The sequence below is a fragment of the Pinus tabuliformis genome, chromosome 1_2, assembly GCF_031772625.1.
Source record: "Pinus tabuliformis cultivar Carrire ecotype Pingquan chromosome 1_2, CPIR1, whole genome shotgun sequence".
Taxonomy (NCBI): Eukaryota; Viridiplantae; Streptophyta; class Pinopsida; order Pinales; family Pinaceae; genus Pinus; species Pinus tabuliformis.
The window spans coordinates 1,065,060,055-1,065,132,143 of NC_142298.1; the positions used below are offsets into that span (position 1 = coordinate 1,065,060,055).

The 72,089-nt window shown below is 31.8% G+C and overlaps 1 pseudogene; it reads left to right on the top strand.

Annotated features, from left to right (window-relative positions):
* The first annotated feature begins 3,435 nt into the window (after positions 1–3,435).
* On the top strand, positions 3,436–54,184 carry LOC149209813 (protein STRICTOSIDINE SYNTHASE-LIKE 6-like; annotated as a pseudogene).
* Positions 54,185–72,089: the final 17,905 nt, after the last annotated feature.

The following is a 72,089-nucleotide window of genomic DNA, read 5'->3' on the forward strand; positions in this document are numbered from 1 at the left end:
AGGTGACACTGCTCCATGATAGTGAGTGATGAGATCAGAGGAGAGGGTGGTCAAAGCTCTCACAATGACAAACTTACTAAGTACAACATTTAATTATGGAAAGGTCAGGTCATTTTAACCAAAATGAGCAACTAGGTACGTGCAATCACTATAGGAGCCCATCCAAAATTATGGTTATAACATAAGATAATGTAATTGGGAGCCCATCCATCAGGGTTGGTCTCGTACAAAGGAAATGATAACAAAGTGCGAGTAAGGTGGAATGGTAAGTTCGCATTAGAGATGGTGTATGGGATCAAGATGAAAGGAATTACTACTATCCATAGACCAATAGGAGGGACGAATGAAAGGAGATCGAAGAATGTGAAAATGTTGAGGGGAAGTACCACAAAGCCAAAGAAGTAGAGCAAGTCAATGCTTTTGGCTTTAAAATGGTGCCTGAGGGACTTCATTATCGATGAGTGCATGATAGAGGAAAGGTGGGCTAGTAAGAAGAGGTCGAATGAAATAACAAAGGAAGAGAAAAAAGTATGAGTGGATAAAATAGGAAGGGTGAAGGAAGGATAGGGTAGACCACGAGGAAGATCGAGGACGAGTGCCCAAAGAGAAACCACTAATAAAAGGATGTGTGCGGAAATAACGACGCGGGATGCATGTTGGAGAATATAATTCCAACCACTTGCTAGGTGTCAAAACTATCCCTCCAAGTCTTCAGTTCAGCTTTAGTTAGTCCAGTTTTGTTGAGTTTCACTCGAGTTATTTATTAATGATGTTTTCAATGTAATCTTATTAAACTAATTTGTAATAGTGAGAAGAGCAATCTTCTCCTCTATCATTTTGTTCTCTTCAAATTTTGTCATGATATCAGGGTTACATAAGACTCTTTGAGACGAACAAAGAAAAGAGACTAGGTCACATAAGACTCCACAGAGAGCAATGCTTCAATTTTCTTTGGGCTTGCAAAGAAAAAACAAGGGTCGTGAGAGGCTGAAGGGAAAAGTGCAATTGTGCACGTGAGAGGCTGAAGGGAAAAGTGCAATTGTGCACCTGTAACAAGGCTCAGTGCGTCGTATTCACAAACAGCCAAGAATAAACTGTGCAACAAAGAACAAACTTACATTTGTGGGATTGACGCACTCCTTCCATTCAAAAACGGTGCAAAATTGCGCAGAGAAATTGTTGTGAACTGCGCCAACAACGGAACAAAGGTTTTAAAAAATGAATGGAGCAATTTTCGTTTTTCTTGCTCCAAGTTTAGTCTCGAACCTGGAGGAGCACAAGCACGAAGTTCACGCACACTCGACGAGGTCGAATGAAGGTCAAATGAATTAAAACGGTCTGATCGAAGTTTTCAAATATACGAAAGTTTGAAGCATGATCGTGCTCACTTCAAACTTGATTTTGATATTTTACGTCTTTTAGAAAATGCTCTATGGCAATGTTGTTTTAAATGGTTCGAATAACATTTGGCTCATGCGATTTCAAGTATTTAAAGAAGGCATTTTTGTGATATTGTTGAAACTTTTAAAATACTATTTTTATATTAAAAAAGAATTTCAAGGATTTTGAAAAGGGCTTTCTAATTAGGGAAAGGAGCTTAGGTGAATTTTTCAAAAGGGGTTTGTCACTTTTTCGAAGTTTTGTGTTTTTTTAAACTTGAGTTTGTTATATAGAAAAAAGAGTTGTTATATAGAAAAAAGAGGCGCTGCATTTTTTTTAAAGTGATTTTTTTGAAAGCTTTTGTCAAAGCGTCATACTCATTTCGTTTATGGAAGCTAAGATACTCATTTTGTTTGCCGAAGTTAAGAAGCAAACACGTTTTTATTATAGTCAGAGGCGATGTCTACAATTTGTTTTGCTTCTTGAGTCATAGAGAGCGAGCATTCAAAAAATGGGAAATGCCAAAAGGCTAAGAATGAATGAAACAAAGACAACCAAGGAAGCATGTGACACTCTTGAGAGGAATTTTCGTGTAAGGGGGAGTATTGAAGTTGAAGATGAAGGTGGATGTATAGCAAAGTTTGTTGAATCCCACTATGCACAACTGCAAGTGGATGAAGATTTGGTGATTCTAGCAACAAAACTTGTTAATTTCAATTTGATGAATCTAGCAACAAAGATTGGTAAATCAAGTAACAAAGATTGGTGATGAAAATTTGGTGAATCCAACAACATAGCTTTTTGATGAAATTTTGTTGAATCGAGCAATAGGGACTGTTCATAACAGTGAGGCCACCATTGGAGCAGACAATACTTTGGTGAATCCAACAATTAATATTGTTGATGTAAAGTTTGATGAAGACTTGTTACCTAATGATGAATGGTTCCAGGTGATGTGCAACAAAAACATCATATTGACATTATGTTATTTGGTGAGATAATCCCACTTGAATCTAAAAACGAAGTGGAAGACAACCTGTCTGCAGTAGCACATGTTAGTATGGAAGTGCAAGACATAAAGAAAGAAATAGAGATAGAGGCAGAGGCAAAGAAAGAAGCCCAAAAAGAGAAAACAAAGAAAAAGGCATAAGCATAGCTCGAAGTGCAACCAGACAAAGCCATTTTTATAGCGCAAAAGGAATAGAACCAATGTGTTTCTGCAAATATTTTTAATTCTAACATTGATTTCTAGTGTGTAGGTGCACAAAACGATTATGAAGAAGGTTTAAATTTCCTTGAAGCATGGCTTTCAACACTATGTCTAAATGAGGTATGCAAAGAAGCTATAAAAATGAATGTTGAAGACAACTTTGATGATGAAAATATCAATGAAATTTTCAGGTATTGAAGTCGTGAAGAAATATTTTTTTATTATAAACTTATGTTTCAGCAAATTGATGATCAAGATTAGAAAAGAAAAGATGACATGTCACAATAGTCCACAAGCAAACCGATTTTTGAAGAAGACCAGGACATGCCTAGATATCTGGAACAATTGAATAAATGCATCAAAAAATGAAGAAATTGAAGTTTGTAGGAGAGAACAAAGAGAAAAAGCTAAAATATTTTAGAGGGTACAAGAAATGGAACAATAGAAGAAGAAAAATAAATTTAGTTGAAGTCAATTTTTTAAATTGTAAGCGTAGCTAACATAGAGACCAACACACATCTTAATTAATTTTTTATGTGGTCACAATTAAGGGGGAGGGTTGAGAATCTAATTCCAACCACTTGCTAGGTGTCAAAAACATCCATCAAGTGTCCCGGTTCAGTTTCACTTAGTATAGTTTAGTAGAGTTTCACTCTAGTCATTTATTAGATGTTTCCAATGTAATCTTATTTAACTTATTCACAATACTGAGAAGAAAAATCCTCTACTGCATCATTTTGTTCTCTTCAAATTATTTCAATGCAATGACTAAATATCATGAAAACTTTTTGCAGAAGGGCAAGGAGACCATGGACATATGGGACAGGAAGGTCCATAGGTTGAGAATGGCGATCCCGGATAGCAGAGTTGAAGAGAAGGTCAATTGGATCATTGATATGGGGAAACTGTTGAAAATGGTGACCCCGGTTAACAGAGTTGAAGAGGAGGTCAATTGGATCATTGATATGGGGTAACTAGGACCAGGGAGACATTGTTTCAAAATATAGTCGAGACTGCATGGCATATGAAAACCTTAATGGTTACGTTGCAAGCAAAAGAGACGATAGAAAGAGATTGAGGACAGTAGGAGACCCTGAACCAACTGAAGGAGATTAACTAGAAGTCAAGTTGAATTGAGTTTGTTCTGAAAGCGTTGTTAAATATTGAAAAGTTGCATGATGATCACATTGTAGTGATGAACACAATGTTCACAATTTATCTCAAATATATTCATATTGTGGATAGTATGTTTGGGAACACTAGAGGGGAACCAGCACGCCTGAGAAAATATAACACTAGTGAGGTGAGCGACCAGCCATTGGCTTCTCAATGGCTCATGCAGAGGCCCATGCAGAGGTTCAGGAGGAATGTCCTATAGCGGCATCGGCTCAGGGAAAATGAGGTATGGGAATAGGGAATACCATCTTTTAGTCTTTTATGGTCAATAATAGGTTTATAGTTATAATAGTTACAAGTTTGAACATGCAGAATAGATGGTATTTTGGGTTGTTTATGTCTGTCATTCACAGGGTACAAGCAATTCAGATAGACAGGTTTGGTAATAATAATAAGAAATTCATTTTTGTGGCCCACTCAAGTGTTGTAAAAAACACAATTCCATTAGTATGGATGAGGACTTATCATGTTGAATATATTCCAGAAATAACGAAACATAAATAGAAAAGTATGTAAATGGATAAACATAAGTTCGTTAATTTCAAACTTAAGAATTTAGTTGAATCTATTCCAGAAATAGCGAAACAGAGATAGAAAAGTATGTAAATGGATAAAAATAAGTTCGTTAATTTCGAACTTCAGAATTTCTATCATCTCGAAAAAGAAAAACAATGTTTGTGAAGTATGTAAATGGATAAGTTTCTTTGTTAATTTCAAGATTAGGGTTTGTTAAATATATTTCCATATGATATAGTTATAAACAACATGGATTTCATCTCGAGTTTAAAAAAATAACACTAAAAGTTGAAAGCTAAAAGGTAAGCATGCTGATAGATGAGATAAATCTGATAGTTTCGAAGCTTAAAATGTGGAAATGACGCTGTATGATCTGCGATGAAAAGATAAATTCTATAAACCATTTATTTTCATTGATAAATTTGCATCCTAGAACTTTACTACTTCTGTACAGATTTAATGTGATAGTTCAAAGCTTAAAATATGGAAAATACTATATATGATTTGAAATGAAAAAATAAATTTTGTAAATAATTATGCCGATATGCGTCCTATTATTGGAATGGGTCACTTTAATCATTTTACAAATTAAAAATTAAACTTTTTAAATTTAAAGATGCTAATGTAATCTTATTGTTACCACAATAACAATATCAATGGATATAATTCACACCACTAGATTCCATGTATATCTAAATCATATGATTAAACCTTGTTTAAGTTAAATTTTTACATAACTTGATTAAAAATTTACCATGCCATTTGTTAATTAACACCTATGAGTATTAACTAGAATGAGAAGACTACAAAACGTTACACACACCTACCATAACAAGAATAGGAGGATTACAAAATCTTACACATACACGTGTAATAGTAGTGGAAAGGTGTATTTTCAAATAAGATGATTATACATTTCAAAACATTATAATGTGTCTCCAATTCCAAATAACAGGTGATGATTATCCATTTCAAAACATTAGTAATGTGTGTCCAATTCCAAATAACAAGTGTCCTTAAATTTTATTAACGTCTCCATCAATTTTATATATGATATAGGACCTTATATATTTCATATATTTTAATATAATAATAAAAGTTCCTAATGGGTTCATCTTTCTTAGGCACTCACTAGCCCTCACATGGCAAAGTTCATAGACAATAAGTTTTTCAACATTATTAATTATAATAATTAATTGATTAGAAAAATATGTAGTGTGTTTCAATGTGTTTGGTGATATTAAACTATGATTATTAAATAGCTGTTAGAATTCTAAGGAATGTATTATTATTATGACTATAATAATATTTTAATAGAGTTATAATTATATTTATGAAAATAATTATTAGTTATACTTATGGTTATAACATTAAAATTATTAATAAATTTAGACAGAGAGGATATTGATTATTAATAGCTATTTATAAAATATTTATAAACAATGGTATTAATTTGCTATTAATAATCATAGTTTAATTTTAGGCAACACATTGAAAACACACGAAATATCTTAATTTGGTATTAATAATCACAACTTAATCTTAAACAACACATAAATATTAATAATCAATATCTTCTCCATCTAAGTTTACTAAATAATTTTTTCAACATTATTAATTATAATCATTATCTTCTCAATCTCAACAATTTGAAAGATATAACTATAATCATTATCTTCCAATCTCAACAATTTGAAAGATATAACTATTTCCTTGGTTGTTTGCTAAATATTTTAACAAATTATTAGCAAATTTTAATTATTATACAGGACAATTCTCATTTCACAGTATTAAATTATGAATATTAAATGTGTAAGAAAATAACTTATTTAAAAAAATATTATATGAATGTTAAAAGAATTTGAATTAAATAATTATTGTCTATTGCACTTGCTATATATGGGATGCAATTCTCGCAAATATCGTAATGCAAAATAATTCTTGTTCTCGCTTTAATAGATGGATTTGTAAACGTTTCAGGATCCTTAGATATTAAGATGGATTTTTAAACGTTTCAGGATCCTTAGATATTGTGGGTTTAGATATTGAGATGGATTTGTAAACGTTTCAGGATCCTTAGATATTGTGGGTTTAGGTGAAAATGATAATAATCTTTATATAATTTTTTATTTTCATTATTAATATAAGAAATTCTAATTAGTTTTTTTTATATAAATTTGATTTTTTTTAAATTTCTATATTATTAAATTTAATTATTTTTACCTTTAATTTTCATTTAATTAAAATTTTCTTTCCTCTTCATCTCCATGAGAAAAATCTCGACTACAAATTGATAACTGAAGATTATGTCAAAAGATTTATAAGAGAGCGTAATATTATGTTGAAACATTATTAAAGACATTCGAAAATTAAATTTTTCTTTCCTCTTCATCTCCACGAGAAAAACCTCGGGGACAAATTGATAACTGAAGATTATGTCAAAAGATTTATAAGAGAACATAATATTATGTTGAAACATTATTAAAGACATTCATTTAAGGACTGAAAATAAATATAAAGCGTTGGTTTGTTTTCAATGTCATTCAACAAATCGAATCGAATCCTAATTAATATTTTCGATCCACGGCTTTTGTTCGTTCTAAGATTCGCATTTGAAACCTCAAAAGTATATTCTAACCAGAGCGGCAAGCAGCCGTAGTCCCTGCCGGTCAAAAATTATAACTCTAAAATGATTTGAACAGTAAATATCAGCGTGCAGTAACCCTCGCTCATCAACCTCTTCCTTAAAGCAATAATGCGGGCCCGGCTTCCAGAGGACACAAGCAGTACCTTGTGGCGGCGCTCTAGTGTAGTGGGCTTCATACCCTGGAACTAGTTGGTCGTAGCTCAGCATGCCCGACTTTTGGTAACCTTTTATGAATATAAAGATGCTTCGTAGAGGAGGTAGGTTTAAAATCCAAACTCATAGAGGAGGGAGGGCTTATCAACCCACGAACTCTAGCTACTACCTGATCTATGCTAGCATGTGTTTAGGAGCTAAAGGTTTGGAGTAACACTGGTACATGACGCTATTTAAGCAGCCGGCACCATGAGGTCAATTCAGCGAATTATTTGAGTTTGTATAGATGCATATTAATATAAATTTTGGTTAAAAAAAAATGAAAGTTACATTAATTTCTACCATTACATATCGTAATAGTATAATAAGTATCATGGCACGTGCCTACTCTACAAATATTTCTCTGCTAGTTTGTCTGAGCAAGAACAAGCGTCAGTTGTGAACATGAGCCTTGAGCATGACACTAACATGGAATCCATCTAACGGAAGTTGGTATTTGGTGCTCCAGCAACCATTCATTCTGTGTCGAGCACAGGGGAATCGTTTGTTGAAGGAATGGAGCCGTTTAATGAGGACCACTGCCATTTTTATTCTCAAATTCCGGTAGTTGTCATATCTGCTGAGTCCAATTTAACTTTTTTCATTTGCATAATAACTTGCATATATATTTTACATATGAGAATATTATCTGTAGATTCTACATATGAGAATATTATCTGTAAATTTGTTAACTGCACAATTGCATTTACAGATTGTATATATAAGATTATTAAGTGCAAAAGTTGTTCGCTGAAAAAAAATTAGACTGGTTAACATCCCAAATTCCCTACAATTATCCATATTTCTAAAAGGTATTTTCTAAAGCCACACTGTTTTGCAAGTGGTTACCTCAATCAACTTTAACTTTTTACATTCGTTACGATTTTCCGCAGCATCGTTGGCTTCAACTATATCTACAAGCCGTTGTTGGCTTATTCTTGTTCTTGCCTTATTGTACAAGAAATAACTTGCACATTGTTATTGCCTTATTTTACAAGAAATAACTTCTTTTGAAGTACTCTTCAAGTGCCTGCAAAGCGCGACAGTTCTTTGTGTTGTGGGCATGGGTAGCCTCCATTGAAACCTTTGCAGCCTTCTCCATCTGCAATGTTGTTGCTAGCTTCATTTCCTCGATGAAGTTTCAAGTTCCTTTCAAACTGTTGTTTTAAGTTCTTTTCAAACTTCTCCTCCGGCACTTAAAAGAGTGACAGTTCATTTCAAACGGCTCCTCCGGCACTTACAGAGTGACTGTTTTGTGTGCTATGGTTATCCACTCGACATAAATCAGATTTCTATGCTATGGTTATTCACTCGACATAAATCAGAGAATAACGACATAAATCAGAGAATAAGGTGGTTGACTCACATAATAAGGTGGTTGGCTCACAATATGTGGAGAACTTGTGGCATGTGGGAAAATAGCTGGGAAAATAGCAGCGACTGCATGCAGGGCAGTTAGAACATGTGACAACATGTGGCATCAGGAAAATAGTGGTTCTAGCAAGCCTGAAACTTTGGATATGCTAAAAAATGGAGGAGCATATGCTAAAAAATGGAGGAACAACCACCCAGAATAGGAATAGAAAAAACTTTGGATATGCTCTGCACTCACTCTCCGAATAGGAGCAGCTAGCCAAAAACTTTGAGCGCCCAAAAACTTTGGATATTTCGTCAATTTAGAACTTTGTTTTTTGCATTAAAAAATAAACTTGGATAAAATAATGATGTCCCATTGTAATGTGCCTCGAGACAAGTGAAGTGAGACCAGTGAAGTTTCCGAGGTGTAAGTGAAAAGTTTGGTTAAAGTTTCGTTGAGCGAAATTGTGATGCCAAAACCTTTCCGAGGTGTAAGTGAAAAGTTTGGTTAAAGTTTCGTTGAGCGAAATTGTGATGCCAAAACCTTGGTAAATTTTGGTGAAAAAGATGGTCAACTAAAACTAATATGAATTTAACGCTTAGCTATCGCTATAATCCTTGCTTTGCCGTGGGAAGAGACTAATAAAGTCTGAAAATAAGAGAAGTGTGCTTCTATTTATTCCAAACTTTCTAAACTTGACTTGAAAAGTCCCAGTAAAGAGTATATGAATCAAGCTCTTGCCTGGTTTTTGATATTCCACAGCACTTTTTTTAAATATCACAAAAATCAATAATTTAATTGTGTAAAGTTTAAAAAGTTAAGGATTAGTTCAAATAATTATATAAAATGATTTTTGTAATCTAAAATATATAAAAAATTTGGGAGATTGTCAGTGCTTATTGAATGAAAGGAAATATATAAATTTATAAAAATACAAAATATATAAAAAAAAATTGGTAGATTGTCAGTGCTTATTGAATGAAAGGAAATATATAAATTTATAAAAACAGATCCGATGTAATACATATTTGTTGAAATTAAATTTATGAAATCTCTAAGTTGTGTGTGGTTAGGTGGTTTTTTTATTGTACCTTTTTTCAATACTAGTATTTAATACTAATATTTATTTAATAATAATATTTATTATATTCGTTGTGGTTAATTTGTCAGATTTTGCATGCTAAAACAAGAAGAATATATGAAAATGGGAGGACACTGAGGTTTTTCATGCTAAAACTTGGAAGAATATATGGAAACATGGAAGAATAAGAGCAAGATTTCACATTTCAAATTTTCATTAAATATTTATTGGACGTGTTATTCATCACCATATCTTTAAATATTATGTTTTATGTTTTATTACTTAGCTACACCATCTACGATTGTAACGTAGAGGAATAAGAGCAAGGTTTCTTGGCTGGGAATTTCAAATTGTCAAAAAATATTTATTGTACCTGTTATTCATGACCACTCCATCTATTATAAGAAAAATAGTGTTGTGTGGATGCGCACATTTATTAGTGGGTGGGTTACAATTTTCTGAAAGGATTACTAGAATGATTTGAAGGGGTTTCTCAAGGGTTTCTCTAAAAGTTTGTTTTCCCTTGTGTGTCTAGGCTGACGGAATATGCCATTGTTGCATGTATTGTATAAGAGATTTAATTAAACTATAGAGAGTAGGGATGCCATATTTAATACACTCCTAGGAAGATATGTACTTGCTCTAAAGTTATGGTTAGTTTTAGACTTAGTTTTACTTTTGAATGTGAGATTGTAGTTTTTATATCTATACGATCACTTTGGTGTGGAAAAAACATATATTAATGCATCATTATGAAGCTAAAACTTTAAAGAAAAGTATAATTACCATCAATTTATAAAATTTATGTCTCATACCTCATGATATGTTATCATATCAACGTAAATAAGTTTACCAACAAAGGGTTAAGTAAGCCGTAGGATCTAAGACATTCAATCTTAAGGTAGTTTGTGAGAAATCAACATTAACGTCATAGTTGATTTTTATCTTGGTTTTCGTTGGAAGAAAAATGATAGAAGACAAACACAAGTGCACTTGTAAAATACAACTTTTATAGTAAAATATAACTTACAAATAGTATATATTATGAGATTAATAAAAAAAAGGTAAGAAAATGCATTTTCTTAAAGCGCTGAGCATTAAATCTATAGCTGATATTTATCTTGGTTTTCGCTGGAAGAAAAATGATAGAAGACAAACACAATAAAACCAGAACATAGTTTCTATCAAATTAACTTACATCAAACATTTACATAAAAATTATATTTTCCTAAAATCAGGTGCATCAAAATTAATTTCAAAAATCCCATAAATCATTTACTATTAAAAAACATTCAGAAGTGCAACAAAAATTTCAATATACCACTACAAAACTTAGAGTCTTTCTGTCTAGCCATGTTGCAAAATTCTTACGATATTTCCAATTTAAAATCAGCCAACAATTTGACACTTTACCGTTGACAAAATTTTCTATACATTTTGTAAAACAACTAAACAATCTTTCAAAATAAACCTAGTAACATCGAAATATAAATGAAAACACTAGTGTTGAACCATAAGATGACTTTGCATCACGTATTCTTCCACAAAATAATTATTCCTCTTACATCTTCTCTTGGAATTTGAAATTTCAATCTAATTGTTTATATAATAAGGATTACTTCAAACAAAATTTTCTATACATTTTGTAAAACAACTAAACAATCTTTCAAAATAAACCTAATAACATCGAAATATAAATGAAAACACTAGTGTTGAACCATAAGATGACTTTGCATCACGTATTCTTCCACAAAATAATTATTCCTCTTACATCTTCTCTTGGAATTTGAAATTTCAATCTAATTGTTTATATAATAAGGATGACTTCAAATTTAATAAAATCTAATTCTTTATATAATAAAGATTAGCAATTAAAATGTGGACCTAATTCTTTATATAATAAAGATTAGCAATTAAGCTATGGACTTATTGAAACCCCTCTCATCACTTTCGAGAGTTATCTAATAAATTTTAAAATCGATCAAAAGGGTTACTTGTGTGAACTTTAAATACACATAATTTATTCAAGTTTGGAAGCTATCTCATAAGTTAAAATATTCTTGAAGTCGGTTATTTGACAGAATCTTCAAATAGACAGAATTTTGAAGTGTATTATTATTGTTTCCCTTTATGATTAATACTATTTAGATGGAAAATAATTATTTTTTTTACAATTTTTTTTTTCGGTTAAAACTGTAATGGTAGTAACAAAAAGTAAATTTTTTTTTTATAAGTTTTCTTGAATATATGTATTGATTATCTTTATTGGTATACCCATTAAAAAACAAATATTCATAATAATTGCAGAATTACACTTGTATTTTGAAGATTTCATTCCTATCTGTCATCAATAATCTAGATCAATATTTATCAAGTAATCTAGAGCTCCATATTTGTCAAGCTTCGAAAGCAATCAAATTTATTAAGATATGTGGTAAAAAACATGTGTATTTGATCCCCTCCACACTTGAATATATGGAGCAATGATCAATCTTTGCCTTTTATATAGATGTCTTTATTTTTGAATATGGTTTATAATATAACATAGTATCATAATATATTATAAAATAAACCAATAAACCAATTTATATAGAGTTAAATGAAATTTATAAGAAAAAATAATAACATTAAATAAATAAATATAAAATATTATAATAAGTAACTGCAATTTAATTCTATTAATTAGGTAGCATTTTAAATTCTATATTGGAATATGGTCTAATAATATATTGTAATATAAAAAGAGCTATATTTTTATTTCCTATAGTTAAATTGGGTATATATACACATAAATAGATATACATTTTATAATAATTATAGTTAAATCAAATAAAGTAAAATTATGAATGAAAGTTATGTTTGGGAAAAAATTATAATAGTAAATTAAATAAATAAAGATATTGTAGTAATTAATTATAATTTGATTGTATGTAAGTATGCAATATTTTTAATAAATTTGAATACATGGAGTAATGATGAATCTTTTCCCTTTATATAGATATACCTTTATTTGTGAATATGGTTTTCAATATATCATAATATTATATTATATTATAAACCAAATTATATAAGGTAATTTATGAAAAGATAAATGAAATTAATAAGAAAAAATAATAATATTAAATAAATAAATATAAAATATTATAATAAGTAATTGCAATTTAATTCTATTAATTAGGTTGTATTTTAAATTCTATATTGGAATATGGTCTAATAATATATTAGAATATAAAAAGAGCTATGTTTTTATTTATTATAGTTAAATTGGATATATATACACATAAATACATATACATTTTATAATAATTATAGTTAAATCAAATAAGATTAAATTACGAATAAAAAATATGTTTACGAAAAAATTATAAAAGTAAATTAAGTAAATCAACATATTGTAGTAATTAATTATAATTTCATTATACGTAAGTATGCAATATTTTTAATTAAGTAAATATGTGTATATTTTGTAATATTATATAAAATATTATAAATCATAATATATAGATGAGAATTAGTTTTTATCTAAGAAATATAAATGATATTTATACTTGAAATATAAAATTATGTTAATTAATATGGATATTGAAATATTTTATTTGGTTTTCAAAGTAGTTTTATGTTATTAATATATTTTGGTTTTAAATATTACATGTTAATTAAACTAAACATAGAACGAATTAAACATTTGTGTAACATCACTAATATTATTTTATATGTTATACTTCAACTCCATCTTGAGTTGTGAATGAATTACATATTTCCTCATACTAAAAATAATTTTTTATTTCTTTTAACTTTCAACGAAATTATCTCTTTACACCAAGTTCATTTACAATTAAGCTCAAAAGTGAAGAATTGATATTTTACTAAGATTGAATTACAAATATTAGTAAAGAACCCTTTAATGGAATAATAATGTGCGCTCTCTCTCATTCAATAAATTACAATATGATGATGTTCATAATTGCTAACACCCACTAAATGTATATTATAGATTTATTTTATGTAATCCAAAAGTTAGAACAAAAAAGGCATAGAAAAGCATTTAGAATTTAGTTCATTTAGATTTAAATACAAATATTAAGAATGAATGTCAAAATTGTGTTGGTAATAAAACATCTAAAATTTCTTATTAATTTAATTTTGTGTTTTCAATATAAAATTTATTTTATGTAATAGATTTATAGAATACATTTGGTTCATTTTGATTTCATATAAAATATTTATATATTCAAATTTTGTTCATTTAGATTTAAATAAATAAATTGAGAATCCATGTAAAATTTGTATTAATAATAAAAATATGTTAATTTCTTATTAATTCAATTTATTGTATTCAATATAAAATCTCTAGAATATACTAATCATGAATATATTATTATCTATTTTATATTAATATTAAACGTCAATATCTTTTTAATGTTAATTATTATTATTATTATTATTATTATTATTTACTTCTTCTTATTATTATTAAATATAGATACTAAAGTTAAACATAGAAATTTATGTAAAAATATATTTTGCATCTATACATTTGATGTGAATATTTGTTTATGTAAATATTTTTATTAAACATTGCACTTAATAATTTTAGGTTTATTTAGGTTCATTGATGTTGAGATTAAAATATTTGGCAATTTTATATCATTTGGTTCATGTAGCATTGTGTTAATTTATAACATTAGGTTTTGAATTTTAGGTCTTTTAACATTAAAAAAAATTGGTTTACTTTAATATTTATATTGAAAATGAAAAATTTATATTGATATTATAAATATATTAGTAGAAATAGTATAATATCGATATTAAAGATAGAATTTAATATAAATATAATTATAGGTTTACGAACATTAATAATCTTGGATTATAGAGTTTAGGTTCAAAAGATTGTGGAATTTTGTTAAGTGTTGTAATAATGTTATGATCACTTATTTGATTTTATACAATGTGTATATGTGAACTTTTTCTATATGTGTAGATGGTAAATTATGTATGTATGTTACTTTTAATTTTATTCAACATTAAATTGTTTTTTTGATATGAATTGTATTTTCTTTTTTTTTTGTTAGGTGATTTGATCATTTGATCATGGATCCAGCTATTTGGAGTTGTCTTCCATTCAAAATTCTTGATTTTTTCTTCCTCTGTCCCTTTATCAGTTGTGATAAAGATTAGCATTGTTTGTAAGAAATTGAAGAATGTTTTGCAAAATCCTTCTTTATTATTACGTTGCAAGCATGTCTCTATGAACGAATTTGGATTTATGGTTCCTTTCCTCAATAGTGAAGACAATTATTTTGCTGCTGAATACCTTATTCAAAATGGGCACATATCTCATTTTCATTTATGATTCATAGATTCAAGATAAAAAGTAGAGTCTACTATTGGACCAATGGTGGTTTTATCCTTACCAACAGAATTCTCCCATACACACAACTATTTTGTAATGAATCCATTTACAAGGGCCTTTAAAAAGCTAGGGCGAATAAGAATTGGAGACTTGGGATCCTTTTCATTATTGGAAAATGTAAGCAACATAAAATATACCTGGGTTTTTCTACAAACATATGTATGACACAATGAAGTCTCAAATTTTATGTTTTCATTAGTCTTGACAAGGTATGGAAAAAGGGTTGATATTCCATTTGGTGGCATTTCATCCCCTAAGGATGGAGTGTTTTATAAAAGTAAATTGGTTTGGAACTATTTGGATAAGGAGTATGAATATTATCCTCTATATGCGTATACAATATACTGGTTTGATATAATAAAAAATGAATGGGATTTTCCATTTTTTCCAATCACTGACATTTAGTGTATGTCATTAGAAATATACATGGATCAGTTGATATTCCTTTTCAATTATGGCTCCATTGTATGGTCAATTGAAGAATTAGATCATTTCCAATTTGGTCAACCCTGTGTTGAATAAAGAATTGACTACTTTGAGGATGATTGGGGTTTCAGATTGAATTTTTTGGAAGACATTTCTACATATATAAATAGAAAATGTCCTAGTTATCATCCATTTTGAATAGTCCATGGTGTGGTTCTTATAATGTGCAACTACAGTGAAGTTCCATTCCTATTATATGACATGATGACTAGCATCTAGTTTCCAACAGATATTGATAATTCAATTAATGAATAGATGTTTGGGTTTTGGTACCCAACGCTGGAGGATTGCAATGATTTGATTGAATCTGGAATTTTTTTTGCAATTGCTCTCCGTATGGATTTTGTTTATGAGATTCCACCATTGGATATGGATATGGATTCTTAGGATATTAGTATTCTTAGGAGTTCCTATAAATATTTTCATTTTATATACTATCTATGGTTGTGGAAAATATTTCCATTTTTGGCTCTATGCATACATTGGGTATTTAAGGTAATATTGTAAAATTATGCTTGTACCCATCTTTATGATGTAAAATATTTCATAATGTTTCCCTTAAAGTTTTCTTAATTAAATTTAAATGTGTCACGATGCTATACATTTTTCTTTGTTTGTATAACTATAATTGCTATGACTTATGTTATACATGTTATTTGTATTTGTTTTTGTCATTGATTCTCAAACAATGTTATATATTTATGTACATTTTAATATTTGCATTTATATTTTGATATTATATAGTTAAATTTCTTTAGATATACTTCCAAATCATACAATTCTTACAGTATTTTGTCCCAATAGTATGGGTTTTGTTTTGATTCTAATATGATACATGAAAATTTAGACTTTTTTGTTTAAGCCATTTGGAAAAATTCATTTATGTTTTTAGCCATTTCGAAAAATTCATTTTTGTTTTTAGCTATTTGGAAAAAGCCTTATACATTTTGATAAGTTTGTATGGTTGGAAAAAGTAATATATACACTTTTTATGTTTTTTTACGATTTCCAAAAAAAAACTTGTGCCTTTTTCATTCTTTTGTGTTTGTTTATATTATATATTTTCTATGTTCCGTGTTTATGGATCCATAATGAATATGTTATTATTCATTGTAGACATGTCATCTAAAGGAAAAAGCAAGCGTACAAGAAAACAAAATTTGTCACTAGCATCACGTGACAGATCTAATGAACGTCGTTGTTTATGGTATCAACAAAATAAGGATGTCATAGTTGAGCAAAGGATAGCTACATATGACAGAAGGAAGAGTGAAGGCACTCTTGAAAATGATTTTATAATTCCTTGTAAGTATCATACTATGGATGATATAATGGAAAGAACATTTCCTGTTGATAGTTCATTATCAGAATATGCTCCTCATCAGCATAATTTTGTTGTTCAATGCTCTCATGAAAATGTTCATAACATTGGGGAAACATCTTGCAATGAGGAAGAATGTCATATTGATAACGTGGGTGAAATGGTCCACCCTAACCCTTCTGTGTGTTCGATTTCATGTTTCGACCAAGCCCAGAGTTTGCAAAACATCCATGGTGGAGGTAATGATGACATTATGTGTGATGATTTGGATGATAGTTTGATTGGCCAATTGTTTAATAATTTGGGGCCAATTGCTCGAAACATTGGATCTTCCCATTGGGTATTTTCACGGCTACATCTCAAGTAAGCTATTAATGAGAACGAAATGTTGGAAATACTAAATTCACTTAAGAAATGGTGACCTTACCTAATCGGAAGACACTTCAAGGTAAAAATGGATCATGATAGTCTTAAATACATTTTAGAACAAAGATTATCTTTAGAAGAATAGAAAAAATGGGTCAAAAATATGTTGGGTTATGACATTGAAATCATCTACAAAAAAGGGAAGAAAAATGTTGTTGCAGATGCTCCCTCAAGAAAGGATGAGGATGTGGAAGCATTTTTTTGTGCTATTTCTATTATCAAACCAAATTGTATAAATGAAGCAATGGAGGAAAGGAGAATGGATGAAGAAGTGAGGCCACTCATTCAAAAGTTGCAGAAGATCCCAATTCAAACAATATTGCCAGAAATTGATGAGGAAGGAAAAATCATATTGGAACCTAGAATAGTCACGAAAACAAGAACCTGAAAACTACGAAATTGATCAATTTTAGAGTATCTCATTAAGTGGAAGAACTTACTAGCTGAAGATTCCACATGGGAGGACAAGAATTTTATATAGAAGCATCAAGAACTACTGAAGTGTTTAGGAAAACACTTTTTGAAGGAGAGGGGCATGTTATGTCTCTATACTACTAGTGTAACCCCTTATTGTTATTAGTACAACCCCATTATTATATTTTTGTGCCCATGTAGTCCCCATATTGTTATTCTTGTGCCCCATAGAAGCCCACTAATGTTATTATTGTGCCCTTACATTATTATTGTTATGTCAGCTCTGATTATATTATAACCCCTTAAACTCCTATATATATAAAGGAGGTCTTGTCATTTGTATCATCCAAGAATTGTTCATTTATGTAATGTAAAGGAGGTTTCCCCCTCGAGGAGGCTTATTTCTAGGGCGTTGATCTATCTTTTCTATCTTTTTATGAGCTAGTTTCATAACATTGAATTTTATGGCATATTTTATTTTCTTCGAAAAGGACACAACCCATTTCAATAGAGGCATACAATTAACATCGTAGATGTTCCATCTACTGATGTTTGAAGTGAAGAGGAACCATCTCATAACATTCATCCACATTGACAAACAAATGTAAATGTTGAGTGCATTTGATATTTTTCTCATTTTTTCATTTTCACTTGGTTGGACATTTTATTTTATAACCTTTTATGGAGAAGACATGATTTCATCTCATTAGGTTGGAGAAATAGAATCCAAAACATCAAATTGTAAAACTAATGTAATTGTTTAATGTATTTGATTTGTTTTCAATTTTTTAATCTTTATTTGTTCGACATTTAGTTTTATAATGTATTTTATTTTTTTGAAATAGGAAACAACTCATTTGAATAAAGTCATCGAAACTAACTCCCAAAATGTTCCATCCACTGATGTTAGAAGCGATGAGCAACCATATCGTAACTCTCATCCACATCAATAAACAAATGTAAATTTTGAATGCATTTGATCCTTTTTTCATTTTTTTCATTTATAGTTAGTTGGAAATCAAATTTTGAAATATTTTATGACAAAGAGACCTTGACATCCTCTCAGGTTCGTGAAATTCAGACCATAAATTTGGAACGAACCTGTCATATATCTATTCCATATGCTTCAAATTTGGGAAGGGAATATCATGTTCTTGAACATGAAGTACATTTTACAAGAAATTTAACTCTTCCAAATGGTTCTCAACATGGTCTAGCTGATAGAGATCATATTCATTTTGATGAAAACATTATGGTAGTGCATAAAATATTTCGAGCGAAGATAGATAGCTTTTTAGTTTTCCAAATGTGCCACATTTTCCAAGAATCATATCCCGTAATCCAAGTTTTGAGACATTCTAAAGGAGCTTTTTGTAGACGATGTAAGAGTGAAAGAGGAGCCCATCCTTTTTGTCGATATAATAACGTGGATCTTGGTGAGAAACCTCATATTTTAAGAGTTCTTACTGAAGTTGAAGAAATGCTAATAGCATGTGTGAATCCTATTTTCAAGTGACACATGGTTGAGGTGGGAAATATAAGTATAGTGTTCATACAATTAGCTTTCCTGAAGATATTTCTACAATTGTACAAAGTCTCCCCCAACATGTTGAAGATATTGACTTTATAATTGTGCAGAGACATGTCGCTCAGTCTAAATACTATGAACGTTATGTCAAAATATCTTGAGTGATGGTTGCATTTATTTTCAAAATCCAACATGATCAATATTATCGAGATGTTGTAATTGACTACGATTCAGTAAATTCTCTTCCCGTAATATCAACATATATCTCCTCCAGGATTAGATTTTTTGATTGTGATATTGAAGAATTTGAGATCAATGCAACTAATAATGAAGGGTTTCCTGCTGAGAATTTTCCCTCTCATCCTTCTTCTTTTGTTGCTCGCCTACCAAATGAACGAAGATACGTGGAAGAAATTAGAGAATTTATTGATAATATTTATTCTTCACATGTTCAAGACATGGATTGGCCTAGTATTGGAACCTCTCCCGTGAATGAATATAATACAGAGGGATTATTAGATATGGAATTCCCAACATTATTCTCCACTGGTGATGTTGATTGGTTGCAACCACATATTTTTAGTGTTGAACTTCATCAGTATGCATTGAATCTTCTTAGGTACTATGATCGGAGATTTGGAATCCATCCTCGATTTCGATATTACCTTTTGAACATGATAATGTGGCATCGGAGCCAAGAAACTACTACATTTTTGTAAATAAACATTTACATGATAACTCACCTACAACAATTGAATATTTGCATCACCAACTGTCTGATTTACGAGATAATAAGTTGGTTGAGAGGTGTTATCACTCCTGCAGATCTCCAAGGCTAAGAAAGAGTCTAGCTGAGGTAACCACAGACCAATATTTTAACTTGGTAGCTAGCCCTACCAAGCTAGATAGGGCTCCATCCAAAGGATCACAACCAAGAGGGCTCTATAGATTAGTGTTTTAGGCTAGATGTAAAGTGCAGAGAGTTGCTTGATTTGATTTGGTTGGGAAGTCACAAGGATGAGTGAATTAGGTTAGAGAATGAACTAGGCTAGGGTAAAGTGAATCAGAATTGTATACATTTGATGGGGCAAGGTAGGGAAGGTACTTTAAACTTTGTAGTACAGTGATGAGATGGTTTAGACTAGTGAGATGCTAAAACGAGCATGAGGGTCATGAATTCTTTTTAAATTGAAGAAATGAAACAAGCTATGATTATTTTCCCAAAACAAAGCATACAAAGATGAATTCTGCTTATCACACCTTGAAAATCAAACATAATAATAATGAAATGGATCAAGAAAGGAAAAAAACATTCACACATATGAAATTGAAGAAGAAACAAGATCAAAATACCACGCCACAGGAATCCCACCAAAATAGCTGCAACTTCATCCAATATATTCCATGCCAAAGTATGAAAGCTATTACAACATCCAAGTGAGTCCAACCCTTTCTTACTTCAAATGATGAAGTATTTATACAAATTCTAAACTAAAATATCTTGATAAAAATCTCAAGGTATTTTTACAAATAGCCAAAACTGTTTTTCACAAATACAAATGAAATCTAGGAAATTAGAAACTAATGTATCTACTCTGCACTATCATTAAGGATTTCTGTTGACAAGGAAGGTAAATTCAAATTTGATTGCAACTCTTAGTTGATGAGATGGCTAACTGTCTTTGAACATTTTCCTCCCCAAATCCTGCAAAATAAGGTCCAGACATCCCTTTGTATATCTCAATCCAAGATATATCTATAAAATGTGATCGAGGTTATTATATATAAATATATTCTTGAGATAAACCTCTCTGCGTTTCTCGAAATTCAGCTCTAGCGGTTCCCAATAGTCGCTGCAAAAAGGTGGTTGAAATAGGACTTTACATAGTCCAACAAATAGGTTGTAAATATGTACATATATCTCTCATTTTATAATAGCTGTGTAAAATTTGAAGTAGGTTATTATACTTTGGAATATTAGGAACAGTAACTTCCTCTAGTTTCTCAAGCTTCATCTCTAATTGGCCACAATATGTTCTGCAAAAGTATGACTAAACAGGAAAAATTGGGAAAATATGCCTGCAAAGCTTCATTTGTATATCACAAACCATAATAGATGTTATAAAACTGAGAGAGATTTTTGTACATGAGGATGTTGGAAAAAAAAGCTCTTTCAATTTCTAAAAATTCATCCTCATTGGTTTGGAAACCATGTTTGAAAGCAATGTGGCGTATAGGAAAAAGCATAGTTTCAACTGATCATGAGACAGATGAATGACGTGGATGCGGGAGGTGACATGGAATTTGGGGAATGGAGGGTAACATAACTAGGAGTGCATGGGAAAAGGTCAATGGAGGTAGATGGATTGTAGGTGAGTGAGGTTTTTTTACTAGGGCTGCCATCAGTGAGTAAATTTTACATGATGACCTAGGTGGAATGGTAAAAATTTCAACACGGAACACTAATATGATGTAAAAGAGAAATTTTGATCATTGATGGAAGTATGCAAAGACTGACTCTAACATCAGCCTTATTGGGGATTGCAGCTCCTTGGAGGTGTCAGGAATACCATAGACCAAGTTCCTAACCATGTTGGCCAATACGGTAAAAAACTAAGAACCAAACTGAACACTGAAAACGCACAGACTGCAAATTGTAAGCTAGATGCTAAAGGATGCTCGTCAAGCAAGTTTATTGCACACTTATCCTACACTAATCTACTGCAAAATCACTGAATCAAGTGATACTAAAGTGCCAAATCAACCAATCAAGCAGTTGTTGTAATGATGAGGTTGTTTGATGGTGCTTGAACCAGAACATAATTGGAAATTCTACCAGCAATATATACACATAATACCTCTGGCTTTGTAAAAGGAAATCTGGTTTGTCATTTAACTTAAGAAAATATTCCATATATGCTACTATAGGATCATAAAAACCATATACTATCTGTTGCTCCAACTCATTAACATATTCTCTCAGCTGGAGATTGCCACATCACTGCTGTAAATCAAAACATTTGTCAATCCAACCATCCAAGGGCAACCTTACATTTTATTCTTTGGGAGGAGGGAGAGTTTCCAAGAAATGTTTAGGATCTTGGAAATCATATGACTCAATTTTAACATCCAATAGTTCAATTTCGTTTTCTAATCTTTCAACAACTAAACCAAGAAAACAATTGTTACCTTCAGGTGTGATTCGACTGGATTTCAAACAACGAAATACTGATGTTGAGAAATTCTGATAAATATGAAATTCTGCTAACTCATTCCTTAAAGTTAGTAATATTTCACTAGATAAAGGATTTTCCACATACGCTATCATCAATATTACCATTAATGCTCTGAAATCTAGAGACTTTGGCAGTGAAATCACTCTAAACTTTGAAGCTCGGGATCTTGAACAATGGTGTCACCAGGTGGATGATTCAACCTTCTTGTGTTCGACTGCTATCCATCATCAACAACTGGATCTAAGTCGTTGTCGTTATTTCCCGAGGAAGATAGAGCTTTCATCCCCGACAACGGCGCCAGAATGTTATCACTCCTCCAGATCGCCAAGCCTGAGAAAGAGTCCAACTGAGGTAACCACAGACCAATCTTTTGACTTGGTAGCTAGCCCTACCAAGCCGTAGAGGGATCTCTCCAAAGGATCATAACCAATAGGGCTGGATAGATTATGGTCTTATGCTAGATATGATGTGCAGAGGTTGTTTAATTTGATCTGTTGGGGTTGTTGGAAGAGGATTAGATCAAAGAGACTAGGTCAGGGCAAATAAGGTATGATTGCAGACATCTAATGGAGCAAGGTAGGTAGGCACTCAAACACTTTAAGGTTATGAAGTGAGATGGATAAGACTAGTGAGGTACTAGAAAGAGCAAGACAAGCATGTATTCTTTCTAAACTAAAGAAACTGGACAAACTATGTAGATTTACACAAAAGAGAGAATATAAAATGTATTATGCTCATCAAATTGAAAATCAACATATCATAGATGTGAAGTGAAATATGGGAGTACAAAACATTCAAACATATGCAACATAAGAAGAAACTAAGTCAAAATTCCATACCACAGGTATTCCACCAAAATAGCTGCAACTCATTTATTAAATTCTGCCAAATACTGATTACACTAGTGTCTCTGAACAATAGAAAAACACCCAAATGATTCCAACCATTTCTTACTTCAAATGATGAAGTATTTATACAAATTCTAAACTAAAATATCTTGATAAAAATCTCAAGAAATTTTTACAAATATCCTAAACTGTTTTTCACAAATACAAATGAAATGTAGGACATTAAAAACTAATGTATCTACTTGGCACTATCGTTATGGATTTTTTTTGACAAGGAAGAGAAAATTGAATTTGGTTGCAACTCTTAGTTGATGAGGTGGCTAATTGTATTTGAACATTTTCTTCCTGAAATCCTACAAAATAGGGTCCAGTCATGCCTTTGTATATCTCAATCCAATATATATCTGTAAAACTTGAGAGAGATGATCGTATATAAATATATTCTTGAGATAAACCTCTCTCCATTTCCCTAAATTCAGCTCGATCTATCCCCAATAGTCACTACAAAATGGTGACTAAAACATGACTTTACACAATGTGAAAAATAGGCTATAAATATGTACGTGTATCTATCATTTTATAATATATGTGTAACATTGGAAGTAGGTTATTGTACTTTAGAATATTAGGAACAAAAACCTCCTCTAGTTTCTCAAGATTCATCTTTGATTGGCCACAATATGTTTTGCAAAAGTATGACTAAACAGGAAAATTTGGGAAACTATGTCTGAAAAGCTTCATATTTATATCCACTTTCTCATTCTCACCAATTATATTTATAAATATGAAGCTTTTCAGACATAGTTTCCCAAATTTTCCTGTTTAGTCATACTTTTGCAAAACATATTCTGGCCAATCAAAGATGAATCTTGAGAAACTAGAGGAGGTTTTTGTTCCTAATATTCTAAATTACAATAACCTACTTCCAATGTTACACATATATTATAAAATGATAGATACATGTACATATTTATAGCCTATTTTTCGCATTGTGTAAAGTCATGTTTCAGTCACCATTTTGCAGTGACTATTGGGGATAGATCGAGCTGAATTTCGGAAAATGGAGAGAGGTTTATCTCAAGAATATATTTATATACGATCATCTCTCTCAAGTTTTACAGATATATATCAGATTGAGATATACAAAGGCATGACTGGACCCTATTTTGTAGGATTTCAGGAGGAAAATGTTCAAAGACAGTTAGCCACCTCATCAACTAAGAGTTGCAATCAAATTCAATTTTCTCTTTCTTGTAAAAAAAAATCCATAACGATAGTGCCAAGTAGATACATTAGTTTTTAATGTCCTACATTTCATTTGTATTTGTGAAAAACAGTTTAGGATATTTGTAAAAATTTCTTGAGATTTTTATCAAGATATTTTAGTTTAGAATTTGTATAAATACTTCATCATTTGAAGTAAGAAATGGTTGGAATCATTTGGGTGTTTTTCTATTGATCAGAGACACTAGTGTAATCAGTATTTGGCAGAATTTAATAAATGAGTTGCAGCTATTTTGGTGGAATACCTGTGGTATGGAATTTTGACTTAGTTTCTTCTTATGTTGCATATGTTTAAATTCTTTGTACTCCCATATTTCACTTCACATCTATGATATGTTGATTTTCAAGTTGATGAGCATAATACATTTTATATTCTCTCTTTTGTGTAAATCTATATAGTTTGTCCAGTTTCTTTAGTTTAGAAAGAATACATGCTTGTCTTGCTCTTTCTAGTACCTCACTAGTCTTATCCATCTCATATCATAAACTTAAAGTGTTTGAGTTCCTACCTACCTTGCTCCATTAGATGTCTGCAATCATACCTTATTTGCCCTGACCTAGTCTCTTTGATCTAATCCTCTTCCAACAACCCCAACAGATCAAATTAAACAACCTCTGCACATCATATCTAGCCTAAGACCATAATCTATCCAGCCCTATTGGTTATGATCCTTTGGAGAGAGCCCTCTACGGCTTGGTAGGGCTAGCTACCAAGTCAAAAGATTGGTCTGTGGTTACCTCAGTTGAATGTGAATGTGGATATAAATTCTATTTATATTCATATTTATGTGGATATATTTATATTCATATTTAACTAGAATTTCAGATTCTATTGGCTTTGAGCATCATGCTTTATGTGCATATAGAAGGTTTCTTGTAGAAATGATTGTTGACTGTGACATTGGAGCACAACAAACGTGCCTTATGTTGCTTAAGCTACCTCTATATGTTTGTAGTCGAAAATTTGTTTCCTTAAATGTTGGGAGAAAGATTTTTAGGAAAATATCTAGAGATCGCTTGCAGTTTTCATCTGAGAATACTTTTTTTCAAAACTATCAGAAGATAATTTTTTTCCTTGAACATCTATCTCTGATAGAAACAACAAGATCTTCGACATTTGATAGCAAGCGTAAACAAGATCCATGGAAGCCTAGAGATGTTTGTGCGATTGTTCGGGTTTGGCCACAATTTTATTCTATTCCTGGTGAGGATTTAGATGAATTTGAAACATTTTTTTGGACATAATTGCTCTTGTACAAGCAATTTTATGAAATTCCTGCAGAAATTGGTCTTTCAGCTTAAATTATTATTGAAAATTGGAGGAATTTCCAATATCGAGCATGGCACATTGATCAAAATCCGTCAATTTTCAACAATATTGAAGATTAAGAAGATGGTGATTTTTCTAACCAATAAATGAATCTTGAAGATGATTTTCAAGAATGGAATATTTTCGCTCGCTTGTTCCCACCAAATGATGTGAATGTTTCTGATCTTCACACTCTTGGTCAAAGGGACTTTGATATATTGTTTGACTGGGAAAGTACAACTATTTGTGATGATGTTGCAGAAGAAACTATTAATTTTATAAGGAATGCAAAATAAATGGGTGATATTGTTGACCTTTCAAACAAAACATTTGCATCTCCAGATTCATTGCCGGGAAAACAACGACTTTCTTTAGAGATTGTTTTAAGGCACTTTGCTGAATATGAGATCCATGAAACTCTTCTTATGGTTGTGCAGGGAACTGCGAGCACTGGGAAGTCTTTCCTTATGCATTTTATTTTTGAAGCTCTTTCTAATTTTTTAAGTAACAGAAGAAGCCCTTTACGTCTTCTTGCCTCGACAGTAATAAAAACTTTTAATATACATGGAAAAATCATACAATCAACTCTAAAAATTCCAATTAAAGATATGCAGCCACTACAGGGGCAATAACTTGGAGTATTCCAAGAAGAAATGAGACATATTAGATATATATTTATTGATGAAATTATCTTTCTAGGATCAAGGTTGTTTATGGAAATAGATGCTTGATTACGAGAAGCATTTCTAGAGAAAAAGAATTGTCCTTTTGTTGGTAGATCCATCATCCTTGTGGGTGACCTTGGCCAGCTGCCTCCTATGAGAGATAAGCCTTTGTGTGCAGGTAATACAATAGGGAAAGTCTTGTGGAACAAATTCAACATTTTTGTCACTCTTGACACAATCTTTCGCCAACAAGGGAATAATGAGAAACAATCTTGTTTTCATAGAGTCCTCAATATCATAAGAAATGTAGAACCTGTTCTTGAAGATTGGGAGTTTCTTATGCCACGGGCTGATATGAGGCTGCATCCTAGAGAAAGAGATTTCTTTAATGTAGTAGTTCACATGTTTCCAACAAATAATTTGGTCTCCTTCCATAATACGTATATGTTAAAATCATTAAATTGTCCAATTGCATGATGTGATGCTGAGCATTCAAGGTGTTGATGATGATCAATTGGAACATGAAGTTTGGTTGTGTCATGGTCAAAGTGTTATGTTGACATGTAATTTGTGGGTTGAAGTTGGCTTGGTGAATGGTGCACTTGGTTGTGTTAAGGATATAATTTATATACCTAAATCTAAGCCACCTCAACTTCCAATGTTCACAAATGTTGTTTTTGATAAGTATGTTGGTATTCCATTTGATGGAAGCGGTCCAAAAATTGCTCCTACCACACCAATGATAAGAGGAAATCGAAAGCAAATTCCTTTGAATATGGCATGGGTTCTTACAATCCACAAGTCACAAAGATTGAATTTAGAACGATTATCAGTTGATATTGGGAATAAAGAGAAGCAAGGCCTTACCTTCACAGCCATATCAAGAGTGAAATCAATAGATGGTTTACGCATGGCATCATTCTTCTCTTTTCAATGTTATGGAAAGATGAAAGATAGTGCATATGTTACAATTAGGAAGAAAGATGAGGAGTAAGGGCACAATAATAACAATAGTGGGCTTCTATGGGGCACAATAGTAACAATATGGGGACTACATGGGTACAACCAATATAATAAGGGGGTTGTACTAATAACAATAAGGGGTTACACTAATAGTATTGGGGCCTAACATGCCCCTCTCCTTCAAAAAGTGTTGTCCTCAATGCTTGAGTAGTTCTTGATGCTTTTGTATAAAATTATTGTCCTCCCATGTGGAATATTCAGCGGGTAAGTTCTTCCACTTGATTAGATACTCTAAAATTGATCGATTTTGTAGCTGTCATGTTCTTGTTTCTATGACTGCTCCAGGTTCCAATATGATTTTTCCTTCCTCTTCAAGTTCTGGCAATATTGTTTGAATTGGGATATTCTGCAACGTTTGAATGAGTGGCCACACTTCTTCACCCTTCTTCCATTCATCCCATGCTTCGTTTATCCAATCTGGTTGGATAATAGAAATAGCACAAAACAATGTTTCCACATCCTCATCCTTTTGTGAGAGTACATCTGCAACAAAATTTTTCTTCGCTTTTCTATAGATGATGTCAAAGTCATAATCCAACATATTTGTGACCCATTCTTTTTGTTCTTCTAAAGATAATATTTTTTCTAAAAAGTATTTAAGACTATCATGATCCATTTTTACTTGAAGTGTCTTCCCATTGGGTAAGGTTGCCATTTCTTAAGTGCGTGTAGTATTGCCAACATTTCCTTCTCATAAATAGCTTACTTGAGATGTAGCCGTAAAAATACCCAATCACCTACATCAAAATTTTTTTTCACTCCAATGTTGATCTACCTGCTGTTTCATTCGATTCTACACCAAAGTGGCATTATCCTTTAAAATTTGGAGAACTAGTTGTTGATACTCGATGTGATTTTTCACTGCTCAAACCATTTTCTTCTTGATACGTCCTTCTATCTTTAAAGTTTGAGGAGTGGTAATTTATTCCAATGCTTTACAAGATATGGTCAGATTCATTTCTTGATGCTCGATGTGAGCTTTCACTTCTTGAACATTTTTCTTCTGGATATGTCCTTCTATCTTGATAGTTTGAGGAGTGGTAATTCCGGCAAATGCATTTCAAGATATGGTTGGATTCATTTCTTCTTTCTCGATGCGATCTTTCACTTCTTGAACCTTTTTCTTCTCGATATGTCCTTCTATCTAGAGAGTTTGAGGAGTGGTAATTCTTGCCAATGCTTTACAAGATATGGTCAGATTCATTTCTTCTTTCTCTAGGGTTGGTTCCTGGTGTATATCCTCTTCTTTTGATGTTTCTTAATCTTTTTCTTCCTCCTCTTCATAATCTATGTAAAATAATTTCTTGTCATCACACTTATGACCTTTAGTGCATTTGCTATCACAATTGTAACAAAGACCTTTTTCTCTTTTTTCTTCCAATTGTTGTGGTGTTACCCTTGTAGGTTGTGGAAGTCTAGGAGAAACAACACTTCCATGTTTATAGTTGTGAGGGGTAGAATTTCTTGTTTCTATAATTTTGCTTTCCACTTTTCTTGCCAACGTAAATGCCTTCTCCAATGGATCAGGTTCCCAAAGACGAACCTCATGTTGAATGTTATCCTTTAAAGTCCCTATGGATACATCAATCCTCTACTTCTCTGAAATATCATTTTCCCTTATATTCAGTTTTTGAAAATCCTCAATGTGCTCTACCATTGAACACTTTTGTTTGAGATTTATCAATTGGCTAAAGAAGGTGTTTCTCTTTGTATCCTTGAAATGTTCTATCATTTCCTCTGTGAAAATTGACCACGTGACAAGTGGTTTATGAGAACAAAGACCTTTATACCATAAAAATTGATTCGGTTCTAAATAATTAGATGCAATACATACCATTTGTAACAGTGGTACACCATGTAGATAAAAATATTTCTCCATCTGTAGTATCCAATTTACTGAATCGTTGCCATCAAACTTCCTCATCTCGCTTTTTCTTTATTTTAGGAGCTCGATCTTGAAACGACTATAACTCTCTAATTTCGAATCTTCCAATTCTAAAGTTACGATCTACAGTAGTACTCTGCATCCTCTTTCCAATGCCACCAGTCTGATCGCAATTGGATTCTCCAAGAAAGAGTTATGCACAATCTCCCAAGATGACATGATTATACCCCTTTTCAGAATAGAAAACTTGTATGACGTGCTAAGTGTCACTGTTTTGATCCTTCGATCTGAAAAATACACACAAAAAACTACAGTCTATCCTCTTTCTGTAAATTCTTACGAAATTTCAATCTAATGCTCAGAGAGAAAGTTATGATGATTTTGCCAAGGTCACATGTTTAAGATGTAATTCAGGAGTTTGCAAAAACCCTAACTTCCTTAGATCATATATCCAAAAATATAGCCAGACAAGATTTGAAATTCAGACTTGAGGTTCAAACCGATTTATTCTCAAATGGGGTTTTGTTTTAGCTTCCAAAACTTTTTAGTGAAAACGTTATAGCAAAAATTCCACGATGACCTATTTTAGATGAAATTCTGGAGCTTTCAAATACTATAACTTCCTCAGATCATATTGCCGAAAATATAGTGAAACGAGCTCTGAAATTCGGACCCAAGGTTCAGTGAGATTTCCTCTCAAATGGGTTTTCTTTTTAGCTTCTCAAACGTCGCAAGAAAACACGTTATAGTGAAAATGCCACGATAACCTGTTTGGAGCAGAAAAAACCCTAGAATCAAAAGCTCTAATACCAAATCTTATGAAACCAGCTCACAAAAAGATAGAAAAGAAAGATTGGTGCCTTAGAAATAAGCCTCTTCGAGGGGCAACCTCCTTTACATTACACAAATGAACAACTCTTGGATGATAAAATGACAAGACCTCCTTTCTATATATAGGAGTCTAAAGGGTCATAATATAATCAGAGCCAGCATAACAATAATAATGTAAGGGCACAATAATAACAATAGTGGGCTTCTATGGGGCACAATAGTAGCAACATGGGGACTACATGGGTACAAAAATATAATAAGGGGCTTGTACTAATAACAATAAGGGGTTACACTAGTATTATAGGGGCTTGACATATGACATACAACTAATAACATTGTGACCTTGTTTATAGTATGTTTTTTGAATTTCTTTTATTGTCCTCTTGATTTAATTTTAATATAGTAATCATTTTCATATATTTATGAGATTAATAGATTCATCATATTCATATTAATATTTGAGAAAGTTGTTTACATCGTTTTTCATGTTGTTCAATTTACTTAATTTGTTTTAAGATGTTATTGTTATTTTCTTTCCAATAGAGCACTCAGAAATACACAACGAGTTATATGAACCAATCATTCAAAATCAATTTTATAAATGGTTCATGTTGATATTAATATTGCTGATTCATATTACATCATGAAATTAAAAAATGGAAGTTTTGAATATTGGCCATCACCATGGCCAATATTCATTTTTTGAATATTGGACATGGTTTTATTCTATTTCAATGGTTTTTTCCATCGCTTTGTGAAATGAGGCTTATATTTGTAGATTTTTTTTATATCATTTGGTTCATGTAGCACTAGATTGTTTTATTTCATGTAACAATATAAGATTAAGTTTTTAAACATAAATAAAAATGAGGTGTTATGTTATATATATATATATATATATAGATATATATATATATATATATATATATATATATATATATATATATATATATATATATATATATATATATATATATATATATATATATCTGTGTGTGTGTGTCTATGCTTATTTATTTGTGTGTGTCTTTATTAATTTTGCTTTTGTTTTTTTGTCTTTCAAATGAAAATATGGACAATAATGATGTCATCAATTATTCTAGAACAATGCACAATATTGATGGAGCGATAAGTTTCTTTCGTGTCTTTGGAACAAGTTTGATAGAAAACATAGCTTCCATCCTGCTTTTATGGATGAGCATCTTCGTGTGCTAGATGAAATGAAAGCACATGTAAAATACTTGTTACATGTGCACGAGAGAGAGTCTAGGAGGAGAACAAGAAGGAATTGGTTGGAAAGTGTTAAGTATCGTGATCATTATCCTATTGATTTGAATTGGTGTTGCTTTTGTCATCGATTCAATTTTGTTTTGGAAGAGGTTATTCCATAGATGACTTTTGATGGAATGTTTCAAGTTCAATTTTGTAGTAGAATTATTTATGTAAAAAAAAACAAAAAATATATGTTAATACTCAATGTTCTTTCTATGGTTTCAATGTTGGTGAAATTGAATTTATTTTCTCGTTGTTTTTGTTATGTAGAAAATTGTATATCTCTAGTCTTAAAATGTCTTATTATGTTGTTCTACTTTAAATCCAATGTGTGCAATTTAGATGTGTTTTTTGCATTTATGTTCCTTTGCTCCAATGGCATTGTTACTATTTTATTTTTTTCTCTTGCATTTGTAATTGTTTTGGTCTTTTGTGTGGGTCCCTTCACTTTGTTCATGTCTCTCATAAATGAAAATATTGTTGACGTTTATAATATTATTGTTGGGTTTTCATGTTCTTACTGTTTATATCAATATTCTTGAGATTTATAGTATTAATACATTCTTGTATTGGTATTAATGTATTTATGGCTTAAAATTTATGTATTGTTTATAATGTAATGATATAAATGTGTTATTATTAATGTGATGATGATTTATCATGTTTTAATGATTTATAGTATATTATTATCAATGTATTCATATTAATTTTCTGTGTTGATGTCTTAATGGTTTACAATGTGGTTCTTATATTTGTTGTGGTTTATGTTTATTATTTTTTTTTTGTGTTATAGCATTATTTATGTTTATAATATTGATGCCATGGATTTAGGGCTTAGGGGTTCTAAAATACTTAAAATGACATATATTCTCTCATTTTTAAAACCAATCGTCGTGAGCATTGTCGAATGTTGCATTATAACGAAGATTGTCTTGAGATGAAAACAATCAACCATGGTGAATCATGGTCAACCATGGTCCAATGTCACATTGAAACAAAGATTGTCTCAATATGAAAATCAACAATGGTTAAGGATGGTCACTGATATTTATTTTTCGATTTATAATATTTATCGTGGGGTTTAAACAACTTGTATTTATAATATCAATTCTTTGGGGTTAAAATCTCAATCCATTCTATTTTTAATATTGATCCCATGCATTTTTCGATCCCTTAGGCTTATAATATTTTTCTCTTGGGTTTATATCATTAAACCCCTGGGTTTATTTGTTATTTGAGTTTATAATACTAATAATTCATTTGGTTTGTCATTTTATCCCTTCGGTTTATTAATCCCTTGACTTTAAATTGTTAATTTATAGGATTTATTAATATTTTAGGTTTTTAATATTAGTTTTTTGGGTTTATTTTTTCCTTGGGTTTATTAATCAATTTTTTTATAATATTAATGCCTTGGTGTTATAAACTTAAAAATGCATTGGGTTTATTCATCCCCTTTATTTATAATATTAATAATCCCTTCGACTTATAATAATAATAATAATCCCATCGGTTTATTAAACTCCAATATTAAGGGTTTAATCTGTTAGGTTTATAATGTTGATCAATTTATTTTATTTATTCTTTGGGTTTATAACACTAACAATCTCTGATGTTTATTGATCGCTTGGGTTTATAATATTAATAATCATGCGATTTTATCAATCCTTTATTTTTAGAATATTAATTCTTAGGCTTTATGAATCCCTCGTGTTTGTAATATCGATTCCTTGTTCTTCTTAATCCCTTAGGTTTTTAATATTTATCCCTTGTGTTCAATAATTCATTGGGTTTATAATATTAAACGGTTGCATTTAGTAGTTCCTTGGGTTTATAATTTTAGTAATCCCTTTGGTTTATTAATCCCTCGAGTTTAAAACATTAATTCTTAGGGTTTATTAATATCTTCAGTTTTTATATTGTCTTGTTGGGTTTATATATTCCTCGGGTTTATTAATCGCTTGGATTTGTTAATCCTTTGTGTTTATAATATTATTTTTTTGGGTTTCATATTTCCCTTGGGTTTACTATTTCCTTGGGTTTAACCAACTATTTATGATTGTGTCAATAACACAATAGATTAATCTAATATGGAAATCAACCATGGTTAGCCATCTTTATTTTAGGGTTTACAATAACCATGTTAGGGTTATATGCGTTGGGTTTATAATTTTTATCTCATAGGTTTATTATTCCCTTGGGTTTATAATATCAATCTTTTTGGTTTACTAATCTAAGGGTTCATATTCCTAGGGTTTAATATTATTCAACAATGGTCAACAATATACAATCTTGTTGGACCATGATCAACCATGGTCCAACATTGCATTGTGAGAAGGGTTGTCTCAATATGGAAATAAACCATGCTCAACAATGTTTATTTTAGTATTTTTAATATTTATCTAAGGGTTTTTATACCTTAGGTTTATAATATTACTCCCTTGGGTTTAATATCATTCCCTTAGGTTCAAAATCCCTTGGGGTTTTAGTATTAATCCGTTGGGTTTATTATTCCTTTGGTTTTATAATATTAATCCGTTGGGTTTATTATTCCTTAGGTTTATAATATCAATCATGGCCAACCATTGTCAATAATAGCCAACCATGATCAACCATGGTTGAATGTCGCATTGTGACAAGGATTTTCTCACCATGAAAATAAACCATGTTTGTTTTGTCTCAATATGAAAATCAACGATGGTTAAGGATGGTTATTGATATTTAATTTTCAATTATAATATTTATCGTGGGGTTTAAACAACTTGGATTTATAATATTAATCCATTGGTTTTAAAATATCAATCCTTTCTATTTTTAATATTGATCCCTTGCATTTTTTGATCCCTTAGGTTTATAGTATTTTCTGTTGTGTTTATAATATTAAACAATTGGGTTTATTTGTTCTTTGACTATATAATATTAATAATTCCTTTGGTTTATCATTTTATCCCTTCGTTTTATTAATCCCTTGACTTTAAAATATCAATTTCTAGGGTTTATTAATCGTTTAGGTTTTTAATATTAGTTTGTTGGGTTTATTTGTTCCTTGGGTTTATTGATTGCTTGGGTTTATTAATAATTTGTTTTTTATAATATTAATGCCTTGGGTTTATAAAATTAAAAATTCATTGGTTTTATTCATCCCTTTTATTTATAATATTAATAATCCCTTGGATTTATAATAATAATAATCCCTTCAATTTATTAGAACCCAATATTAACGGTTTAATCCGTTAGGTTTATAATGTTTATCATTTTAGTTTTTTCATTCTTTGGGTTTATAACACTAATAATCTCTAAGGTTTATTGATCTCTTGGGTTTATAATATTAATAATCATATGAGTTTATCAATCTTTTTCTTTTAGAATATTAATGCCTAGGCTTTATTAATCTCATGTGTTTGTAATATCAATCCCTTATGCTTATCAATACCTTAGGTTTTGAATATTTATCCCTTGGGTTCAATAATTCATTGGGTTTATAATATTAAACTGTTGAATTTATTAGTTCGTTGGATTTATAATATTAATAATCCCTTTGTTTTATTAATCCTTTCAGTTTAAAATATTAATTCTTAGGGTTTATTACTCTCTTCAGTTTTTATATTGGTTTGTTGGGTTTATTGATTCCTCGAGCTTATTAATAGATTGGATTTATTAATCCTTTGTGTTTATAATATTATTTTGTTGGTTTTAATATTTCCTTGGGTTTATAATATTAAAAATTCCTTGGGTTTGTCATTTAATCCCTTGGGTTTATTAATCCCCAATATTAAGGTTTAATATTAATCCCTTAGGTTTACAATGTTACCCCTTCACTTTATTAACATGTTGGGTTTATAATATTAACAATCCCTAGGGTTTATTGATCCCTTGGGTTTATAATATTCATAGTCATGTGGGTTTATCAATCCTTTGGGCTTAAAATATTAATTCCTAAGATTTATTAATCCCTTTTTTTTAATATTTATCCCTTGCAATTTTTGATTCCTTGGGTTTCTAATATTTTTCCCTTGGGTTTATTCATTCTGTGGGTTTATAATGTCAAATGATTGGGTTTTTTAGTTCTTCATGTTTATAATATTAATAATTTCTTTGGTTTATCATTTAATCCCTAGGTTTTACTAATCCCCTGAGCTTAAAATATTAATTCCTAAGGTTTATTAATCGTTTGGGTTTTTAATATTAGTTCATTGGGTTTATAGATTCCTTGAATTTATTAATCATTTTGTTTTATAATATTAATGCCTTGGGATTGCAATCACTTGGTTTTATAAAACACCAATATTAAGGGTTAAATATTTGTTCAACTATTTATGATTATGTGAATATCACAATACATTAATCTAATATGGAAATCAACCTTGGTCAACCATGTTTTTTTTAACGTTTATAATACTCATGTTAGGTTTTATATGAATTGGGTTTATAATTTTTATCCCTTAGGTTTATTATTCCCTTGAGTTTATAATATCAATCCTTTTGGTTTATTGATCTAAGGGTTCATATTCCTAGGGTTTAATATTATTGAACAATGGTCAACAATAAACTACTATGTTTGACCATGATCAACCATGGTTCAACATTGCATTGTCACAAGGATTGTCTTAATATGAAAATTACCCATGCTCAACCATGTTTATTTTAGTATTTTTAATATTTATCTAATGGTTTTTATACCCTGGGTTTATAATATTAATCCCTTGGGTTTACTATTATTCCATTGGGTTCAAAATCCCTTGGGGTTTTAGTATTAATCTCTTGGGTTTATTATTCCTTTGATTTTATAATATCAATCCCTTGGGTTTATTATTCTCTTAGGTTTATAATATCAATCATGGCAAACCATTGCCAATTATAGCCAACCATGATCAACCATGCTTTAATGTTGCATTGTGACAAGGATTGTCTCACCATGAAAATAAACCATGTTTATTTTAGTATTTGTAATATTTATATTAGGGTTTACCAATGTTGTGTTTATAATATTAGTCCCTTGGTTTTAATATTATTCCCTTCGGTTCATATTCCCTTGGGGTTTTAATATTAATTCCAGTGGTTTATGTTTCCCTTGGGTTCCTAATATCAATCCCTTAGGTTTTTTATTAACATGGGTTTATGATATCAATCATGGTCAACCATGGTCAATCATGCTTGGATCTCACATTATGACAAAAATTGTCTCCATATAAATGTCAAGGAAAATCATAAACAATCATGGTCAGCCATGGTTGATGATGGTCAAACATGTTTTATATAATCAAACATGGTCAGCCATGGTCTATCATGGTCAAACATGTTTGAATGTTGCGTTTCAAGAAAAAATGGCTCAATATGAAAATCAACCACGATCAAGCATGTTCCAATGTCGCATTGTGACAAAGATTGTCTGGATATGAAAATTAACTGTTGTCAACCATGGTCCAACATGGCATTGTGATAAGGATTGTCTCAATATGAAAATCAACCATGATCAACCATAGTCCAACATCACATTGTGGAAAATATTGTCTAGATATAGAAAGTAACCATGGTTAACCATGGTCCAAATTGGCATTGTGATAAGGATTGTCTCAATATGAAAAACAATCGTTGTCAATCATGTTTATTTTAGTGTTTATAATATTTATATTAGGGTTTATATACGTTGGGTTTATCATATTAGTCCCTTGGATTTATAATATCAATTGATTGGGTTTATAAATATTAATCATGGTAAACCATGATCAATAATAGCCAACCATGTTCAACCATGGTCAAGCCATATGGATATGGAAATCAACCACGCTCAGCCATGGTCCAACATTGTGTTATGACAAAGATTGTTTTGATATGAAAATCAATCATCGTCAACCATGGTTAACAATGGTCCAATGTTGCATTGTGACAAGGATTGTCTCTATATGGAAATCAACCCTTGGGGTTTTAGTATTAATCCTGTGGGTTTATTGTTCCTTTGGGTTTATAATATCAATCGCTTGGGATTATTATTATTCCCCGCTAAACCATGGTTTAGTATGATGTAAACCATGGTCAACCATGGTCCAACATTGAATTATGATAAGGATTATCTCAATATGAAAATCAATGATGGTCAATCATGTTTATTTTAGTGTTTATAATATTTACCTTAGCGGTTATATATGTTGGGTTTATAATATTAGTCTCTTGGGTTTAATATTATTCCCTTGGGTTCATAATCCCTTGGGTTTTAATATTAATCCCTTCAGTTTATAATATCGATGAATTGAGTTTATAATATTAATCATTTTCAACCATGGTCAACCATAACCAACCATGTTCAACCATGCCCAAACAAGGTTGGATATGGAAATCAACCATGGTCAACCATGGTATAATGTTGTGTTCTAACAAATATTTTCTCAATATGAAAATTGATCATGGTCAACCATGGTTAACCATGGTCCAATGTCGGATTGTGACTAGGATTGTCTCTCTATGGAAATCAACCATGGTCAACCATGTTTATTTTAGGGTTTATAATATTGATGTTAGGGTTTATATCCCTTGGGTTTATAATTGGTATCCCTTAGGTTTATTATTCCCTTGGGTTTAAAATATAAATCCCTTGGCTTTATTGATTATGGTCAAGCATGTTTTATAGAATCAAACATGGTCAACCATGGTCAATCATGGGTTTTTAGTATTAATCCCAATGGTTTCTTATTCCTTTGGATCAAACATGCTGAATTATAGTCAACCAGGTTCAAGCATGCTCAAATGTTTCTGTGTGACAAAGATTGTCTCCATATGAAATTCAACCATGGTCAACAACGTTTCACCACGAACCAACGTCACATTGTGACAAAGAATTAATTATTATTATTAATTAATTACATTATTAATTATTATTATATAAAAATGAATTAATAATAATTATTATTATTTAATTTATTAATATTTATATTATTATTCTTTACCAATATTTAATTAAATAAATATTATTATTATTGTTATTATTAATAATATTATTTTTATTATATATTTACCAATAGTTTTGGTCATACATAGAAATGAAGCCTTATGGGTATATCAATCCACATTTACTAAAATAATTATTGTTATTAAGATTATTATTGTTAATACTATAATATTATTATTACAATAATATAATAATAATTATATTATATTATTATTATTATTATAACAAAACAATATAATATACTACAATAGTTATTATACAATTATTATAATAATATAATAATAAAATATATTATAATATTGTTATCAGTTATTTATTATTATTAATTAATATTACTAATAATATTATTATTATTATATTAAATAATAATAATAAATATATAAATATTTAAGAATATGGTCGTTATTATTTATATAGTTATTAATAATCATAAATAGTTGGTTTTTAAAGAAATACACATAATAATTATTAATCTGGTTGATATAACCTATCGACGTTCGAAAATGTGGTTGTGTATTATTCATATATGTCTATTGGCATATATCAACCACATTGGTAAATTTTGTTGTGCTAGTATATTTGCATTGATAAATTTGCATCTTAGAACTTTGCTACTCCTCTACAGATTTAAGTACACGATAAAAGTTAAATGGTTGAATCGTAAGCCAACAAACCAAACTACAAAGTGATCCATACAGAAGATGAAAAACAAAAATATATAATTACTTTTTAACTTAAAGGAAAACAATATGGAGAAGAGTGCGCTCTTGTAACACAGAAGCCCTAACCAAGAAAATAATAAAGGAAAAGTGAAGTGTCAAACCTTACATATCACTCATGCAATTAAAATGAGGATGCTAAAATCCAACATAGTAAAAGAAGTCTAGGCGCTTCAGCTTACACAATATCACAGATTCCACAATGCGAAGTCAACCTTTAACTTAGGGAAGAAAAGTGAGTACAAAGTAAAGATGTACATTAAATTCCCATGTTTATGATAGAAAATTGAGAGAGATCATAGAGCAATTGATTGTACAGAACAAATCAAGCTTTATATTCATATTGATCATTATATGTCTCCAACTCATTACATAGGAATCAACACCTTCTAGACTGACACCTAGGGACTCACAACGACACCTACACATGACATGGGAGCATTACTTCCAACACCCTCCTTTAATGCTTACATGGAAAACATTAAAAAAACATATGATAATAAAAATACGATATTTGTTTAACTAGTCTTCATCATCACTTACATCCACTCTGGAATCTTGCAAACACTGCTCTTTCTTCATCACGACATCTTCAAGTTGTAACTTGGCCTCCATTTAAAACATAACCGCTTCATACCATCTTTGATATACTTTACAAAATTGACGTTTCTCGACATCCCAAAGCACAACGAGTTAGTCTCGATACTGAACCATCCTATGGACATAGATCCATCTTTTGAACACATGGTTTTCCACTGTATTCCCCAATTATCGAGGACGGATTTTTGGGTACTAAATGTCTGCAGAAGTCAATTTGACAAGATGATCTCTTAAAACCATAATCAAATTAACTTGTAAGATGATGTCCCTAGATCCACATGACATCACCAGCGTATAACAGATTATACATAATCAACTTAGTGATATGTTCTTGTGTCACCATAGCCATCAAGAACCACCAATTTGAAAAATGTTAACTTGTCCTATAATTGGTTCTTTATTTGATTTTTCACATTACATTGCTACAATAACATAATATAAAACTGCAAACATCACATACGTGACACACTAATAAACACACAACAACAATTGACCTCTGTACCTATGAAATCATTACAATAGAGACCCTTTCAAATTGATTTTGTGGACTCTTTTGGAATAAATTTAACACTAATTGGCTTGCCCACAGATGTTGGCAACAAGCTATTATTGCAGACAAACAGTCCTCTCACTTCCCAACTACTGGCCTTTCGATCCATCCTATTTTTCATATCTAAAAGTCAGGACTCCTCAAAATTATTACTGCATTAAAGGAATGGATTTATCTTTGGTAGCCACTGGACAACAATTACGCACTCGCAGTGGAATTCTCACCTCTATTGTTCCAGCGGTCGGATTTTTGTTTCTAGACAACACTAATCAGTTGACATGTAGCTGCATTCCAAATCTACTACGTTGCTAGACTGACACATAGGGACTCACAATGAAACCTACACATGAAATGGAAGCATTACTTCTAATAATTTATTCCACCAAACAATGAGCTTCACGTTCTTATAGAATGATTGTGATTATATTCATTATTTAAAGGGACGTTCTCTTTAACCCTACAACACATGATCACTCACATTGTTGTTTGTTAACATTTAAAAGAGAAAAGTATGAATATTCAAAAAGAGACAACATGGAGGACAATTGCACAAACTTTGGACATACAAGACACACACAAGGTTTGGTTAACGTTAGTTATATATACATGATTGTTATGTGAACTGAGATATGTTTAATCTGTTTGTTTTCTCTTTATGAGTAGTACACTGCTAATATTTTTGAGGTTTCAAAGAATAAGAAACACTAATCTATGGAGCCTTTTCATTTCCAAAGTTCCTTACGGATCTTTCCCATCGTTGACTAAAATTTTAAAAGAAAAATAATAGGTAAGAGATAAAAAAATTCAATTTAAGTTGAATTGTAATGGACGAAAACCATAAATCCCTATAAACCTTACGAGAAAATAGAACGAGTAACATATATTAATATTGATGTGCATTGCAGATGAGTTCGGGATTAGAGCAAATAAACCTTACCAGCAAATAGGAGAGTAACATATATTAATATTGATGTGCATTGAAGATGAGTTCAGGGTTAGAATACCTTTCCACGGCTTAAAGTAAACTTCCACCCTACGAGTAGGGTTGAGTGAATCCATAAAAATTTCACCATAGGATTATGATGAGTCATTGTCTTAAGATTAATTGTATTTTATTTGTTCGTGCATAATTTATTGTCTTATTAACTAAAAAAATTGAAGGTTAGAAAGATTTAAGGCAAACCCATATTCAGTGACTAAATCACTCTTTCCTTTTATACTAGGTTGTAAAATGTCATTTCAAACTAATAACTTCTATTAGCTTTTGATTATAAAGATAAGGAGCACTAAGTGTTATATATGAAAACTACACAGTGAAAAATAATATGTCCAAATATCCACAATAGTAAGATTTGCTTTCAAGAAGAAGAATATAGTTCAATAGAATTTTGATATATATATATATATATATATATATATATATAGTTCATGAATTTGTGTAGTTTTTGTTAAGTAAATGTTCATGGTTAACATGCTTAATCATGAACATTTAACAACAACTGCAAAAATTCATGAACAAAATTGTGAGGGCTAACATTGCACATAAATAGAATTTGAAAAAATATATATGAAAATATGGGTATATTTTTATTCCTATTCAATCATAAGCTTTTGCCTAAGAGTTAAAGTCATGATTTTGAGTCGTTTTCCATCGTGACGTCTTTTAATCTATCGTTGGAAGATATTAGTAAAGGTGTGAGGTACACGAAAGAGAAATATTTACATCCTACATATATTGAATGCAATGATGCTTATCATTTTCTACACAACATGACCCTACAAATGCAACGACCAGTGCAACATCAGTACCATTAGAATAAATTAGCAATTGCACTAAGAGGTGCAAAGGAACGGTGATAGGAGGAGGTAATGTGGAAGACAAAAATCAAGCCAAATATCGGGAAAATAAAATACAATAAAAATTTGAGTTTTTAGATATCTTCTAAAAAATGTAAGAGAAGGTTAAAAGTAAGAATAAAGTTACATTAACATAAATATCTCATAACCATGGCAATCCTTGCAAGCACAAGGTACATAGCAGAGGAGTTCAATTTCTTTGAATGGTTTAACTTGTATCCATCTTTATGATTAAAGTTATATAGATTTGATTTTGAGTCCTTAATGGATGATCTGGGTGGAATGGAAGGAAGCATGTGGCAAGGGTTTTATCTTGGCAAAAGAATATGTGGTGGTTGGATTTATAAGAATATTCAACAAAGGCTAATTTTGAAAATGATACATATTGGTTGTGTTCTTTTTTCAGCCTAACTTCAACGGATCTACCAATTTGGCCAATATAAAAATATCCACAAGAGCATGGAATTTTGTAAATTCCAGGGCACGCAGATTAATCAAAATGATCATTGGGAAATTTGAATAATGGAGACTTTGGAGATTTATGTTGTGAGGATTTCAAGAGTTTTGAGATCTCGGAGCATCCACAGTATTCATTTTTGAGTTTCGATGTTTCGAGTCAATACCATGACTCATCATTAGGAAAAAACTCTCAAAATTTGAATGGATTTTTTTAGCATGTCTCCTCCTAGTTTTGACGTTTTGAGTCAATAACATGACTCATCATCAAGAAAAAACTCTCAAAATTTGAATGGATTTTTTAGGATGTCTCCTCTGAGTCATCACGAAAAAACTCTTTAAATTTGAATGGATTTTTTAGCATGTCTCTTCCGAGTTTCGACGTTTCGAGTTAATAACATGACTCATAATCAGGAAAAAACTGTTGAAATTTGAATGGATTTTTTATCATGTCTCCTCTCGATAGCACAGGGCACAACCACCCCCATGAGGTTTGATCCTAGATTTGCTTGCTGACAAGGCCTATCCTCAACTGGCTATGCTAGTGGGACTTGATGATCTATGTTCCTTCCCTTAAATTAGGATGTTAAAATCTAAATTACAATTAAAATAAAAATTATATTTTAGGCTGTCTATAATATCTTATTTAATATATTTAAAAAAGTCCTAAACAATAAGATATAAAATGTTTGAATAAACTTAAAATATTAAATCAAAATTTAAAATATATATCTATATATGGATGGTAAATATCATGTTTCATATGTTATAAAATGTTTGAATACAATTTAAATATTAAATTATTATTTTTTTATATATGGATTGAATAAAAGCTTTAAAATGTTTGTAATTATTAAATCTACATTTTTTATTTTTATTTTAAATATATTTATCAATATCAAAGAAAAAAAGCTAGAGAGCACTCACAACATATTTGAATGAACAAGAACACAAGTTTTTGTTTTCTCCAACCATATAAAATAAAACATCAATTTTAATCAGTATTTAATATTTAATAATTTATATTTTCTCTGGAATTCGATTTTAAAATTAATAATAGATCCTCATTTAATATTTAATAGTTTCAATTTCTATAGATATTCAATCCTTCACCTTCTTTAATATAATTTATAAATAATAAATGATAAAACTTATTTAATAATTAATACTTTTACACCATTCTCATTTTGTGGTACAAGAAAAATATATTTACACTACATATTTATAAAATTATAAGAAATGCCTACTAAATTTCAAGATAAAATGCTATAGATTAAAAAAAAAAAAGATAAATATTAAAAAAAAAAAAAAAAACTTAATATGCACATCCATATTTTCACCTTTAACAGTAGAAAGTTCCATTATCTATAAATAAATTAAATAAAAAAGAAAATAAAAGAATTTTAAGAAAGCTATAAATATTAGCTATGGAACTAAATTGTGATATGCATTCTCAAAAAAATAAAGACAAAGAAATGAAATAGAATACCATTACAACTTTAGTTTTCAATATATTAAAATTTCACCATAACCAACAATATAAAAAATAATATAGAATTACATTTAAAAGAAACTAATTTTTAAATATTAAAAGAACAATGATCCTAACATTGAAATCATAAAAACACATGGTGGTATGTCAACGTGGAAGAAAAATTTAGTTTATTATTTTATCAAAGAAATTGGTTCTGACATGTAAGCCTAGAGTACCAAATTTATATAAATTACAATAAATAATAATCAATTAAAATATGAACTAAAAGTAAAATCCAATTTATTTAGATTATTTGGATTTTTAAATTAAAATGTAATCAAACAAATCTATTGCATCAAATTAAGTATTACGAGATAATCCATTTTAATTAATATTCTCATTCCCCTTGCAGTCACTTTCGCACTATATTTCTCATTCGGTAAGGGGGAATGGTTCAAGATATGATGAATGAATTTTGGAAAGGTATTAAATAAATTGTTATAAATGTGGAGATTGTTAAAATATGACAAAAATAAGTTAAAGAAATGTAAACAAACCTTAATTTACTTTAGCAAACATTTGTGGTTAATCTAATGATGTCTATTTCAATAGATAAGTTTCCCTCTCTGCTTCTCTCTCCCTCTTCCCTCCTACACCCCTCCCCTGCTCTCCTTGTCTACCGTGCCCCTCATCCGCTCTCCCTCTCCTTGTCCCTCTCTCTCCCCCTTCACTTTCCTCACCCTCATCCCAATATCTCTCTTTCTCCCACTATATTCCTTTCCGTGTGTTAGTAAATCCTTTCCCCTTTTCTCTCTCTCTCCCTTTCCCCTTTGTCTCTCTTTACCTCTCTTTCTCCCTATATATTTCTCTCTATATTTCCACTCACTCTCCTGCCCTTTCTCTCCACCTTCTTCCCTCTCCTTTCCAATCTTTCTCTCTCAATCCCTCCCTCACATCCAACCCCGCCCCTACTCTATATTTTTTTTTTCTAGTTAAGACTAACCTAAGTACCCACGAGGGATTTGAACCGGTGACCTACCACAAGGAGTGCCTTAACAGCGCACCCATTCACCGTCAATCCAAAGCCCCGTGGGCCCACCCCTACTCTATATTGATTGATAACCATTATTAATATTATCATTACTATTTATAAATATTACTTAAAATATTAATATCTTAATTAGCAATATTAATAATGATTATCAATCAATATAGAGTAAGGGTGGGGTTGGGTGTTAGAGAAATATGAAAGGGAAAAGAAAAAATAATATTGATTTATAAATAGGTTTAATTGAAAAAACAAATAAATAAATATATATATATATATATATATATATATATATATATATATATATAGATATATAGATATAATAAAAATTAAATGATATTTTTAAATTACTTAAATAAATCACTAAATATAAAATTCCCTATTTCTAATAGAAAATATATTATATAAAGATTATTTGGGAATTTTTTGGGAAAAAAATATTTTTAGTTTTATTTTTTAGAATTTTAAATATATAGTTTAATTATTTTAAGTTTTTGTTTTTTTTAAATATGTTGTTTAAGAGCTTTTGTTTTCTTATTAATTGAATTTTTATTTTTTAATTTAAATTTTAAAACTATATATGTCAATTCCACATTGTTACTGAGAAATTACATGTTTCTCTCATATTTAGTTGTAGGTTGACAAAATTTTTACAATTTAATTTAATTAATAATTCTATATAAAAATGAAAGTGTGGTTGCATGCACAGATCATATTAAATAGTTTTCTGACCCATGCACACATATGTGGATCAAAGCCCACCCATGTCATCCTTATAAAAGTGGAAGGATATTAGCTCTAATGGTTTAGTGAACAATTCTGTAACAACCCCGAAATAAAAACATGTAATTCATTAGATTAATCATGCAATTTATAATCAACACGCAATTTATCAACTAATTAACATTAAATTAAAAAAAATGAGTAGAGACAACTTACCTGTGGTGATGATGTTTCTCACTTATGATGTGAGGGTTGAACACTAGTTGAATTCTTCTAACTGCAACAAAGTCTTGGGGATGACTCTCCACCCAATCGTAGGCTCAATTGCACAAAATCTTGCTACAACTAGCCACCCCCGAGCCCTTAATCAACGTACTACTGCCAAGGACTGATGGAATGCCTCTCATCTTCCTCACCATCTATTAAATAGAGCAAACATTGGAAGGGGAACCACATGCACACACTCCATGTGTCCACATGCAACTTTACTGCTTTCTTGTTTTATTTCTTTTGATTTTACTTTTTGAAAGCTTTACTGATTTTTACTGCTTTTATAGCTTTACTGACTTTTACTATTTTTCTGTTTATTTTTATTTATATTTATTTAAAGATTTAGTATTATTATTTATTATTTTATTATTATTTATTATTTATTTACTATTACTATTATTATTTATTGTTTATTATTTATTTTCTTGTATTTTAATATTGTATTGTATTATTTATTATTTATTATTATTATTATTATTATTATTATTATTATTATTATTATTTATTATTTATTATTAAGGGACATTACATACTCCCCCGCTTTAAGGAACTTCGTTCCGAAGTTAAGTTGAATGATTTAACATTTTATTTTGTTATTTATTACTTCATGTTCGCCGACACCCTTTGCTAAACTAGTATAACCAGCAGGCATCGAAAGTTTCACAACACCTGGGAAATCCCAAGGAATCTGTGTCCTTTTTCCCACTTTCGGAACCAGGCATAAGCCTCCCCGGTCTGTATCCTAGTCCAGGGATGGCCCCAAGGCTCGCGCCCGACTCAGACCTCATCTGCCCCAAGGCAGGCGTCGGGTATAGTGTTCAATGTCTCCGGGCATCTTGCAGGGTTGGCCCACTCCCTCCACAACTCACTAAAGCACACAACCCCAGGCATCGAATTCCTTACACCCCCACCAGACTTTGGCATCGCAATACAATACTAGGCACCTAGCCTTCAATATCAGGCACTTGGCCTCCTCAAGATGGTCCCATAGCCCTCAAGAGCTATCCATCAAGAGCTATACAAGACAAAGGAACCACTGGCATATGTAGTGTTGATTGAGTTTGTCCCCAGCCCATATGGTGTTACTTATTCTCCCTCGTGTGTATGGGCTTGCACGAGATCATCAAATAAACCGGCCGTCTCGGTCCATTTGTGGAGTCATGTCAATCATCACACCTCAACATGCAACACATGCATTAGCCATACAATCATAGTATCATAGAAAATTGTCCACATGCCAAGTCTTTCATGTCATCATGAGAACATCCATCATTGTTAATCACAACATTATGAATAATAATGAACTTCATGCTCATGCATGTCATTAATTTGTATGCAACTATCACATGCTTCACCTCATGAAATACCATCATAAGTTATAACATCAACATATTTGCATCAAAGACATATCATGACTTCACATAATAAATGAACCACATGTCAATAAATCTCATATTATAGCATCATAATTGCTATGCCACGTTATGCATATCATATCCATCATGAGTATTCAACATTAAATACCTATCATCACGCAGTAAAAGAATATGTCAATATACGTCGACAAAACATCATAATTACTATGCATATCATCATCATCATAAGGATACATCATCACTATAAGAACCACATGTGCATCATTATCCTCCTACCATTATATCATGAAACCTCATGTAACATTATACTCAACATCATAACAGTTAATTAAACAAACATAAATCATAGTGAACAATTTAGATGTATCACAAAGTTTAAACAATAAAACATGATTTAGATGCTCCATAAGAGTATCTATCTTAGCTAAGTAACCAATCCTAATTAGTTCACCACACATTTTAATCAGGTTGAATTTTACATCACTTCCAATGTTATACTTACTCATGTGCCAAAAACTAAAATAAATCTAGAATATACCGTGATTTTAGAATATGCAATTAGTTACATCAATTTATTCAACACACAATTTATTTTCCATTCATCCCAATTTATTTATTACAATACCTAAACCATAAATTATCAATAACCACTAATTTTATAGTATTATATTATATTATTTATACCATGGAAAACATGAGTTGGAAGGTAATAATGATTTCTGAATAAAACTACGAAAGTTTTATTTTGGGCCTACAACATGTTGGAATTCCATCTTCTGGGGTTGGGGATTTGGATATCTAGGGATCTTTCTTGATGTTGAAATTCAATTCTTTTGGCCTCTTGAAATAGCTCTTGTGAATGTGTGTAGCTTCCATCTCTCTTTGTTCAGAGATAGCTACCACCATTCTAACCACTTTGTGTTCTACAATATTCAACTATTTCATTTAATAATAAAAGTTGGTTTTTCACCATATTGTTATAATCTCTGCTATATTTCTTTGTGTATATTCCATTTACTTTCCTACATTTTATTTCATTCCGTTTAGAACTCAGATCATAAGCACACCTAAAAGGGAATCCTAGATAATCAATGATTTTCCAATGAACCAAACTTCCCTTCTATAGGATCATCATCTCTTTTATCAGCCCTCCAATATATCTATTCCCACTATATCTACTTATACAATGGATTAAAACTTCTTCCCCTCTTGAAACCCTTCAATCTCATTATTCCAAATCACGTCCTCCTTGTGTTTAGAGGCTTGCCTCTCTAGTTCTAAATGTTAACTAGATGATCTTCCTCCTGGAGACTTATGCCAAATAGAAGGTTATCTACATCAGGCCTCTCTAATGTCAAATGAATTTATTAATTAGAGTGCAAAAAGGGATAAGTTTGAAAACAAAATGTATCTTTTAGCATGCCATTATTAACCTTATTGGATATTTACCACCCCTAACATATCAAGCCCCATAGCTTATAGCTCATTCATGATATAAATACAACACTATTAAAAGATCCACATGCATATAGGATATACTTGGCCCAAAACATGTCATCCTTTGAACCTAGCCATAACATTTAGCATTAAGAGTAAGCTAAAAATGAAACCTTAAAAGAGGATTTAAACACCCTTAAATGAGTCATTCATATAGGGAACCTATTCTTCATTCATCTTCTTAAATAAGTCATTCATATAAGAAACCTACTCTTCATACATCTTCTCAAACAACTAAAAAATATCGTAAATATAAAAGTAATTTCGACAACCCCATAAGTGATTCATGTAATTCACATAAGCATCTTCATAAACAATAATCAAATGTCCCAACTATATTTACTTCTAATGTAGGACACTCTTAACTCATTCTTTACAAACCAGTCAAACATCTATCAACAACCTACGCAAAATTTCATGCTTTTAATTTTAATCTTAGATATATCTTGATAATCTCACGTGCCCATCAATATTTCAAAAGCCATAATATTGGGTTAATAAGCCAACATCATGGTAAACATGCGTTAGAGATTTAAACTTCCTTATTCGTACTTTTTATTTTAATTTCTACATAACTTCGTAATGCCACGCGCCCATCAACACCCAGCAGCCATAAATTGGGTTAATAAGGCAGCATCATATTGGACCTGAGGTAGAGATTTCAACTCAGAGTGAGTTCTTGCATTATTATGATGGCCGTTGAAGTTATGTTTTATTTGGCTTGGGGATAATTAGTCGGGGCTCTTACCGTACTTTTGAAGCTCAGGAATACTCACCATATTAAGGGTTAGCTCCTTGGTTCCGTTATAAGCACTGGGGCCACACTCTTTACGCAAAAGATGTTTGCTATTTATAGAACAAAGAGATGATCTCATAAGGCAATTCCCAAAACATGCAGTTTTCTTTATTATTTGCCTGGACAGGTGCCTCTACGCTAGTGAAGGCTCAATTCAGAAAATTGTAGAAGCGTCCGAGAGAAAGAATAGTTAGAAACAACAATCGCTAACAGCCGCGGTATAGAAGCGTCCAGGAGAAACAATATTCAGAAAAGGATTTTACTAGCAATTTTGGCATAGCAAAAGCCTGTCATTTTGTCTTCTCCCTAGAAGAGGTAGTCTATATTTCTGCGTAGAAGAGGTATCCTATATTTTTGGAGTAGCTATTTTTCCTTTATATTTTCTTTTGTTAATGTGAGAGTTAGGGCTGCATAAGGTAAGGATTATTCAGTTACAAATTTTCTTTAATTTTAAGTTGCGTAGGTCTGATCAGATGCCAAAAATATTATTATGAACTGCTAATAGCACATACGATCTGAAATATGAGTGTAGCGCAGTTAGTTATACTGTCCTCCCACACACATTGAATTGATCATGTAGCCAAAGACACAATCGAACATATAAGAATTTGATATTATCCACGCATAATGAAGTGAATCGGGTCCAAAGAGGCATCAATTCAAACAGAAAATAATTGACAAAGCCATTCAAATGCAACAAAATATGCACACACGGGTCAAATGAGTAAAATGAACGGCAGAGAAACACCATAAATTTAAACCGATACCCATCGGTGGATTTTATGCGAAGGCAAATTCAAGGAACGATACTAGATTTCTAACTTTAAAAATAAACCTAAATTTATCAGATGGATTATTGCAGTATATCGAAAACCAAAACGTCAACTGATTCAAAAAAGTTGGACAAATGCTAGTTTACCCTGAATCTAGGTCAATTTCCAGTAAGTCGAAAGTATTGACAAGCTGAAGAGATCTCTACAAATTGCTCTGCACATTCCCTGAATATTAAAAATGCTGCATTGTCAACATTTAAGTCGATTCCCAGAAATTAAGGTTATTGACCCAAACTTGTGGGACAAGGGTGACTCATATCGTCCTGTTTTTCCAAGGTAAAAACAGCTCTAAATCCAGAAAGAATTATAGAAATTATATTGAAAATTAGAGTTCCGCTTTGTCTAAATCCAGTTAGAATTATAGAAATCATATCAAAAATTAGAGTTCCATTTTATCCTTTAGTTAATTTTACAATGATCCAGTTTTTCTTTAAAACCTTTCCTCTCAAAAACCAACCCAAAAACCAGCTAGATTCACAAAAAAAGAATGAAACGAGTTGAATATTATTTAGATATTATGAAGATTCTCAACCAAACAATTTCCTAGATATTAAAAAGCAAACAATTATTCCCTCGGTTGAATGTGCCAGAATTCAATGAAAGCCGACAGTCTTCGCTTTCCTTGCAACAGGTTATAGCATTCAAACTCTCTTCTGGGTATATATATTGTGACTGTAATATTCCCTTTTAAGTGGATAGAATCATTACGATGTGACTATGATTTTTTTTTTCGTTAAATCATTTAGATCGAAGTTTTCTACATTAAAATGTCTATAGGCTCTAAGAGTTGAACCTAGACTCTGATACCATATGTAGCAGCCTCGAAATAAAAACATGTAATTAATTAGATTAATCATGCAATTTATAATCAACATGCAATTTATCAACTAATTAACATTAAATTAAAAAAATTAATTAGAGACAACTTACCTGCGGCGATGATGTTTGTCACTTATGATTTCAGAGTTGAACGTTAGTTGAATTTTGCTAACTGCAACAAAGTCTTGGGGATGACCCTCCACCCAACCGTAGGGTCAATTGCACAAAATCTTGCTACAATTGGCCACCCCTGAGCCCTCAATCAACGTACTACTGCCAGGGAATCCTTTGTCTTAGAACACCATTCTCCCAAGAGAATGGATGATGGAATGGCTCTCATCTTCCTCACCATCTATTAAATATAACAAACATTGGAAGGGGAACCACATGCACACACTCCATGTGTCCACATGAAAATTTATTGCTTTCTTGTTTTATTTATTTTGTTTTTACTTTTTGATAGCTTTACTGACTTTTATAGCTTTACTTATTTTTACTATTTTTCTATTTATTTTTATTTATAGTTATTTAGAGCTTTAGTATTGTTATTTATTATTTATTTACTATTACTATTTTTTATTTATTGTTTATTATTTATTTTCTTGTATTTTAATATTATATTGCATTATTTATTATTTATTTATTATTTATCATTAAGGGACATTACAAATTCATCATATTAAATAGTTTTGTGACCCATGCACACATATGTGGATCAAAGCCCATCCATGTCATCCTTATAAAAGTCAAAGGATCTTAGCTCTAATGGTTTAGTGAACAATTCATTTCTCAGAGACATTGTAAACGGGTGTGTTTTTCAATTTATGGCTATTCTTTTTTATCTTTTGGAATTTTTTTTTTTAAACTTTCCCTAAGTTATTACCAAAAGTAATTTTTGCAACACATTTAATTGAACTTTATATAAAAAAAAAATTGATTTGCCTTGTAACTTAAAGATTTGTTTAAAGGCTAAACAATTTGATGGAAAAAATAGTATCCACCGTTAATTTGCTCATCTCCATTTCTACAAAATTTTGATTTTCCTTGTAACTTAAATAATTGTTAAAAGGCTAAACAATTTGCTGGAAGAAATAGTATCCACCGTTAATTTTCTCATCTTCATTTCATTAATAATGGAATCCAACATCAACAAAGTTTTGACTTTCCTTGTAACTTAAGAACGGTTTAAAGGTTGGATAATTTGCTAAGAAAAACAATATCCATTGTTAATGTGCTCATCTCCATTTGATTAGCAATGGAATGCAATATCAACAAACTTTTGGTTTGCCCTGTAGCTTAAGAAATTTTTAAAGGCTAGACAATTAGCTGAAAACAATAGTATCAATTGTGAATTTGTTGTGGAGATGATGTTGTTGAAGCATAATTCCATGTTTATTGATAATCCGTCATCTCAACGTGGATGTGGATATCCACATTTAGTCATCATGCTAAAATTTGAATACTAGAATGCACAAGTAGCGGAGGTGATAAAGCTTTGAGACAAAGGAAGTTTCCCATCACCATTTCCTTTTCTCAACTTTGTACCAATTTTCATTATGTTTCCTTTTCTCAACATTGTACCAATTTTCATTATGTTTCTGAGGGTTTGCTAAATGTGATAGAAGGCCATGTGGCGATTGTGATAAACGAAGAAAATGGATTGAAGTTCAAGTAATGTTTTTGAGCATCATGATTATTAAAAATTTTCAAAATTTTATTTTAAAATCCTAGATATTCTGTTATATATATATATATATATATATATATATATATATATATATATATATATATATATATCTATCTATATATATATATATATATATATATATATGAATCACTTTAGGTACAAATCAATAAACATAGACCAACATAAGGAATGCTTCAAGTAATCATAACTACATTCCATGGTTATATCACTAAAGATTTGCAGATGGAGTGAATGCAAGCAGAGAAGGGGAAATTTATTTCACTGATGCAACATATAAACATGGATTTCATGACCACTTATTAGATATCTTTGAGTTCTGACTACATGGCCGATTTCTGAAATATGAGGTTGCCACCAAGACAATGAGCGTTCTACTCAAAGATATTTGTTTCCTCAAGGGAGTGGCCCTCTCTGCCAAACAAGACTTCTTCATCTTTTGTGAAACTTCATTGTATGCCTTCCATTCAATCTCTCATTCAGTAATGTTTTCTATAAGGAATGATGTAGATCATGTGGTAAAATTGAGCAGTGCTTTGCTTTTTTATTACAGGTATCGTTGCGAGAAGTACTGGTTAGAGGGGCCAAATAAGGGCACCTTCGAATATTTCATTAAAAATCTCGCTAGACTTCCAGATAACATCCATTATGACGGGAATGACACCTTCTAGATCAGAGTTCCATTTTGTCATTGTTATTGACAGTAACATAACTAATGCTTACATTACATAAGGTATACAACTCGTAACTCTCTATTCCTTGATATATGATATTAAAATGGGCGAGTCTTTCATAGAACCGAACCTTATCCTGGACAATTACAACAAAGTTCCCATATGTGGGGCACATGTTGGCTCTGATGGTGAGATTGGTCCCAGGTGTAGTCATCGACGCTATAATTAATAAACCAGGTGTTTCGGATGTGAATGAGATGGGAAATATGATTGCGCTGTACTCCGATCTAAATTCGAAAAATCAAATAAATATAGGATTGAAGAGGAATATAGGATTGAAGTAGTGGAAGTAATGAACCTTTGGGAGAAAGGGAGTTTACACAAATAACTCACACAAATATGACCATAAAACATGCGATTACAATTAAAACTATGTCTGGGTGTGACTTTCTAGTCAAGATGAGTGTCCCACCTAAGTGAGCCAAATTGAAAACCTAGTGAGCATATATCCTTGAAAATTAATTTGTTACTGTATTCAAGCTTCTGTGATCCATAATGTATTAACATTCAAACTCTAAAACTAGTGAATAAGGTTTAAGTGAAGTTGTATCCATAGAGGGACGGACAATGTAGTCAAATATGCGTCCAAGCTTGAAGTGATCCTTTCTCTTGGAAACGATAGAAGACGTGTGAACTTGCGAATACCGGATCATTTATATTCATGTCTAGTCATCATGGCCTAAACAAATCTAGGCTTCAACGACATTTTGAGTGGACCCTCCACATGCGACATTCATAACACACATCTCACAGAATTGTGGGGTGGTACATCTAGAACATATCTCGATCCTTTCTCACACAATTGTGGGTTGGTACAACTAGAACATATCTAGATCCTTTCGAATCACTCAGTTAATAGTAGAAGGGATATTTGGGTCCAATGGTTGGATATAATATTCAATAGAATAGCCAAAAAAGATCTAGAGATATCTAGGCCTTGGGAGAAGTTGCAATACCTAGAACTTCCATAAATTTGTATCACATGAGAAAGTGCATTTCTAGTAATTAGATTATAATGTGGGAATGTGGCTGGTGGGATAGATATAGTTAAGAACCCTTAGAAATTTTCACTTGGTTCTGTACCATAGTCATATGGGAATATCAGGTTAAGCATCGAGGGGCCAACGAGATATAAAACTTGGATTTTCAGATGGAAAATCAAAGTAGGATTTAAATTATCAAACGAGTTAATTTGTGAGGTGGAATGCTACCATCATGAGAATATAAGAATGAAGTCAAGAATGAGTCCTTTAAATAGGACAAAGGGAGGATAGAGAAGAGAATCAAGAGTATCCTGAAGGGTTCTGTCATGTGGTATTATAGTGACAATATGCTCCTTAGAGATTAAGATGTGATTATAGGAAGTTGGAAGCCAATGAAAGAATTTAAAGAGACCGAGGCATATTAATACATGATAAAAGGAATTTGGAAGCCAATGAAATAATTTAAAGAAACTATAATAAAACTATTGGGTATAGGCAACTAGGAAAATGTTTGTTTTATAGGAAAGTGATTTCTTGGAAAGGTTGGAGAAATAACACAGAAGTTAGTGGTAAAAATCATTTAAGATGATCTTATGCATGGACCAGAAACTGAATACATTGAGAGAAGAAGCTGAAAGACTAGCGGGTTCAAATAACTACTCTATTATCTTGACTAAATAAATAATAGTTGGATACTTTTGTAAGAGCTTGATTGGAGAAAGAACTAGAACTGTGACAAAGTGCATTCCTCATAAGGAAGTAGATTTAGAGGAGTGCAACCCAATTATTTTGGGGCATTGAATGAAGATCTTGGATCTCATGGTTTAGGAGAATATTTTGGTGTTGAGGATACTTTACAAGAAAATTTGGTCTTATGGTTTTATTTTAACCTATTGAAGAAGCTGACAATTGCAAGTAGCAAGAAGAGAATAGAATTGTGGCACAAAACGTTGTAGAAGAGAGGTTACAAAAAGAGATAGGAGTATTTGATTTGAGGTTGTAGGGGAGGAGGGGACAAAGGAAGTCCCCAAAGAGAATTCAAGATAACAAGAGAAGTTCTTGGGAGAGAGGTGAGTAGTAGCGACAAAATCCCAGAAGAGCAAGGAGTCCTTAGGAGGATCTAAACGATTGAACCATAGGAATACCAAAAGGTTAAACTGTAGAGGAGGCTTGGTGAGGTATTATGGTGTTAGGTTAATGGAGAAGATATATTGGTATGGCTTGAGTACAACTCATATTTGGCAAGAGGAAGCTTGAAAACAAAAGGATAAGATGAGTAATGATGGCCATTACAAAGGTTCAAATGCAAGCCATAGTCGAGGAAAGGAAGATGTAAAAGTAAATGAGGTAAAGAGGAAGGCTAGTGTTTAGGAAATTGACCGAGAAATGGTTGAGTTAAAGGAGAGAGTCATCATAATAATGAAACTCTTATAGAAAAGGGAGACTTAAGAGTAGAGAGTTGGATGGATCTTAAAAATAAGATCTAGTGGCCTATGAGGCAATTTTATGCTAGGATTTTGAGGAAGAAGTTGAAGAACATTATGAGTTCTTTTTCTAGAGGTGAACATCTCCAATTTATAGAGTGTTACGAGGGAGAGGAAGTTCAAAGTTATAATATTGAACAAGGACCACTTTTCGGTGATGACGATGATGGAGATGACGAGAGGAGGCTGATGAAAAGTTTTATGGACTTTCTAAAAATTCCATAACAATAGATAATTACAAGAGCATTAACAAGGGCTCAATAGCCTCATTTTTAAAACTAATAAACTATGTTCATGTGCAGGTCAAGAATATTGTGAAGGTAGATAGTCATCATTAACTGCCAAGATAAAATAGGAAAATACAAAACTGTCCTTAGGGGACAGACACAACAACAAAGTTCCAAAGGAATCATCTCTGCAAGTGAATGAGGTGGATGTAATAAAAAGTTGAGATGCAATCCTTAAGGAGATAACAAAAAAATTGAGTTATTGTAACAATGAAAATCATAATCTAAAGCAAATGGAGAAGAATTGTTAACAAGGGATGAATCTTGCATGGCATTCAAAAATCTAGTGAAAGATAATTTTTCTGACTTGGATGAAGAGTTAAATTTCTTGGAAGAAAGGATAATAGATTTAAGGGTGAAAATTATGCATGAAAAATTGGAGTTTGAAGAAGGTGCAGTTCTGATGTGTGACCAAAAAGTTGAAATAGAAGCATCCATACTAGCAATGCATAAGGGTTTTGTGACTCTTCAGTAAGAGAAATACAATAAGAAGAGATTGAATGAGGGTATGATGGACCATAAGGAGAGTTCAGATCGACTTCGAAATTTAAGAGAAGGGATCTCAAATGAGGCTCGATGGCCTTGTAATTCTAAATCTAATAATTTGTGTATGGGAGAAGATACCAAAAATGACGAAGGGGGGCTGTTATAGGCCAATTTTTTGTACTGAGTCAAAAGGCCCCAAACCTATATCTCTAACCATACATTACACTTTAAGAAAAAAATTTCACAAAATTTATAACAATCCTAGATTACATTGGTTCAAAACCCTAATTTAAGACTGCATCACACTTAGCTTCATTAGAACCTATGATGATGCATGTTGTACGCATGTATCCTATGTTCGTCACATAGGTTTCCTTTACTAAAAGTGTGATAGAGGACAAATAAAATAGAATTTCAAAGATTCCTCCTCTAGAAGCTTTAGGATTAGATTCATCCAATTTTTGTTGAACATGATATTAAATTCCTACTAATGAGGCTTTATCCCTTATCTCATGGAACTTACCTCCTTTCTAAGCGGATCTAGCCCTAGTATGGTGGATCTAAAATGACCTCATTTTCCCTAGAAAAGAAATATGTGCAATAGAGTTCGGGTTGCACTTTGGAGACTTTAATTCTCCCCTTATGATGTCTATTTGAGTTTGGAGGTGCATAATCCATCCTTATGCATTGGTGAGATTGAAGACTTTATCATTTTGGCAAAGAAATGATGAGAAGGTTGGGGGATATTTGCAACATCAAGGCCCCAACAAGGGTTTCAATCTTTCCTTGTTATTTTTAATACGAATTGCATTGTTTTTCCAATATATCATGTCATTGATTATACATGTGTAGAATAAGGTTCCTTGATATCTTATTTAGATTTATTTGAATATATCATGTTGTATATCTCGATATCTTTTCTTATCTTAGCTAATTTGCAGGTTCTTCTTTTAGGAGTTAAACTTGGAAATTGAGTGAGCAAGTAAAGAGGAAAGATAGAATATTTTATTTGGTTGTTTCTTATATTTAAAATATCTATAGGGAAAGATAATGTAGTTTATTTGGTTGTTTCTAGGTTAGGCCACTGAACCTAGGGACATTGCTTCTGTCCGTAGAAGGGATTTTTCCAGAAAAACATGGTGACTCCATCGGGTACGACGAGTATATAGGATCTTGGTTCTTCGACGTACACTTGGGTATATAGGAAGGCGCTCCACATACGATGAGTATATAGGAAAACTCCCATCATATATTTATGCATTAGACATCACTAACATAAATTACCTTTCCATGTACCCTTGGAAATATATGAAGTCTCCCATAGGTTGCAAACCTTCCATAGGTAACTCGGTTGGTCGCCTTGTTGTTCTCAATACAACGAACACAAAATCCAAGGAAATTGCCTACACATACTTAATGGTATATTTCAATTCGCAATAACTTGGTAATCCCTTCATACCTAGTGATCATTTTAATTGTTATTGTTTCTTTGATTGAATTCCTAAATTTTACTCCCTAGTATACCTTAGGCTTATCTTGATGGCAACAGTTCCAGAGTTTGCCAGTAAAGGAAAACCCTTTGACAAGAATCCTATTCCTTTTCCTTCTTTCAGAAATATTGGTCGTCCTTACATGGATATGTCGTCACTTAGTGGATTCATAATAGGTTTACCGGTTTGGTTATGTTCAACCTCCTTGGTTCCAAATGTCCCAACTGCTTCACAAATAAGTTCTCTTCAACAACACCAATTGCAAGTTGACCCTTTGCCTTCTTTTCCCATCGTATCTTCATCACTTTCTTCTTCTCTAGGTGAAAAGCTTGATGTTTTAAATGAGGAAGCTAAGTAGAAGAAGAAAATGAAGAAGAAGAAGAAGAAAAATAAGTAAGGGGCAACCAACCAACCATTTCCATTAATGTGGATAATGTTGAAAAACCTTCCAATATACCTCATAAAATTAAATTCCATTCCAAGATTTGTAAGGGTGACCACCTTCTTAGGGATTTGACTGGTATTCTCCAAGTATTAGAAGTGTGGTCCAGAGGCTCACATCATCAATTATTGTCAACCTCTGGAAATGATGTTGCTGACAAATCATTCACTAGTGCTAATAAGGTTCTCGAAAAAAGGGTAAAGTTGGGTTTCCCTCTAGGTTATGTGAAGGGAGTCATCAAACACACATTTTCCCTCATATGGATGAAGCCTCCAAATTGGTGGAAAACTTTACTCTTTATCACCAACAACTTCCAGCTGGTTACTGTAAGTTTTCCCCTAATCCTCCATTAGTTTATGAAGTGATTTATCTTATTCCATTTTGAGTTAATCTCAATCAACCTCGGCATGAATCCCATGAGTACCTTTCCAACCAACAACTGGTTGAAAATGTGGTTGAATCAATTCCATATTTATTCGATCACACTCTCCCCTTAGAGAGTGAAGTTAAGATTTCTAAGGTTCTTCTTTTTACTTCAGATTCCACTTAACAAGGGGGGATTTCTCCTGTTATCATGGAACCCCCTCCAAGTAATGAATAATTTCCTTTAATTGGAATCAATTGAGAGAGCCTCATATCCCTTCTTACATGCACTTCCAAATGGAGGTGAAGGCTTTGGATAGGAACATATATCACATTGTTATAGATGAAGGCACTTATATTATCATTCTATCTTCAACTGCTTGAAAATATTTAGGTTTCCCTCATCTTGTGTCCCCTACTTAGAATCTACTGGCTTTTAACAAAATAAACAATGAAACTTGAGCGAGCCTTCCTTGGGTACCTATTACATTAGAAGGAGAACCTATCTATAATGATGTTATTATAGTCCACAACCCCTTGTATTTCAATTTTCTCCTCAGGTGAGATTATGTTTATGCTATGAAAGTTATCGTGTCCACACTCTTTTTAGTAATGTCTTCCTCGCAAGATAGTAAAATTGTGACTATTGACCAATTTTCATTCGTTGGTCCTAGTTTGATCCCAAATCATCCAAATTCCCTAAACATTCCTAACATGCAAGTGGCATTTCCAATTTCCATAGGTTAATTATGTGGCAACCTGTTCCATCCTTGCACCTACCGAAGAAGAATAACCTCTCACTATTTTCTCAACCCCTTTTAACCTAGATCTAGTAAGTGATATGGTAAATTATTTAGTGAGGGTATTGGATCCTAATCTTCCTACCCCTATTGGATCCAATGACATACATTCCTTATAAAGTACTATTCTTGTATCTAACAAAAACCTCTTTGAAGCCATGATCAATCCCTTCATATGTATTCCCTCAAGATCCTTGGCCTCTTGGGAACCAGGATCAAGGTAAATAGTGACATGAGCATAGTTATTTTACTGTGTCAAGTTCATTAAAAAATGAAACAAGTTACCACAAGAAACATTTATTATGTGTTTCAAGCTCTCAAAATAATGAAGCAAACTTTTGAGCATGGTTCCTTTCTTGTGCCAGGCTGGTTAAAAAATGAAACAAAACCCCCCAAGTTGATTTGAATATTTAACTAGATCTTGATTTTTATTTCAGTTGTTTATACTTGATCTCAGAGATCAACCTTCATTTCATCCACCCATCTCACATGATCCTCTTCCTTCCTTCCTCGTGAACATATTTATCTCAGTAACCAATAGACCATGGGTCTATGACAAGAGTTGGTGGACGAAATGAAGTGGGGAGGGCATGCCTATGTAATTATGTTGGTCGCAATGTACCACTCTCAAGCATAGTTTCTCTCTATTTCAATCTTGTGTACAAGAATGAAATGTATTCCTATCTTAGTCCATGTTCCTTCTTATTCTCATAAATACATTAGTATAAGTTACTAAGCATACTTTTATCACTTTTTGGGGTTCATTAAAACTTGCCAAAAAGGAGCCCCCTTGGAGTCCTATTTAATCTCTTTTCAAACTCCCATAATATTTAAAGATCATTGACTACACTTATTTATTATGCAGTTGTTAAAATAAATGAAAGGATTTCTTCCCATTATATGTTTAGATCTTTTACAAACTGGGTTGACTATTTACAAAAAAGGAATATTTAGTCAAGCATGACTAAAAGAGTTCTCCTTGGTATTGTTTTACGCCTTTTCATGTCCAAAGGACTGAATTTATGAAAAGGGACCTCTTAGAGTTTTTCTTTTTCCTCTTCTTCAGACTCTCTAAATATGAAAAATAAGTCGAGTTACCCCTTCGTTGGAATCATAAAAACATAAACAACATAGGACTCATCAAGGATGATGAGACTGAAACACTCCTCAGTGTTCATTAAAGATACTTGAAAGGACTTATATGAAGGATGATTTTACAGATCAAGCATATGCTATCCTCCTTAAGCTTATAAGAAAATAAAGAGGTAATTACAAGAAATGTTGGTGAAATTTGGGAAACGTAGCACAAAACCTAATTTTTTGTAGTAAGCCACTCTTGAACATGACACTCTTTCACTTGCATGAATATTTTTGGTTGGGAAATCTACTTTCCTCCTTGTTTATTACACCTTAATAAAAGTACTCATAATGGATCCTTGATTCAATGTTTCTACTTCCATATAAGTGTTGTTAATATGTTCAAGAGAACTCCACCCTCAATTGACATATGTTGTAATACCTATAGCCTTATTTCTTGTTAGTCATCCCTGAACTAACTCTGCATCATCACATTCTATCACAAACCTTGGTATCCATTTCATTTCGTTGATGGAGGATACATCAAGGCCCTATTGCGATGGGTTTCTTCTTTTCGACTTCAACACTTTATCTAGGAATTTTATCTCGATACTCCCCTCAATGTCATGGAACTTTCATGCATCAATAACAACCTTCCTCTCTTTTGGGGCCAGGTTCTCATCATTGGCCTTTGACCGAAATATTTTGTGTGGTGTTTGAATTCAACACATTTTCTCACACCTCTTAGATTGCACTTAGTACCTTGAGGGCCATTACCATTATTGGAGGTCCCTCTCACATCTGTTAAGAACTTTCATCATTAGCTGGTAATCAGATGGTGTCTAACATGTTCCACTTCAACACATCTATTCACATGGTTAGATTCATATTGTCGAGTGATGAGATAGAAAACCCCATATTTAGTTTCATCCATCTAGGTTGTGATTTTAGGATTCATACACATATCTATGAATTATGATGGATATGGTCATATATAAATTCTTCCAAGCATGGATCCATAATGCATAACTAGTGGATGTGACTCTGATCAAACAAATTATATTTTGAGTATGAGTATGCCTACCTCAACAATATTATAATGAAGATAATGTATTAAAATAATTAATTGTTGATTTTTAGATCTATCTCAACTAGTCAACTCTTGATCTAGACTTTTGACATGGTAAAGCACTTCAGTCCCCATCCACAACTTCTAACTTTCTAGTTTAGGGGACAATTTTTTATAGCCAATTTTGTAGTACTTAGTCAAAAGGCCCCAAACACAAATTTCTCATGATATGTTTTCTCTTTTCATTCATCCCCTACAAAGATAAAATAAAAACTATTCCCAAAAGTTATAACAGTCCCGGATTACATTGGTTCAAATCCATAATTTGAGTCTCCATCACACTTACCTTCATTAAACCCTACGATGGTGCATGCTTCACACATGAAAATTTTGTTGGTCAACGCATGTTCCATTTACTAAAAGTCCGATGACACTTTGAAATCAGGAAAAATAAATAGAATTTCAAAGCTTCCCCCTCTAGAAGCTTTAGGAATAGATTTATCCAGTTTTTGTTGAACATGATCTCAAATTACTATTACTGAGGATTTAACCCTTATCTCATAGAACTTACCTCCTTTCAAAGTGGATCTATCCCTAGTATGGTGGATCTAAAACTACCTCATTTTCCTTATAAAATAAATACTTACTATAGAGTCTGGGTTGGCTTTTGCAGACTCTAATTCTACCCTTATTTTGTGACTTGTCTGTTTGAGTGTGGAGGTCCATAATCCATCATTATGCATTGGCGAGATTGAATTTTGTATCATTTTGGAAAAGAAAGGACTAGAAGGCTAGGAGAGATTTGCAACATCAAGGCATCGACAAGCATTGTAATATTTCTCTACTATCATTAATACAAACTGCATTGTTTTTCCCATACATTATGTTGTTGATTATACATGTGTAGAATAAAGTTCGTTGATCTCTTATTTAGATTTATTTGAATATATTGTGTTTTATATCTCAATATATTTACTTTTCTTGGCTAATTTGCATATCTACTTTCAACATTTAAAGTTGAAACTAGAGTGAAGAAGTAGAGAGGAGAGGAAGGCTTGCGAACATCAAGCAAGTTTTCTTCATATATTTCAAATATCTCTAGGCAAAGATATTGTGGTTTGTTTAATTGTTTCTAGGTGAGGGAACTGAACCTAGGGCGATCACTTTTGTTCGCAGAAGGGATTTGTACAAAAAACAAAGACAACCAACTACAATTGTCATAAGAATAAGAGAGAACGAGGGATATGTCCTCAAAGAATTTGGGAAGAAGAAATTTTAAAACCTATTAAAGGTAATCAAGGAGAAATCCATACATAGTAAAAAAATGCAGATGTTAGAGTATGATTTCAAGAAGCAGTGAGCAGAAAAAGATTGGCTTTTTTTCATAGCTAAAATAACGATCACATGAATGCTAAAGAACAACATTTAGATATAGTTCTCATGAACTTTGAAGAAATTAAATTGCTAGAAAATGTTATAGCAAGAGAGATATCATTAAATTTATAGACCAATTATAGGTTTGAAAATGCCAAGGGAGTTGAGATAAGAATGACAATGTCTCATAGAAACAAAATTTTATTCCATTTATAGAAGCACGATGAAGGAAAGAATAAAAAGTCTCCAACATGCTCCATGAGACATGGCAAAAATAAATTTTAGTTGAGGACAAAACTGGATGATGATATTGAAAATATATGGATTTTGATGAGAAAGACACCCAAGAGGACATAATAATAAAGGAAGGGTATACAATAGTAGGAGACCACTTTCTATGCAAATTTACCTCAACAAGGCATGTGGGGTACTATAGAATCAAGTGTGGGGCCATGGAAAACTAAGGTTAGTAGACATGCAACAATACATCCAAACATGTGGACAATGTCATGATTATATATGGGACCCAAGAGTGAAAAAATTGAAGGCACATGAACATGAGGTCATGGAATTTTTAACCTATGAAATTTGATGCTGGAGCATCATAACCCTAGGAAACCATTTTCCTTAGACCCCAAGGGGGTCATGAATTTTCAATGAGAAAAAAATTTCCCTCACATTTTAGATTGTATAAATAGAAATCATGTTTTTTGGTGTAATTCCATCCATCCTAATTCTAGAAGCAACCTGACTATTAGACTATTAAGTTGTTTTCATGAGATGGTATTTTTCTAAATTTGGCCTTTATAGGAAAAAAAAGTGTCTAACTGATTTGTTACATAGTTTAGGGATATGGACAGATGTCTAAGAAGAATCTTCATTTCATTAGAAAATATTTTCTATATAATTATCCGTGTAAAGGTTAAAATTAGATGGGTAGAGGTAGTAGAACTCATGGAGCTTGAGAATGAGCACAAGATCTTGCAGGGAAAGACGTGGTGTAATCCTCTATAAATATGTGATGTTTTTTCTTATAGGAGGAGTATAATTTGTGTCTTACATATGTGCTATCTGTGAGGTTTGTCTTCCCTTGTAATCATCTAAATTCTTGTTGATATGCCCAAAACACACCTGAGAGGGAGAAGAGTGTCTATGTGTGTGTGAAGGAGTGAGAGGAAAGTCTCCCATATGTATAGATACGTAAGCGAAGGAAACATTGGTAATGCTCTTATGATGAATTATCTGAAGTTGTGATTTATTTAGGAGACACTCAACATTAAGTTTTTGATTTGTATATATTTTTGTGGTTTTTATGATTTTTGAGCTTGCGTATTATCCGAATATATGGAGGAACAAAATGAAATATAAATATAAATAGAAACATAAAAATCTAGTGAGAAAAAGAACTTCAATTCATTAACAACAAAGTACTAAAAATTGTTTACATTTAAAATGGAAATAAACCAACTCGGGGGATGGTAGCTTATCTTTGAGAACAGATGTGGTGGCTAAATTCCTTCTGAACTATGTTGCAATGAAGCTCATAGGCCTATTTATTATTGAGAAACAATGCAAAACCACAAACATCCAAAAACCAAACCCTAGTAGATGAAGCACCAGACATTTGTGGGCCCCATTGGGGTAAATTGGTACATCAACTTCGCGAGTTCGTATCTTCATTTCCCGCATACAACACCTCGATATAAATATATATACAAGGACTACAAATTTTGACTACAAACCCCTACCAAACTCCAATAGAATACACATTTTCCAAAATAACATCATTTAGGGCCTCAAAACGACTCCAGAAGTTCATGACCCAAAAAACTACTGAAAATAGTAAATTATGCTACCATCAAGGAAACTAAAAGAAACAATGTTGGGGATCCAAGTCGAATACATGGATGGCCACCAATATCCACCTAGATCATTCCTCCCCCTTTAGTAAGAAATGGTCCCCATTGCTTTGAGTGCTTCCATGATATGGGGAAGCTTTTGCTGAACTTGGTCCCTCGTGAGCCAATTTCCCTGGTGCAGGAGTTGGCCAACTTTGACAACCCAACACTCTTGAATATTTTGTTGGTGAGTTTAATTAATATATGTGTCCATTATTTAATAAATTGTGGCATGTTCCATGCAGTCTAGGTTGAGTTATGTTGGTGTTAGTTGTTTCTGCAACATATGATGTGTCAAACAATGGTGGAAAATATGGCCAAAGGTGGTCCACATTGAACACTGGGTGTAGGTCGAGGAATGGCATAATACTGAGCTCTAAACAATTATCTCCCACAACCTTGGTAATGGTGTAAGGATCATATCAGATTGGTGAGATTTTCTGATGTGATCTGACAAGGTGTTCATTCTACAAATGAAAAAAAACTTTTCAACCATCTGAAACATATGTGGAACACAATGATGAGATGTTGTTGCTTAAAATTTTCATTGGAATTATCTAAGATGTCATGCACCTCCTATCGAATGTGCGAGATGCATTCAATAAATGTGGTTTCTTTATCATCCTTAGACTGTACATGTACATATTATGTCTACGTAGTTACATGAGGCATGGAATCATCAATAAGATATTATGGTTGAAATCCCAAATCCACTTGAAAGGGATTGCATCTAATCGAGCTATGTAGTTCTATGTTATACTTTTGTTTCATATAAGGAAGGATCTCATCCTAGGTTCATGGATTCTTGGAGTTGTACATTCATAGTGTGCGCACTATCATCATGTTGACAACCTCTGTTTGACCATAAATCTGTGGATCGAATGCAATCAACTTGGTGAGCTTGGTGTCGAGAAATGTGCAGAGGCTCGACAAAAATGTACTCAGGATCTTGCTATCCTGGTATGATATAATGGTTTGTTGGATACCAAAATATACCCACACTCATTCAAATAAGAGTTTAGGAGTGTCCTCTGCTATGATACTCTTCTTGCAAGCCATGAATATATCCATCTTATAAAAAATTTCTATGACCACAAATACACAGACATTCCCATGTTTGGTAAAAGGGAGTCCTGATAGATAATCCATGGAGAGGGATTCCCATAGCTAGCTAGGAATATAAAGAGGAGTGTACAAGCCTTGCTTCTTGATGGTTGGCTTATCAGTGGCACAAGCATTGCATGATCTAATTTATTTTCCAACATCCTATCAGAGTCTTGGAATTTAAAAATACTATTGTAGTACAACTACAATTTTATCAACACCAAAGTTTCCTGCAACTCGATGATAGTGTGCCTCCCAAATCAGTTTGGCACACTCACTTGATGGAACACAAAGGTGGCTTAGGTAGCATAATAATGCATCCTGGAGGTCAAAATGTGGAACTTTTCTTCCATCCAATAGCATCTATTATGTGGTGGTGAACTTTGGATAATTATTTCACAATTGCACCCATTCAAAGGTCTTGTGGCCACAAGAGTGAGAACAACAATTAGTTCTTTGACTGGGGGTCAACTAATGAAATATACATATTGGTGTTTCTGTTCTTGTATTTAATGTTCCAAGTGGAATTTTTGCAGATATGTATACCACTTCTGATGGAAATTGTTCTGTAACTTCCCTTATGTATGCATAAAATGAAGAGGTCATTGATCTATGTGAATGACCATCTCCATATCTAGAATTTAATGTTTCCATTTCCTGCAAGATTTAATGATAGAATACATCTCAGATCTAAGACTTTTGTGATCCATAATGTAGAAATTAGTCTTTCGTATTAATCACATCGTTAGGATTGGGTCGACGTTTCAAACCAATTAATGTGTTTCATCCTTAGGACAAGGTGAGAAATAAATCAATCTGAGAGAATAAATAGCAGCGATGCATCACTGTTCAAGGTTAGCCGTTGGTGAAATAAAATCAGTTAGGAATAAGTGATGAAGATATGTTTATTAAATTATCTAATATTTAGTTAGAAACTAGTTGTTATTTAATATTTAATTATTTTATATCGATATTGTAAATTATTTATCTATTTATATAATAATATTATCTAATAATAATTAATTTATATAATATTATTTATTAGGTTTGACCTATTCAATGTGAATTAGGTTGCAAACTAGCCGTTATTACGATATAATAAATTAGTTACCAATAACAATATGAAAAATAATTAATTTATATAATAATATTTGGTTGAAAATTAGTCGTTATGTAATAAAATAATTATCAATTTCTATAGTACTATTACCTAGAATAATTATTTATAATTTTATTAGTTACGAGTGACTTAATCAAAATATATTTGGTTGAAAACTCATAGATAGGAATGATTCAAAATAAAATCTTTTATTTTATTATATTTTAGAATGTTCTATTAATATTACCAAAATCTCTATTAAGACTATTTATCAGAATTATACAATAAATGAGACCATAAAAATATAGAGGATAGTCTATCCTCCTTGGAAAGGAGGAAATAAAATATAACAATAAAGGTATTACCATAAGAAAGATAAAAGAAAATAAATTTTGGATAGCAAAAATACCTAAAGTTAAAAAAAAAAAGGAAACCGGGATAAAACAGGAGGAGCAAAACAATAAAGGCGAGGAAAGGGAGGAGTAGTTATGAAGAGAGAGCTGGACTCTAGCTTCTACTTAATTTCTAGCCATCATCCCCTTAATAACTCTAAGAATAAGAATATTTTTTCTGAAATCCAGTTCCGCTCTTGTTAGATTTGCGATTGGTTTAAGAATGAGGGATTTTGATCGTCTTTCCTACAAACTTCTTTCACTCCATTTTGATCTAGCAAATAAGGTTTCAATTTCTTCATCCCACTTTAGTAGTTTAAGCATTAGGACTTCTTGTTTGACCACATACATACATACATACATACATACATACATACATACATACATACATACATACATACATACATACATACATACATACATATATATATATATATATATATATATATATATATATATATATATATATATATATATATATATATATATATACATTCCTGGATTTTATAACATGTAACTAACATGAGAATTTAGATTTGTGATCAATGGTAGGGAAACATTCTTAGTGCTAGCATGATAAGATAACAAATGAGTTTTTTATATTGATTAAAAAAATTTATTGGCTGATTGTGACAACACACAAGACAAGATAAGACAAAATGAGAAGACTCAGCTTCAAAAAGAAGAACGACATGGATAGTGGCATGGTGCAGCATGACATGGACCAAATACATCATGAAAAAAAGAGAGAATATTCCTTTGAAAGAGTGAGGACCTTCAAGAGCTTGAAGGCTGTGCTGAAGAGCTACAAGGAAGAAATTGAAAGGATTGCTAGGAAGAAACATGGGCTAGCAAAGACGAGATCAATGATGCAAAAATGCATGTCGTACATGCATGAATTATTTAAATAAAGAATTATCCTCAAAAGAAGGGGTTAATGTCAACAAGGCTAGAATGAAGCCTTGTAAGGATGCAAATTAAATAAAACCAATCTCATGTTGGTAGTGTGGAGAGGAACGCTTGAGAAGATGATGTCCCAATAGAAAAGGAAAAAAAAAAATGGAAGAAGAGGGATAGTTCATTCGAGCCTCAAAATATATGAACCAACAATGTGTCATGGTGGAGGAGAGGAGGGAGTACTCTCTCAAGCTCTCTGACATATGTTTATGTATGTATGAAATATTTGTGATGAACTATTTTGAGGGGCATTGAATGGAAGAAGAGGGATAGTTCATTCGAGCCTCAAAATATATGAACCAACAATGTGTCATGGTGGAGGAGAGGAGGGAGTACTCTCTCAAGCTCTCTGACATATGTTTATGTATGTATGAAATATTTGTGATGAACTATTTTGAGGGGCATTTAAATATTAAGGTTTCCATGAAACATTAAAGGACTCAGTTAGTTTTTTATGTATGCATATGTGTATGGTGGTAAATCACACGTTGAAGACCAATATTTTGTATGTTTTTCATTTTACATTTGGATTTATATTTTTAATTAACAATTTTAAATATTTATTATGAGCATGGACATGCTACCTTATTTTTGGTTTTTCACTTTTGTTATTATCTCTTATGGTCATCCATTTTCTTTTATTATTTCCTTCATTATGATTTCAGTCTTGAGAATCATTGGGTGAAAAATGGGAGTAATGGATCTCTAGAAACCACTGAGTGAAACCCAATGAAAAACACGGGATTCAGATGAATCCAATGTATGAAATAAAAGAGATTGGAGGGAGGAAGGGAAAACAAAAAATCTGCAAAAACTAGTTGGGTCCACATATGGACAACAACATAACTACCTGAAAGAGGCTCAAAAAAAGGGAATTTTCCATCAACCTTGTAAAAATATGTTCCTTTTACTTTACAAGGCAATGGGGGCATAAAGCAATCATTTGTTCTCAAAATCCTATTGGATGAAATACATCATAACCGTAAGTCATGGTAATAGGAAGCTTCAATGGCTAGAAATGAGGAATGCATGCCTAGCATAGACAAGGGAATATTGTGTTATGCAGCCAACTCACAGAATAGAAGAAAATATCGATCAACGATTTCAAAATAAACCACTTTGAGGGGGAAACCTCCTTTACATTACACAAATGAACAAGTCTTGGATGATAAAAATGAGAAAACCTCCTTTCTATATATAGGAGTCTAAGGGGTCACAATATAATCAAGATGACATAACAATAATAATATAAGGGCATAAAAATAACAATAGTGGGCTTCTATGGGGCATAATAATAACAATATCGGGATAATGGGGGCACAACAATAACAATAAGGGCTAAAATGACAATAGTAATGGGTGAATCACTAGTATTATAGGGACCTAACTTGCCCCTTTCCTTAAAAAAGTGTTGTCCTCAACAATTGAGTAGTTTTGGATGCTTTTGTACAAAATTCTCATCCTCCCATGTGGAATCTTCAGTGGTTAAGTTCTTCCACATGATGAGATACTCTGAAATTGATCGATTTGGTAGCTGTCGAGTTCTTATTTTTGTGATTGCTTTGGTTTGCAATATGATTTTTCCTTCCTTGCCAAGTTCTGGAAATATTGTTTGAGCTGGGAGCTTATCACCTATAACCTTCTTTAAGCATGAAACATGGAAAACTGGGTGCACTCGGGAAGCTGCAGGTAGCTCCAATTTGTATGCCATAGTACCAATCTTTTGCAACACCTTGTATGGACCATAATACTTTGGTCATAATTTATTATCTTTCTTAGCTTGCTTGAAGGACATTTATTTATATGGTTGTAGTCGTAAAAATACCTAGTCACCTACATTAAAACTTTTTTTCCTACGATGTTGATATACCTGTTGTTTCATTCTAAACTGCGCCAATGTGAGGTTATCCTTTAATAGTTGGAGAACTTGTTTCTGATGCTCAATGTGAACTTACACTGCTTGAACCTTAGAATTTTCTCTTAAATATGATATGATGGACGGTGGATGATATCCATAAAGTGCCATAAATGGGGTCATTTTTGTTGCAGTATGGAAGGAAGTGTTATACCACCATTCAGCCAGAGGAAACCATTTTAACCATTGTATTTGTTTATCAGATACAAAGAAATGAAGATATCTTTCCAAACATTTGTTTACTATCTCAGTTTTCCCAGATTGGGGATGATAGAATGAGCTATGAGCTAGCTGAGTACCAAGACAAGAAAATAATTTTGTCCAAAAATTTCCATTTACCAATTGACCACAAATTCCATTCTTAAAGAAGTTGCAGAGACGCCAATCAACATCTCAGTCCATACCAGAGCCATTCAGACTCCTGCAGTTGCCAAGAACACCAAATTTGATGTCAATTAACCCAAATTTCAGGTATTTGAAAACAAATTACCAGACACCCTTTCAAATTTGAAAAAGTTGAGTCTTTAAAAGTATTTTAATTAAGTAAAATTAATTGAAATTACTTTAAATTCAAAGCACACACCCCAACCCTTATGAAAGTTTTTGAGTTTCCTTCCAAACCTCTAAATAAACTACTATTACCTAATTCAAATCCACAAGAATTGAATTATGGCTACCCCCATCGCAATGGATGATAGACCTATCACAACTCCCAATTTGGACCTTGACCACCTCCCCTTGGCTTACAGGGATTTTCAAATCAGAGACACAAGTGCCTATCAACTCCTCCTCAAAATTCATTGTTCGAGTAAGGATAGATATCTAAACCACTCTGATGACATTGGCCTTTGGGACTCCAATTTTCCCAAATACCAGTTTCCACAAGTACATATTTTTCTTGAGATCGTCCATATGTGCCATGCCTATTACATTCCTAGCCATAGAGCTATAATGTCCCTGACCAAAAAG